We start from the raw sequence: 71,766 nt of genomic DNA on the forward strand, positions 1-71,766 counted from the left end.
GGAATGGGTCCTTGATAGTGAATGTACTGATCATATGACCGAAGACAAGGATATGTTTCGTGAGCTTGCTGAAAATGACGGCCCTCGAAAGTATGTCACTTTTGGTGATAACTCAAAGGGTAAGGTGGTTGGCCTCGGTAAGGTGGCCATCTCACATGATAGCTCCATACAAAATGTCATGCTCGTTGAATCTCTTGGGTACAATTTACTTTCAGTATCTAGACTGGCTGATTTCGGTTTCAATGTCCTATTTACTGAAGTAGATTTCCAAGTGTTTCGAAGAGACAATCATAAAATGGTCTTTACCGGTATACGTAGAGGTGATCTTTACATTGTTGATTTCACTAAAAAGGCTCAACCTATAACTTGTTTAATTGCTAAATCTTCTAAAGGCTGGTTGTGGCATAGAAGGCTAGGTCATGTGGGCATGCGAAATGTTGATAAGCTTATTAAAGGTGATCATATCATTGGAGTAAAAGATGTTATATTTGACAAGGATAGACTTTGTAGTGCTTGTCAAGCAGGAAAACAAGTTGGAGCAAGTCACCCCGTGAAGAACATCATGACCACGAGAAGACCGCTCGAGCTACTTCACATGGATCTCTTTGGCCCCAATGCCTACAAAAGTCTCGGTGGTAACTCATTTGGTCTAGTCATAGTCGATGATTTTTCAAGATTTACGTGGGTGTTCTTTCTTGATGATAAATCGCAGGTCCAAAAGATCTTCAAAAACTTCGCTAAGAAGGCCCAAAATCAATTTGAAGTGAAGATCAAGAAGGTTCGGAGCGACAACGGAACGGAGTTCAAGAACGCAAATGTGGATACCTTTCTTGATGAAGAAGGGATCTCACACGAGTTTCCGGCTACGTACACGCTTCAACAAAATGGAGTTGTTGAGAGGAAGAATCGGACTCTTATTGAGATGGCAAGAATGATGCTTGATGAGTACAAGACTCCAAAACACTTTTGGGTGGAAGCAGTTGAGACAGCTTGTCATGCAACAAATCACTTGTATCTTCATAAGCTACTCGGCAAGACGGCATAAGAGCTCCTCATCGGTAACAAACCCCAAGTTGGATACTTACGAGTATTCGGCTCAAAGTGCTACATTCTTGATAAGCATCGTCGTTCTAAATTTGCTCGTAAATCTCATGAAGGTTTCCTACTTGGTTATGGCTCAAACTCTCACACTTACCGTGTCTACAACAATTTCACCTGAAAGGTTGAAGAGACGGTAGATGTGAAGTTTGACGAATCTAACGGCTCGCAAGTAGAGCAATTGCCAATTGATGTAGGAGACAAAGACCCTTCAGAAGCAATCCAAGACTTGTCTATTGGCAAGATCCGTCCAACGGAGGTGAAGGAGAGTACCTCGTCCGTCCAAGTGGAAGCTTCCATCTCACGACAAGGTGAACCAAGAGTCGACATGGAAGCATCCACGAGTGGGACACATCAAGATGAAGAAAACAAGGAAGTTCACCAATATGAACCTCGTCAACCTCCTTCTCCACCACGATAAGAGAACGACAACGTCAACAGTGAAGAAGGCCAAGAAGAAGGACAAGATGAAGAAGATGTTCCACCCTGACCCAAGCAAAAGCTCCCACGAGTTCGAGCAAGAGTCGCCAAAGACCATCCCGTCGAGCAAATCTACAATGATATCCAAACCAGGAGAATCACTCGCTCTAAAACTCATTTGGCTAATTTTTGTGAACATTATTCATTCATCTCTAGCATTGAACCTATGAAGGTTGAAGAAGCATTAGAAGATCCGGATTGGAAATAAACGCCATGCATGAAGAGCTAGACAACTTTGAGAGAAACCAAGTGTGGACATTGGTCGAGAAGCCCGACAACAACCACAACATCATTAGTACCAAATGTGTGTTTCGCAACAAGCAAGATGAAGATGGACAAGTAGTTCGCAACAAAGCACGTATCGTCGCCCAAGGCTACACTCAAGTCGAAGGTATGGACTATGGTGAGACATATGCCCCCGTTTCTAGACTTGAGTCCATTCGCATCTTACTTGCTTATGCTAATCACCATGATATCACCTTGTACCAAATGGACATTAAAAGTGCTTTTCTAAATGGTGAGATTGAGGAGGAAGTTTATGTTAAGCAACCTCCCGGCTTTGTCAATCCTAAGAAACCTAATCATGTTTACAAACTTCACAAAGCTCTTTATGGTCTTAAACAAGCTCCTAGAGCGTGGTATAAATGCTTGACCAAGTTCCTTATTGAAAAAGGCTTTGAAATTGGAAAAATAGATTCTACTCTTTTTACTAAAAGGGTTAATGGAGAACTATTTGTGTGCCAAATTTATGTTGATGATATTATATTTGGTTCGACTAGCCCTCATTTTAGTGAGAAGTTTAGAAAGCTAATGTCGGAGAAGTTTGAGATGTCTATGATGAGTGAGCTCAAGTTCTTTCTTGGTTTGCAAATCAAGCAAACTAAGGAAGGCACCTTTGTCTCTCAAACAAAGTACACCAAGGACTTATTCAAGAAGTTCAACATGCAAGAAAGTAAAGGTATGAATACACCCAGGCCTACTAGTGGACATCTTGATTTGACCAAGGATGGTGAACCGGTTGATCAAAAAGTTTACCGCTCTATGATTGGTTCATTGTTATATCTATGTGCCTCTCGTCCCGATATTATGCTAAGTGTGTGCATGTGTGCACGATATCAAGCGGCCCCTAAAGAATGTCATCTTAAGGCTATGAAAAGGATAGTGAGATACTTAATACATACACCAAATTTTGGCACTTGGTATCCTAAGAGGTCTTCTTTCGATCTTGTCGGCTACTCCAATTCGGGCTATGCCGGAGACAAGGTTGATAGAAAGTCCACTTCGGGTACTTGTCAATTTCTTGGTAGATCTCTTGTGTCTTGGTCCTCCAAGAAACAAAACTCGGTATCCTTATCCACCACCGAAGCGGAATACATTGCCGCTAGTTCATGTTGTGCTCAATTACTTTGGATGACCCAAACTCTTAAGGATTATGGGATATATGTGAAACATGTTCCATTGCTTCGTGACAATGAAAGTGCTATTAAGATTGCTCATAATCCTGTGCAACATCCTCGAACTAAGCATATTGAAGTTCGTCATCATTTCATTCGAGATCATGTTGCTAAAGGGGACATTGATCTTAAGCATGTTAGCACCGATAAGCAATTGGCGGATATATTCACCAAACCGCTTGATGAGAAAGTATTTTGCCGTTTGAGAGGTGAATTGAACATCATTGATGCTTCAAACTTGGAGTAGGAACTCCATTTGGATACATGCAAGGCATGAGCCTTTGATTAATCCTTGATATTTCTTTCATGATGCTATTTATATGTCTTGGATATACTTGCACCCTTGCATGCTATCTAACCCTTGTAGGTACTTGGATGAATCTAAATCTATGAGATTGCAACTCACTCACATCTTGAGCAATCTCTACATTACCAAGTCTCTACAATATGGTGGTTGAAAACAAGGAAGCATGAAACTCCTCAAACATATCCTTTGACAAACTCTATATTAAGTCTTGTGATTGTCATCTTGGATACACAAGTGCTCTTCCTTGCAAAACTAACCCATGTAGGTAGATGAACTCAAATTCCAAGTGGTGCTCCCAACTCTTGATGAGCTACATCAACCTTGAGCAACCCACACAAGTTCAACTACATGATCAAGATCAACACCACCACCCAAGGTATGTTATTCCATCTTAGAGAAGCTTTACTCCAAGTCATGGGTCAAAGCAACTCAACAAGATGTGAATACATCAAAATGCTTTAACGAAAAATGGTAACCCCATTTTGAGCTTAAACGATGAGTATGACCTATGATCAAGTGGTCTCACTTGACTCCTAAGTCAATATACTCTAACATAGGTGACTTTGCCGCCGACCAATTCTAGATGAAGTTCTCTTGTGTTTCTCCGTGCTCTTGCATTTGTCTCTTGCATACTTCGTCTAGATTTCTTCTCTTTTATTTTTTATTTTTTTGCATTCCCTGCATCTAATTCATTGCAAATCCTTGTGAGATCTTACTTGCCTAGTGAGCTGAGGTGACAAGTGTTTTCTCTGTGATGAACTCAGTCACACCGGCATGTTGCTTTCGGTCCAACCGAATCCTTTCGGCGCAACCGAAGAACACAACTCGGTGCCACCGATTTCACTGCAGAAAAGACAACTTGCCACTTGTTCCTGCATTCTTTTTGCTCCAGCTCCACTCAATGATTCTTGTCCTCTACCAGCATCACATTCAACATGCTGCTTTGCTCTGTGACTCAAGGACCAAACCCATTTGTAACAAAAATCCAGAAGAGCCCTTCTTAGAAATTTATGTCAAAGGGGGAGAGAGAGATCACATCAAAGCTTAATCACTTTGACAGGGGAGAGAGTTCTTCAACAGGGAGAAAGAGGAATCACACCAAAGGCCCCAGATGCTTGGTGTTCAAGAGGAGAGAAGTCACATGTCTTTAAGAGGGGAAAGACATGTTCATATTTGGTTGTTTGCATTTGCTCTGATTTTCTCTTCCCTATCTTCTCCCAGTATCCCATGCAAGATTCAGGGGGAGCAAGACATCTAAGGGAAGGAAATCTTTGAATTTATTGCATATCTTTACCTTTGGGGACATGTCTATATCCAATAGAGTACTCAATACTCACTCTCTACATGTCATCCCAGTCTTGGTACTCTTGTGGTTTCTTTTGTTTGCTCTGGCTAGTAGATGTATCTGTGTTATCTAACCTTGTTTACTCAGGTTCATTCCTTCCTAAGCCAACTCAAGACCACAAGGTAAGTATATCCGTCACACTCATGTGCATGAGGATTTCTTGCCGATGTACATACTGTTTGCAAGAAGGACTCATGAGCATGAAGGTACATTTCCTATACTCACATCATTTGCTCTGATGCATATAGCCAAGATACATGTAACACATTGCTTACTCTGTCATGCTTTTGCATTCACATGCTCCTATATTCCATATTTACATGATTGCATACATGTAGGGGGAGCCTATGCATGTTACATGTCTTTCCAAAGCTTTACTTGTTATTCTCTATATCTTTATCTAAAGCTTTGATGTATGTTGTCATCAATTACCAAAAAGGGGGAGATTGAAAGCACAAGTGCTCCCTGGGTGATTTTGGTAATTAATGTCAACATATCTCTTGTTGGACTAATAGTTTCATCTGGTATGCTTCAGATAAGTTCAATAGTGGAGTGCCGTGGACTAGAGGATGTGGAACCCCTTCAAGATGATAAGGACAAAGGATTGGCTCAAGCTCAAAGATCAAGACTCTGCATTTTTCATTTTAGTGATCCAAGATCACATTGAGTCCATAGGAAAGCCAATACTATTAAGAGGGGATGAGGAGTTGCTTAATGGCTTGCTTGTTCAAAGTGCTTAGTGATATGCTCCAAAGCCCTCAACCACTTTCTCACATCCACATATGTCCCAAACCAAAAGTCAAACTCGGCCCCACCGAAACTTTCTATCCGGCACCACCGAGTTCTCTTGACATAGCCACTGCCAGAAACCCTAATCAATTTGGTCTCACCGATGGGATCTCGGTCTCACCGAGATGGGCTTGCAAACTCTCTGTTGCCTATTGCATTAATTTCGGTCTCACCGAAATATGAAATCGGTCCCATCGAGTTTGCTTGGCCAACTCTCTGCTTTGCTTATTACCCAAATCGGTCCCACCGAGTTTGTGTAATCGGTCAAACCGAGATGAGGCTTTACCCTAACCCTAGCACGTCGGTCCCACCGAGTTGATCATATCGGTCCCACCAAAAGTCCTAACGGTCACATTATGAACCAAATCAGTCTGACCGAGTTTTATAATTCGGTCCCACCGAGTTGGTGATTTGTGTGTAACGGTTAGATTTTGTGTGGAGGCTATATATACCCCTCCACCCACTCTTCATTCGTGGAGAGAGCCATCAGAACATGCCTACACTTCCAACATACATTTTCTGAGAGAGAACCACCTACACTTGTGTTGAGGTCAAGATATTCCATTCCAACCACATAAATTTTGATCTCTAGCCTTCCCCAAGTTGCTTTCCACTAAAATCATCTTTCTACCAAATCCAATCCTATGTGAGAGAGTTGAGTGTTGGGGAGACTATCATTTGAAGCACAGGAGCAAGGAGTTCATCATCAACACACCATTTGTTACCTTTTGGAGAGTGGTGTCTCCTAGATTGGCTAGGTGTCACTTGGGAGCCTCCGTCAAGATTGTGGAGTTGAACCAAGGAGTTTGTACGGGGAAGGAGATCGCCTACTTCGTGAAGATCTACCCGAGTGAGGCAAGTCCTTCGTGGGCGATGGCCATGGTGGGATAGACAAGGTTGCTTCTTCGTGGACCCTTCGTGGGTGGAGCCCTTCGTGGACTCGCGCAACCGTTACCCTTCATGGGTTGAAGTCTCCATCAACGTGGATGTACGATAGCACCACCTATCGGAACCACGCCAAAAATCTCCGTGTCTCCAATTGCGTTTGCACACTCCAATCCCATCCCTTTACATTCTTGCAACTTGCATGATTTACTTTCCGCTGCTCATATACTCTTATCATGCTTGCTTGATATGTATTGTGAATGTTTGAACTTGTGCTAAAACTCCACTTCAACTTAAAGAAATTAAAAACTGCAACTTTTCTTACTAAGAGTCTATTCACCCCCCCCCCCCCCTCTAGACACCTCTTCTCGATCCTTTCAGCCGCATCCTTGACGGAGTCGGCATCTGTATCCAAGGTAGTAGGATTAACTACAACCCTAGGTGCGGTGGAAGGATTCAAGGCTCGAGGAATTCTTTTAGCATGGACTTGACCTCTCCTATCATCGATGTCTTAAGTTAGGTAATGACCTCGTTTAAGACATCCCGAGTGACCATGGTCGAATCCACGGCCGCGAGTACTTCCTCATCGCTCAACTCGTCATAAGCCATACTCTTTAGGAGGTAAAGCCCTTAAAAAGAGACGAGGCTCTGATACCAATCAAAAGGATCGATATGGTTGACTAGAGGGAGGTGAATAGGCAACTACCAAATTTAGCTCTTTTTAACAAATTAGGCTTGAAAATAAAATAGGTTGTCTAGATATGCAACTAGGTGGACAACCTATATGACAAGCACAACAACAAGCTCACAAGCAAGCACAAGATATAAACACAATATAAGATTGCGCAAAGTAAAGGTAAGAAGTAACCACAAGTAGAGTCGATGGAGACAAGGATGTGTTACCGAAGTTCCTTCCCTTTAGGCGGAAGTATGTCTCCACTGGAGCGGTGTGGAGGCACAATGCTCCCCAAGAAGCCACTAGGGGCACCGTATTCTCCTCATGCCCTCGCACAAAGCAAGATGTCGTGATTCCACTAGTGGTTCCCTTGAAGGCGGCAACCAAACCTTTACAAACAAGGTTGAGGCTCTCTCCGCAACTTAATTGGAGGCTCCCAACACCACCATGAAGCTTCACCGCCATGGATTGTGACTCCGAGGTGACCTCTTCCATGTAGGGTGCCCAAACACCCAAGAGTAACAAAATCCACACAATAAAGTATGGGGGAATCAAATTTCCTTTGGTGGAAATGTAGATCTAGATCTCCTCCTTCTATCCCTAGCAAATCGTCAAGTTTGAGTGGATAGAGATAGAGATTAGGCAAGAAAGCTTGAAGGGCATCAATGGAGGAGAGAGAGAGGCAAGAGGTAGGTGGGAGGTGGAAGAACCACCTCATATAGGGTCCCTCAAATTGAACCGTTACAACAGTTTTTACAGTGCACCCGTACAACCGGTGGAAGCACCATCACCGGTAGTAACAGTACGCCTAAGCCATCTGAAAACTACCGGTTCACCACCGCCCTACTACCGCTCCACATCAGAAGGGAATCACCCCTTAGCAGTGGTTGGTGCGGTACTTGGGCCGGTACAACCGCCGAGAAGAAGTCCTAGGATTCGCCAAGCACCAGGCGGTACAACCGCCCTGAGGCAGCGGTACAACCGCTTGGCAGACACCTGGAGACTACAACCCTAGGGTATCACCCCTGGGGCGGTGGTTGTACCGGAAGTACAGTTCGACCGGTACAACCGCTCGCACCAGCGGTACAACCGCTTGGTGAAGTAACCACTACCACAAGTAAGACTTGAGGTGCACTCTCCTCGAACGGAAGAATGTATGGTGGGTGCAAAAGAATGTGTTCATGCATTGATTCACTCAGTACCTTCCAATGCGGATTCCCTCTTAATAGTACGGATTTCCTACGACCAAACAAATAAAAGCGTCAGAAACTCTGTCTTTGATCTTTTCCGTCCAAAGGGAATGCCTAACCGTCTTGTGCCATACGAAGTTAACCTGAGAGCCAGGGCAAACGATTAGTCCGCGAATTTCATTGTCATCAACACCAAAACACTTAAGGCAGGAAATGCCCTTACAACAACCCCAAAGCTTATCATAGGGTAAGAAGTGACTACGATATTCTCATGATCTAAGGATCTAAACACATTAACACTCCATGTTATAGCAATTGACTTATGACGATATTATCTCAAAGTATGACCAACAAGTTTGTGTCGATTCAATATGATCGTTCTTCTAACATGATACTCTCAATGTTGTTTTGGGTCTATCGTTACTCTTAATGATGTCTCAAGATTCGGAAAACGTGATCACGAACAATACTTGAGCTAGTCTTAGAGGCGAGACTAGGAATCCATCTTTTAACGTTTATTGTTCTACACATGAATATGAGTTTTCCACTGAATCGCATATTCCAGGATCATAGGAGTTATACTATAGAATATAAACTCTTAATCATGAACATGGAAATATAATAATACAATATTATTGCCTCTAGGGCATACTTCCAACACGCACTACTAGTGACTCATTGATTCGTATATGTAATATAGATGTTTATTTGGGATGGAGACTTATCACTGGAACCACTCGATGGAGATAGAAGTTATCAGAAGCTTGTGCTAATGGCTTGTTGCAATTGGTCGATCTGTATCGCAATGGCCTGAGCGTGTGCAGCACTTGAGCCATGAATACAGCTATGCGACATGACCCATTGACATGCCGCGGTCTATCTTATCACCCGTTAGATTAATGTGTACAAATTTATATGCTACAGTAGAGGCTGAATGGGTTCGTCACGGTTCCACCCATCATATTATTAGTAGTAGTAAATACTTTTAATTTTTTACTTATACAAACATGAATAAATATATCACATTACCTTTGTGTTTGCATGTAAATAATCTGCTCACATACTACATTAGGAGTAAACCAGTCTTTTCAGGTCAGACTTAACACCGTTACTAGCCAAAACTGACGGAAGTGTCACATAGGAAACAAAATGAAGTTTGAGTGTCAAAAAATGGAGAAAATAAAATTTTAGGCCAAAAAGGGAACTAAACTTTAAGAAAGGGCCAACTAAGGAATTATCTCTTCCTTGAAGCCCAGATAGTACATGTTTCCAAGATGATCAGTTCCATGAAAAAAAGAAGTTTGTAGATAGAAGATTTGCAATCATAGTCACTGTGTCATCGTTGAGATATGGGATCCTTCGAGGGCCAAGGTATTATAATTGTTGCATTTTCACTCTAATAGAAGTATATTTAGTATGGTGTACTTGCGAGTTTCTCATTGTCGTGTCAAGAAGATTGCATACTGATTTATTCTTTTGCTTCGAAGGTGAGGAATTCGGCGAAGAATATGCGTTGACAAGAATGAAGCTAGAGAAAAACGTAGCGATAGTATACTCATGGGCATAACTTCAAGAAGAAAATGTATTGATATAGTAAAATACCTCAAGGGCAAAACTGCAACCAGAAAATGTACTAATAGCAATGCATTGTGTTGACAGAGTTGTTAACATATAAATTAAGTAAGGGATATAGCATGTGATGTGCTGAGAATATTGTTGTCAGTCCAGCTATCAGAATCTGCCGGTTACTGAAGTGAGCACCGACCATCGCTAGTTAGGACAAAATTATCAAATTGATTTTGAGCGGTTGAGCAATCACATGATAACTAAAAACTATAACCAACACCATTATTGGATTGCACAATGCATTGCCACTGACAAGCCATATAATGTGTCTTGTCGCTTCATATAATCAACTACACTTCTTTCTTTTTCATAAAATCAACTACCCCCAAATAAAACGTTGTTGAGGGGGAAGGGGAGAGAGAGACACCACTGGCTGGCATGCACCAACCAGCAGCACACATTGCACCAAAGCAATACATATACTAATCCGGCGGTCTACATAATTGCGTACTGGCAGGTTGCATACTTCCATCCCATCATCCTACTAGACTTGTCCACCGATCATGCATCGTGTTCATAAAAGAAACAAAGGGGGCTGGGGACACTGGAAAGCAGCACCTAGCTCCACACCACCCATCATCCATGGCCATGCACAATAGTAGTAGGTGCACAGAAACAGCTTTCGACTTCACGTGGCCCAAAAGGTTCCCTTCTTTTCCCCACGATGGAGTCATATTATAGAGGCGGAACGGCAGGAGATTGGCTGGTTTCTACTGCTTTGCCCTCCAATAATACTCCTTGAGTGTGTGTGCAGCCGCGCGAGAATCTAGACTTTGACCTAGATTCTCCCCGGGCGAGCGAACCAGCGGGCGTGGTGCCGGAATCTGGAGGCGACGGCAGGGGAGAGAGATTCCGTCGGGCTGGGCATAATGTGCGCAGTGCAGGCCAGCAGCGAGCCTCGTGTCGCCAATAGTGGTGCCGCGTCAGTCGGATCACATGTGTCGAAGCTAGCATAGCATAGCATAGTGGCTCCAACTTGTCATGTCATTTATTACTGCAAGAGTCCCGACGGTTGCTTTGCTGCAAGTGTACCCAGTTTATATGGCGGACACGTGTTGGTGCTGACCCGTGACAGCGTCTGCGTACACGGTGTGTGTCGCCATGCGTGTTGGCAGCAACGCTTGGCTCGGCATGTATGGACACCGGAGCTCCACGATTATAGGTCTAGACAAAAGTTTAAAGGGGCCTAAAGCTGTAAATTCCCTCTGCTGACACGCATATCTGAAAGAAATGACAGTCTTTTCACCTCATTCCCTCTATTTTGAAAAAAATCATGAACCTTACAAGGCAAGGCATTTGATTTGTATAAGAAAAGAAAAACCATATGAATTTAACCTTGGCTCGGCATGCGGACAATATGCAAGTGAATGAGTATGCATGTATAGACACTGAAGCAGCACTGGAACATCAGAGTGATCAGGGGCGGGCCTACCACAATTTAAGGGTATTAAGTTGAATGCCCATTATTTTTGGTAAAAAAAATTAGGTATATATACTCCCTCCATTCCCTTATACAAGGCCACTTCGTTTTTCATGTCAAATTCTGACTTACAATGTTGGTAACAAAATATGGATTATATGTCATAAAATATATATCATGGAAAAGTTCTTTGAAGTATTCATCCAATGCCATACTTTTCTGGCATATAACTCATTTTTGTTGTTGGTAGAATTAATGGTCATAGTTAGATAGAAAAATGTGAAGTGGCCTTGTATAAGAGAATGGAGAAAGTATTATATATGATGTGCATGTAGAGAGCTCCTATTAGACGCTCGATGCGTCCAATAGCGCGCCGACGCACAGGGGGCACCGTCACTAGGCCGGCCCATTCCAAGGCACCGAAGTTGGCTAGGGCGAGAAAAATCCCAAAAGAAAGAGCTGTAGGAAGGAATCGGCCTCATGACTCCCAAATAGTTTACGAATGATGCTAACCACTTCAGCCAATTATTTCATTAAAAAAACACTTCAGCCAACAGCTATTAGTGACATATGACATCGCTAAACATTAAAGAAGTAAGTGTAACGGTACTGTACAATGTTGTTTGTGGTACAATATAGATTTCTAAATTATTTAAAAATACTATGGAAAAGACATACAGTTTTATGAAGAAAATAAATTGACTTTTTCTTGAAATTTCAATACATTTTTTGTAAAACCCTAAAGATTTTTCGAAAAATTGAATATATTTTGGAAAAAGAGAACAAAATTTGAAAAAAAAAGGAACATTTTTTAAAATTACAAACATTTTTTAAATATAACTTTTAAAAAATTTCCCAATCAAATTTTGATTTTGTGACAAAAGTTTGAAAACATGAACAGACTTCAAAAGCAAGAACAATATTTGAAATTCCCAAAAAAAATCGAATTCATAAACAAATTTCAGAAAATGTAAATTTTTTGAATTTGTGAACAAATTTTGAAGGCATGAAATTTTTTCTAAATTCCTGAATATTTTTTGAATTTGTAAGCAAATTTTCAAAATGCATACATTTTCTCAAATGTTGAAATTTTTCTAAATAAACGTAATCTTTTTTAAAAAATTAGAACATCTTCGAAAATAAGAGATCAATTTTCGGAAATATTTTTTTTGAATTTTGAACATTTCTCGTATTTTGGGAAAAGGTTAAAATAGGAATATTTTCGGATATTTAAATTAAATTTTGGAAAAACACGAGCATATTTGAAATTTCTGAAAATTTTGGAAAAGGGAAAAACCATGAAAAAGAAGTAAAATCTATATCTTCTATATATACCTACCAATAAAGCAACGTGCGTTTCGCCAATTTTTTTCATCCGTTCACCACGGAAAAAAAATTGTATCCGAGGTGGTACTAAATTATTATGCATTTGTCTGCTAGAAAAGATGCGTGGGCCGCGCGCTGTGGCCCAGCGAAGCCAACCCACTTATTTTTCTGCCCACGCAGCTGTGAAAAATCTATTTTCCGCAGCGGGCCACAAATATACATAGGACAGCCAATAATGGGCTGGCCCATTTTTCTTTTTTCTGTGTTTTGCCTCTATTTTTATTCTACTTTCCATATTTCTTTTTTCCCTTGCAAGTTTATTTTTGTTTTAGAATGTATTTCGTAAATTAAAAATTCCAAAAAAATCAAAATTAAAAAAATAAATTTTGGAAGAGGTTCAGAATACCAAAATTTTGTTGCAATTTTAAAAACATTCGGAACTTGCAAAACGTTTCCCAGTTTTTCAAAAAAAAAATTGTTTTTCATAATTGTTCGAGATTCTTAAAAATAAAATGGCATTTAAAAACGAGGTGGTAATAAATTCTTATGCATTTGTCTGCAAGAAAAGAATTTACGTACGTGGGCCACATGCTGTGGCCCAGCTAAGCCAACCCACTGATTACTCGGTACACGCAGCTGTGAAAATTCTATTTTCCGCATAGTGCGATCAATAGTCGGAGTTTAGCATAGCACAGCCAATAATGGGATGGCCCATTTATCTTTTTTCTGTGTTTTGCATCTATATTTATTCTACTTTCCATATCTCTATCCCTTCCAAGTTTTTTTCGTAAATTAAAAATTTGCAAAAACATTAAGAATTATAAAAATCAAATTTTGGAAAATGTTCAGATTTCCAAAATTTTGTTTCTATTTTGAAAAATATTAGGAACTTGCAAAAAGTTTCCCATTCTTTTCAAAAAAGAATATTGTTTTCATAATTTTTCAAGAGATTTAGAAAGAAAATGGTATTTAAAAATGTTCAAAATTCGAAAACTATTCTTGTTTTTGTGCATTTTTAAAGTTAAAAAAATGTTCGTGTATAAAAGAAACACAGTTTCTATATCTTATGAATTTTCAAGCCATGTTCCCTTTTTTTAATTTACGCAAATTCAAATAATGAAATGTTTTTATCAAAAACTTGGTGTTTTCAGAAAATGTTTCGGTATTTTAAAAGATGTTCCCTTTCGTATTTTGTCTGGTTTGTTTTGAAAGTGTACATAATTTCTAAAAAATTGTTCCGGATTTAAAAATGTTCATCTTACCTAGAATATTCAGAAACTTCATACTTTAAAATGACCTCGATTGAAATGATTGAAAGGAAGAGTAGATTGAATAACTCAAGGGCCTTCTCTGGCGCACGATAACGTAACAAAAACTATTAAATGCCCTCGAACTATGAATGAAAAAATAGTGGATTGATTGCTTGACACAGAGTGAAACTAAGAAGTTAAATGTTTCTTTTCCGCGTGTACACGGAATTTTGTTTGCACATATAATTCTCACTAACTTCAAATACGTATTGTTTTATCTCCCGTTGCAACGCACGGGCATATGTTTCAGTAAAAAAAAAAGAAGAAAAGAAAAGGATAAAGAGAGAACAAAAAAGAACGGAAGAAAACCATAAAACCTAGAAAGGAAACAGCATGGGAAAACCCGGTTCAGGTTCCTAAAACCGTTGGTCGCACTGTTTAATCCTGGAAGTGGGCCGCCCATGTCCCTGTGCGTATCCCTGACAATTTGCCAGGGTTTTCCGGAACATAATGGACGCACGTTGCGTCAAGTTGTCGAGGCTTTGCTCAGAGGCGAGCGACCTAGCAATCAAAATGGGCCAGCCCAATTACGAGATAGCTCACGCCCTACAGCATCTGATTTTGGGAGCTTTCTGGAGGGTTCCGGAACGGTTTTGGGAAGGTTCTTGAACCAGGTTTTCATTGGGTTCTAGAATATTCATGTTTCAATTTTTGTTCAGGAGTTTCAAAAAATATACGTAAGTATTAAAAACTGTTGATGTTCAAGTTTTGTTCGGGAGTTAAAAAAAATGTTCCCAGTTTTCAAAAATATTTGAATATCCAAATTTATTGTTTTCGAATTTGAAATATGTTCCAGTTTTCAAAAAACTTTCACTTTTTCTATTTTTCGGAGATTTTACAAAAATGTTCCCGTTTTCAAAAATTGTTTGCTTTTTTCGAATTGTTTTTTTTCAAATTTTATTCACAATTTCGAAAAGTGTTCGCTGTTTCATACAACTTTAATGTATTTTCTCAAAAATAACGTTTTGCGTGCAAAATTTTAAAAACGTTCGGATGTGCGCTCGGTTTTGTTCTTAATATGTTGTGGTGCGTTACAAATCAGGTAGCTCTTTAGCTCAACTGGCTAGCTGAACATCTTTGAAGCGTCTGGTCTTAGTTTCGAACCCTACTTAGAGAAGTATTTTTTTCAAAATTGATAATTTATTTTATATAAAACGACAAACTTTTTTCTAAAATTGATGAATGTTTTTCAAAATCGATGAAGCCTTTCCTAGTTTGTGAACTTTCCTCCAAAATTGATGAACTTCTTCAATTTTGTGAACTTTTCTTAAAAAAATTGATGAACTTTTTTCAAATTTAGGTTTCCTTTTTTAATTAATTTATACATGGCATGCGTTAACATTTTACTAAAAGAAAGGTTAACTAGCAGTGTTTTCTACTCCCTCCGTTCCTAAATACTTGTCTTTCTAGGCATTTCAAATGACTATCACATACGGATGTATGTAGACATATTTTAGAGTGTAGATTCACTCATTTTACTCCGTATGTAGTCACTTGTTGAAATGCCTAGAAAGACAAGTATTTAGGAACGGAGGGAGTAGTAGTTGACAGTAGAGTTAGTTTGGTCCAGTGGTTGTTGCGTTAGGCTGCTGACGAATCCCAGTTGCCCCAGAATATCGATTAGAATTAATGTCTACTTTTTTCTTCATGTTTTCTTTTTGAAGCAGGTTACTGTGCCGGCCCGTTGCACATCACGTGTGAGCGCTAATAGTGCCAACCAGCACTTTGAGCACTGATTAGGAGCTCTCCATGCGCTCCTCCAATGGGTATTTCCTATTGGATGATATGTCAAATTGTTGCCTTTTCGCACATAGCTAGCCTAGCTATTCCTTCTATGGTCCGGGCCATTGAGTCAACAGGGATCTCGGTTTTGGAAACCTCCGAGAAGGTTTGTACTGGTCTAGGTTCTCTTTTGCTTTGTTATCTCGGTTTTCTGTGTCTTACTTTAATTTCTCTTTTCTTTTTCAAATAGCTTTCCATTCTTAAAAAATTCTCAGAATTTTCAAAAATAATTGTGTTTTAAATTTCTTTTGTTTAGAAAGCTTTAACAAATGTTCACATTTTCAAAATGTTTTAACGAATTCAAAAAATGTCTCGGAATTTACAAAAGTTGTTCACAATTTTAGAACTTATCCAGAATTTCAAAAAGTTTACTGTTATCAAAATTTGTTCACAAATTCAAAAAAAATTTAGCATTAATATAAAATGTTCAGTAATATTCCAAAAAAGCAAGGAATTTTCCAAAAATATTTTTAATTTTTTTGCATTAAAAAAGAACTTTTACAAAAATACATATACGTACTTTTAGACAAATTCTAAATAAAAATTGAACTAGTCACTATAGTGTGCCCTACATGGGTGGGCCAAGTGCTGGTCTCTCTTTTGAGAGGGTCCCTAACTGACGCAAAACGCGTCATATAGAAGGGCAGTGATGGGCGCCGGTCCGCCGGTCGAAAGTTTCGGCTGGTCGGCTCTCAATCGTACGTGCATGATCTCGCGGGCCCCTCTCAGAAAAAAGGGAAAATCCTCCCGCACGGATGGCTTCGTCTATCTCGTGACGCCAGTTCCTGCCCAAATCCACAACTCGCGCCGCCGCTGGTCTTCCCTCATCACCACACTTAGAAATATCCGCACAGCTCGCCGTCGTGCCTGTCGCCGGTGGTAGCTGCTGCAGTCGCTGGTTGCAGCAAAAAAAAGCGGCCCGCCGCCATCGCTGGAGATAGCTGCCCTTGTCGCCGGTTGCAGCAAAAAAATGGCCACTGTCGTCGCCGGTGGTAGCTGCCGCTGTCGCGGTTGCAGCAAAAACGCCCGCCTTCATCGCAGGGCTGCCGCTGTCGAGGGTTGTAGCACTGATTTTGCCGGTTCGAGCACTAGGCTGGATGGTTGCAGCTAAAAAACGACGCCGCTGCTCCCGTCACTGTTGGGGAACACAGTATTTCAAAAAATTTACCTACGATCACGCAAGATCTATCTAGGAGATGCATAGCAACGAGCGGGGAGAGTGTGTCCACGTACCCTCGTAGACCGAAAGCGGAAGCGTTTAGTAACGCAGTTGATGTAGTCGAACGTCTTCGCGATCCAACCGATCCAAGCGCCGAACGTACGGCACCTCCGTGTTCAGCACACGTTCAGCACGATGACGTCCCTCGAGCTCTTGATCCAGCTGAGGACGAGGGAGAGTTCTGTCAGCACGACGGTGTGATGAAGTTACAGGTGCTGGGCTTCGCCTAAGCACTACGACGATATGACCGAGGTGTGTATTGTGGAGGGGGCACCGCACACGGCTAAGAGAAGACTTGGTGTGCCTTTGGGGTGCCCCCCTCCCACGTATATAAAGAAGGGGGGAAGAGGAGGCCGGCCCAAGGGGGGCGCGCCATATATAGGGGGGAGTCCTACTTGGACTCTCGGTCCAAGTAGGATTCGCCCCCCCCCCCCTCTTCCTATTCCAACTAGGAGAAGGAGGGAAGGAGGAAGAGGAGAGAAGGAAGGAGGGGGGCGCCGCCCCCACCCCTTGTCCAATTCGGATTGGCAAGGGGGGCGCGCGCCACCTCCTGGCCGGCCCTCTCTCTTCTCCACTAAGGCCCATGGTGGCCCATTAACCTCCCGGGGGGGTTCCGGTAACCCCTAGTACTCCGAAACTTATCCGAAACGACCCGAACCATTTCGGTGTCCGAATGTAACCTTCCAATATATGAATCTTTACCTCTCGACCACTTCGAGACTCCTCTTCATGTCCGTGATCTCATCCGGGACTCCGAACAAACTTCGGTCATCAAATCACATAATTCATAATACAAATCGTCATCGAACGTTAAGCGTGCGGACCCTACGGGTTCGAGAACTATGTAGACATGACCGAGACACATCTCCGGTCAATAACCAATAGCGGAACCTGGATGCTCATATTGGCTCCTACATATTCTACGAAGATCTTTATAGGTCAAACCGCATAACAACATACGTTGTTCCCTTTGTCATCGGTATGTTACTTGCCCGAGATTCGATCGTCGGAATCATCATACCTAGTTCAATCTCGTTATCGGCAAGTCTTTTTACTTGTTCCGTAATGCATCATCCCGTGACTAACTCATTAGTCACATTGCTTGCAAGGCTCATAGTGATATGTATTACGGAGAGGGCCCAGAGATACCTCTCTGATACACGGAGTGAAAAATCCTAATCTCGATCTATGCCAACTCAACAAACACCATCGGAGACACCTGTAGAGCATCTTTATAATCACCCAGTTACGTTGTGACGTTTGATAGCACACAAGGTGTTCCTCCGGTATTCGGGAGTTGCATAATCTCATAGTCAGAGAATTATGTATAAGTCATGAAGAAAGCAATAGCAATAAAACTAAACGATCATTATGCTAAGCTAGTCTAGTAGAGGCACACTAGGGACATTCTGTTTGTCTATGTATTCACACATGTACTAAGTTTCCGGATAATACAATTCTAGCATGAATAATAAACATTTATCATGATATAAGGAAATATAAATAACAACTTTATTATTGCATCTAGGGCATATTTCCTTCAGTCACACCATGGCCGTCGCCGATGGTAGCAAAAACAGCTACCAGTTGTAGCATTCGGCTGGCTACTTGTAGAAAACATGATGCTGGTTCCAGCAAAAATCAAGACGATGGTAGCAATAAAGGATGTTAGTTCCAGCAAAACAAAAGACATATGGTAGCAAAAAAGGGCGCTAGTTCTAGCAAACCAACCAAATAGACTGTGGTAGCAAAAATTGGGGAAGGTTCCAGCAAAAGAAATCCATTATTCCAGTAAAAATACCACCGTCTCCCGTCACTAGTCGCCCAGTCGCAACACCTTGAGTCTTCGGTTCCAGCATCTCCAAGCTATGGTTGTAGCATTCCTCGCAACGGTTCGAGCACCACGTCTGGAGCTAACGGGGCGGCGCGTTACATGTTTCAGAGCGCGGCGGCCGTGGCTGCAGGACCAATCAGCTGTTGGTGGAAACATCGACACCGACCAGATTCCAGCACGCGACGACCATCCCCCCGCATAGCACTGCCTGTCCTCCCATCCTCAAAAGCATGACGGCCTCGAAGCGTGCAACCATGGCTGATAGGAAAAAGGTTGAAGGAGCTTTCAGGGGGAGCGGTCGGTTAGCCGGAGTGGAGGCAGAGAGCTGTGTGCTCCGGGCACGCTGGTGTTGGAAGTACGGCTGGCTCGCCGGCGGAGATATGAGAAAACTGAAGGAAATATGCCCTAGAGGCAATAATGAAGTTCTTATTTATATTTCCTTATATCATGATAAATGTTTATTATTCATGCTAGAATTGTATTAACCGGAAACTTAGTACATGTGTGCATACATAGACAAACAGAGTGTCACTAGTATGCCTCTACTTGACTAGCTCGTTGAATCAAAGGTGGTTAAGTTTCCTAGCCATAGACATGAGTTGTCATTTGATTAACGGGATCACATCATTAGAGAATGATGTGATTGACTTGACCCATTCCGTTAGCTTAGCACTTGATCGTTTAGTATATTGCTATTGCTTTCTTCATGACTTATACATGTTCCTATGACTATGAGAATATGAAACTCCCGAATACCGGAGGAACACTTTGTGTGCTACCAAACGTCACAACGTAACTGGGTGATTATAAAGGTGCTCTACAGGTGTCTCCGATGGTACTTGTTGAGTTGGCATAGATCAAGATTAGGATTTGTCACTCCGATTGTCGGAGAGGTATCTCTGGGCCCTCTCGGTAATGCACATCACTATAAGCCTTGCAAGCAATGTGACTAATGAGTTAGTCACGGGATGATGCATTACGGAACAAGTGAAAAGACTTGCCGATAACGAGATTGAACTAGGTATGATGATTCCGACGATCGAATCTCGGGCAAGTAACATACCGATGGCAAAGGGAACAACGTATGTTGTTATGCGGTTTGACCTATAAAGATCTTCGTAGAATATGTAGGAGCCAATATGAGCATCCAGGTTCCACTATTGGTTATTAACCGGAGATGTGTCTCGGTCATGTCTACATAGTTCTCGAACCCATAGGGTCCGCACGCTTAACGTTCGGTGACGATCGGTATTATGAGTTTATGTGTTTTGATGTACCGAAGATAGTCCGAAGTCCCGAATGTGATCACGGACACGACGAGGAGTCTCGAAATGGTCGAGACATAAAGATTGACATATTGGATGACTATATTCGGACACCGGATGAGTTCCGGGGGTCACCGGATAATTATCGGAGTGTCGGGGGGTTATCGGAACCCCCGGGGGGACTATTGGGCCTACATGGGCCATAGGGAAGCGGGAAGGCAGCCCACAAGGGGCAGCCGCGCCCCCTCCCTATAGGGAGTCCGAATTGGACTAGGGAGGGGGGCGCCCCAATTTCCTTCTCCTCTCCCTCTCCTTCCTTCCCCCTTCCTCCTCCTAGTTGGACTAGGAAAGGGGGAGTCCTACTTACTACTACTAGGAGGAGGAGGACTCCTCCCCCTCCTTAGCGCGCCCCAAGGCCGGTCGGCCTCCCCCTTGCTCCTTTATATACGGGGGCAGGGGGCACCCTAGAACACACAAGTTGATCATTGATCCCTTAGCCGTGTGCGGTGCCCCCCTCCACCACAATCCACCTCGGTCATATCGTCGTAGTGCTTAGGCAAAGCCCTGCACCGGTATCTTCATCATCAACGTCATCACACCGTCGTGCTGACGAAGCTCTCCCTCGACACTCTGCTGGATCGTGAGTTCGTGGGACGTCACCGAGCCGAACGTGTGCAGATCGCGGAGGTGCCGTACTTTCGGTACTAGGATCGGTCGATCGTGAAGACGTACGACTACATCAACCGCGTTGTCATAACGCTTCCGCTTACGGTCTACGAGGGTACGTGGACAACACTCTCCCCTCTCGTTGCTATGCATCACCATGATCTTGCGTGTGCGTAGGATTTTTTTGAAATTACTACGTTTCCCAACAAAAACTAAGGAGTGAATGCGGGGGATTGGACGGATAAGACGAGAGACCAAACGAAGAAGACGACGAGTGGACGAGCGGCTTCGTTCGGTGTGCGGACCCACGGGCAGAAGTGTATGTCGCGCGCGTGAGCGGTGCGAGCGGCCGAATACTCAGCCGGTCGACCGAGCGCAAACGATTCCCCATATAGAATCCCCCAACCAATGAGGCGGAATTCTATTTGGCGCGTGGGTCGCGCGATACACACTTGATGCGCTGGTTTTTCTATGGGCTGGCCCATTTTCAAGTTTCAGGTTCTAGAACCTTCTCAAACGGTTTTTCTTTAGTTTTCTTATGGTTTTTTTCTTAAATTTTTTATTTTTATTTTTCTGTCTTCTTTTTCGTTTTTCTTTTCTTTTGTGTTTTCCTTTACATTTTTATTCTAATTTTTTCAATTTGGAAAAATATTTAAATTCGTGAACATTTTTAAATTGTGACCACTTTTTGAAATCATGAACATATTGAATGCATGGTCATGTTTTTGAACTCGTGAACATTTTTTACAAATTATTAAACATTCTCGTAAATCATGAACATTTTTTGAAATCGTGAATATTTTTCTAGTTTTTCCGAACCATGATTTTTTAAAATAATCCATGAACATGTTGTAAAAATTCATGATTTTTTTTTAATTCTTGAACAATTTTTTGAAATCGTGAACATTTTGAAAATTGTTGACATTTTCTTCAAATTCGTTAACATTCTCTTAAACCTGAACATTTTTCTAATACACCACCATTTTTAGAAATCATGAATATTTTTTAAATTCATTATCTTTTTTTACAAATTCATGAATGTTCTCTTAAACCATGAACACTTTTTGAATTCCTGACCAAAATTTTGAAATCATGAACATTTATTGAATTTGTGAACATTTCTGTTTCAAAATTCACAAATTTTTAAAATTCAGAACTTTTTTATATCCGAAATTATTCAAATGGGGGAAACAGGGAGTATCCGGGTCCGCACATGGGCCAGCCCAGAAAGGCGCGCAGGGGAGCGGGCCATGCGCGCGGGGCTGCTTTCAGGCGTGCACGTCGGCGAATAGGAGGTCCCACCGATGAGCTAAATTTTGAGCCTTTTCTTTTTGCATACTGGCTATATCAGCATGATCTTGGACGGGTTTTTCTTCATTCTTTCAGTTCGCGGGGACAGAGCCCAAAGTGTACCATGTATATGGGGAACATTCGCTCTCTTTTTTGTGGTGTCATGGGCAATATTCTTGCTTTGTGCATAGTCTTGTACTACCTTTTTAGTGAGTATATATATATATGCGGAACATTCCAGAAGATACAGGGGTTTCTTCCATTTCAAATGGTCCAACTAATAAGCATGATGAGGGAGGCCATGATTTCTCTAATCGGGATGCTCTTGCCGGATAGGCTTACCCACCTCTCCCAGAGAGAGGGTTCCAAGTGCATGCCAACAGGATGTGTTAGCTCTGGAGGAGTAGCCACTCATTTGCGAAGTCTTATAAGCAAAGGGTAAAGCAACACTTGGTGAAGAGGTGTGTCATGGATTCTTGCACCATTTTGCAAAGGGGGCAAAGGGCACTGTTTGGCCAGCCCCTTTTAGCGAACCTACCATCTGTCCAAATCCTATCTTGAGTAACCAACCAAGCGAAGAACTTGACCTTGGGGAGGAGGGAGGGGGGCAAGCCTTCCAGACCATATGCAATATGGTCGAGTAGAAAATTCCAAGCAATTGCGCCATACAAGCTTGTTTTTGAAACTTTCTCTATATTTCTACAGAATTTTATGACTTTTTTTTACAGCGGAGAGACTTTTGAGATTAGTGCAGGATGGATGCATTTTTGTCTGCATACTAAATAAAGCACGGAATGGAAATTGCAAAAAATAAATAGAATTGGACTCCTTTTCATCTTAGATCAATCAAATAACTACCTATTCTGAACTAATCCCCTTTTAGTAATCCATTCTTACTCTGTACTACACTTTAAATGAATTTTCCTAAGAGGTAGAGGATGATCCATGAATCAATCTAACCATCAACTGTAAAAAAAAAACGCCGAGTATAGCTGTGCTTCCTCTGCTTGAGTTGACTTGACTTTGAGTAGCAGGGCTAGCCAGATAGGACAGGCAAATGGTGGCAACAGACCAACAGCAGCCAGCGACACGTAGCACGGCAGTTAAACCTAACCGGACTTTAACAGCCGGCGCCAATCATCGAGCACCAGTGACCTCCTTCCCAAGTTACCGAACCACCACACGCCCACGAACTGCGAAAACTAGCCTCACCTCACCACGTACCCTGCCCTGCCCCGTAGGTTCGTTCAACCATCGCTACCAGTGCTACCCCAAGATATTACTCCATTAGACCATTGTTAGTCGATCGATGATGATACTCGCCAAGCCTGAAGTAGCAGCAGCACGGCAAGCAACAAGACGGAGCAAGCCAATGGATGAGCAATGGCCAAGTCACACGCGCGCGCGCACCCAACCCAACTCGCCGCGAGCCAAACTGACTGCTCGCTTGGCGAGCCCGGTGGTGGGTGTCGCTCTCCGTCCGTGCTAGTTGGCGGATTCCACGGCCACGCGAGAGCCAGTCGACTGGAGCGAGAGCGAGCCAAATCAGTCGGCCTCCGGTACCGGGTCCACCGACCTCGCCGCCGCATTCCGCGACTTGGACGACCACTCTAGACTCTACTGTCTACTCTACTGTTCTACAGCGAGCTACGGGTTCGGGCGATCGATGTGAAAGCATCGTATGCCCCGCGACTCTGCCCGCCTTTTCCCCATCTAATCGGATCAACCCGTATCTCGGCGTAATTAGCGCCGTCTCCTCTCTCTCTGTTCGCAGGCACCAATAATGCCATTTCATGCGAGGGAAACGATATGATCTTGGCTAGAAGTTTCGGGCTCTACTCTTTTTCCTGAATGAGAAAGAGGGGCATAAAAACGTTGGGTAGCATCTGTTCCAAGGAATGGGAACAAAGGGGATAGAGATGGATTGGAGGAGAGGAGATAGACTCGTAGAGAGGGGCTCCTTGGTTGGTTAGGGCCTTAGGGGATGCCCCATTACCGATCGTGCCTGGCTGGCTCCCGTGTTCCTTGTGCTCTTGTACCTTTTCACCGGCGACTTGGGTTCTGCTGATAATTTGGAACCAGTGGAGGAAGGCCGGCCTCGGCCGTGGGATGCGGTGGCGATGAGGGCTGGCTGGCCCGGCGTCGCCACCGGGTCGTTTTCGTCGGATAAGCTTGGAATGAATGCTCCATGCATGGCTTCGGCCGAAATCCGGACGCTTCTTTCTTTGGCACATTTGCTGAATTCGTTGAGTAATTAAATGGTGCAAATGCGTGTGTAAAGTTAAGAGTGCTTTCGCTTGCGACCTAACCCAAACAGCTCACAAGATCGGCAGTCCATGACTGGAAGTTGGATACAACTAACATGTAAATTAACACTGACGGACATATCATTTAACACTGAGGGAAATGATATGATCACAAGTTTTAGTTAGGCAGGGGCTCGAAAGAGGGCGGAAGTCAAAGTGCTAAACACATCCGTAGAAACTTGTGATTTTCATTTTAGGGGAAGAGGTAATACCAATCGACATAGCCAACCTAATAAACTTGGGTGCTGCGTGTAAGTAAGTTGTTGCTGTTAAGTGTCAGTTTGCGCTTCCTTGGCAGGCCTGGAGTGTGGCAACGTTCTTCTGCTTGTGTTGAGTATATGAACTGGAAGTCTGGAAAGCTAGAACTCTGCTCCGTTCATATGCTCAAGTCCCATGAAAAGCATGATCGGCCTTTGCATGTCCGTGTAGAACCATACGTGATACTCCCTCCGTAAACAAATATAAGACCGTTTAGAACATTGAGGGAGTACGTCCCAGTAATTTGGTTGTGAAGTTGTGTCCCGTGCATAGACATGTTTCCAAGAAGCGCAACCTGATGCCATCACCATACTTTTGTTTCTGAAAAGATGTCATCACGTATACTGTACTTTGGCACAATCAGAAAAGGCACTACGAAGCATCTGCGTAGGCCACAACTCCAAGAGCACATTTCACACATCACTGCATCAGTAGCAGTGCACCAAGAGACAGACACGCATATGGTTACATAAGCTAGTGCAATTCTTTCAACGGGTAAACATGATTACACCTCTCGACTGGCCGCCTTGCCGTGAAAAAAACTGCCGGCAGGTCGACCAGGAGATCAATTACACCACGTAGTAGTAGCAACGATCTTACTAAACACCACTGGCTACTTACTTACTGCTACTAGTTAATTACTGCTACGCGCAGCAGCCATGGCCGACGTCTAAAATGCCGTCGGGCCAGAGCAGCCGCCGATTCGATCCAAGGAGAGATTACATCATAGCTACGGAGCTTAACGAAGACTGTACTAGTAGTAGCAGCTGCTTGCTGTTCACGACAGGATGGAGTCCCAGTCGATCTCCACGGACGGGTACTTGCGCAGGTGGAAGGTCTCCGACTCGTCCCACGGCGCCTCCGTGAAGTCCAGCTTCTCCATCTCCGGGACGGGCGGCGTGGGCGGCGGCGGGGACCCGGCGGACGCCGAGTCCTCGCCCTCCGTCGACGCCGAGCACTTGGGGGACTCCGGCTCCGAGTTCTTGGACGAGGGCGCGGCGAGGGACTCGCAGATGGCGGTGAGCTTGGCGTCGACGGAGGCGTGGAGCGGGCCGGCCAGGTGGGCGCCGCCGCGGCGGAGCGACGGGAAGTTGAGGCGGGCGAGGTCGCCGCGGAGGCGGAAGGCGGCCTTGTCGTAGGCGAGCGCGGCGTCCTCGGCGGTGTCGAAGGTGCCGAGCCACAGCCTCGTGCGGTTCTTGGGGAGGCGGATCTCCGCCACCCACTTGCCCCAGTGGCGCTGCCGCACGCCGCGGTACAGCTTGGACTGCGCGGGCGCCACTCCGGCCAGCGCCAGCGCCGCGGCGGACGCGCGCGGCGGCGACCCGGACTGCTTCATCGGCTGCGCGCGCGGCCCAAGGAACGAGCCACCAGCCAGGCCCCTCTGCTGCTGCTGCTGCTGGACGAAGAACTGGGCCTGGATCTGCTGGATCTGGGCCGGGCCGAGCTGGGCCAGCCCCATGGATCCGTTCATGCCCGAAGCGGCATACTGCGAGGAGTAGAGCGGCGGAAGCTGCGAGAAAGACGGCGAGGCGGGCGCGGTGGTGGGCAGAGGAGAGACTGCGAACGAGGAGGCGTAGGACGACGATGGGGTGGCCATGTATGAATTTTGGGTCATGGAGGGAGAAGAGTAGTACTGGTACGGGTAGTGAGAGGAAGAGGAGGAAGCAATCGTGATAAAAGGTTCGAGTGCTTTCATGAGCTCCTGATCCGAAGCAGAGGCGGCGGAGCCGATCTGGTGCGTGCTGGTGTTGTACTTGTACATGTCTATGGCAGCGGCCATGAGGGCTTGGACAGAGGTAGAAGAAGAAGGTGATGTCGAGAAGGCCGAACCAAAAACGGAATGGAAAAAAGGAAGCTTTCTCGTGCAAGCAGAAAGAAAAAAAAAAAGGGCCCTGTTCCTCAATAAAATTAGAGAAACGAGGGGAATAAATCGGACGAACTAGAAGGGTATTGCAAAAGAACCCTTTCCGGCCGTACCGAAGCAAAACAAGGCTGAAAAAGGGCAAGAATCCAGGAGAGAAAAAAGGTTCTCTGGATCTCTCTGTTCCTCCTAGGAGAGTGGTGAGGTTGGCAAGAAATCAAGAAGATCCCGAGCAAGAGGAGAGCGCCTCTTCCGATCTAATAATCCCAGAAGAAGCGAACCCCTTGAACGGGACCTTGGTTTCCTGTGTGTTCCTGCTGGCTGCCGCTAAAAAGACCAGAGAAGTTCAGAGAGCAAACCTGCCGCCGTCGTCGCTGCTGCTGCTGAAGGGCTCGTCAGATCGCTCAACCTCACCGTGGAGTGGGATGGGATTGTGGCTGCGTGTTGCTCGTGGGTGGTGGGGTGGGGGTTGAGGCGTCTCTCTGAGGAAGAAGAGGCGTCGCTCCGGGGCCTTTTATAGCGCCGGGCTCCGGCCGTGCGCGCAGCCGTGCAGGCGAAGCGAAGCAACCACTCAGCCGTGCGATTTGTTCGCTGCCACAAAGCGGTCTGATCGGATTAATTTCGTTAATCGTTTCTTGTTTTGTTGGGAGTTGGCGGTGTGATTTTGAAAATGAGACGTTGCTTTCGTGCATGGCGTCAGCCGACGCCGGGCAGCACGCGCGAGCCACAAGTCGCGGCCAATGAGAATCCGCCTCGTGTGCTCCCGACGCGCGGGTGATCGTCGCCGCGCTGTGGTTTTGTGCAAGTGGCGTCGCGCCATTGGGTGGTGGTGCGCTCGCTTGACCTCAGAGTGTGCTGCGCCTGCCCTTTGTGCTCTGCTCCGGGAACTCGGCTTCTGCGTTGCACCAAGAGCTGCGAACCCCTTGCTTAAAGTAAGGAGCTACAGTAAATCATTTTTCACAGTTTTTCTATGATGGTTTTGTAATTTGTGTCTAACTCTTGTTTATTATGTCTATATATAGCAAGAGAATGAAACAAGATGATGAGAAAACTAATTCTTGCAATATCTTACCGAAAAGGGCTTTCGCCCCGCTTTATATATAAAGCAATAACCATCAACAAGCCGATACAAACACACGCCACCCCAACACACGCACACACTCAAGGCTAGATACATAGGCGCTGAGCGCAGCCACACCACCCCTATCGCTACAAGAGCTACCAGGGTCCTCAACCGTGAACACCACCGCGAAGAGACGAAGCCACATACGACGAACCGTGAGCTCCAAGGCGGCGCCTTCAAGAAGGTCACGGCACCAGAGCTCCGCCACCGCCCGATCCATGGATCAGGGTTTTTCCTGGAGCAACACGAAGGACAATGAGGACCGCGACGACGCCTTCAAGAAAGGAACGAACTCGCCGCCGCCGGCCTGCCGGAAGACAGAACAGGTTTTCACCCCGGCCAACACACACCGCCCCTGGCAAGGTACGAACGCCGCACCACCGCCACCGATCGACGCACCCCAGCCACCATGCCGCCCACACGGCCATGGGCACCGGGCAGCACCTGAGCCACGGGCTCCGCCCACGAGCACCGTGCTCCCACCTCCAAAGCCGCCGCTCCGGAATCCAAGACCACCCCAACCCCTTCAACCAGAGCCACCGACACAGCAGTCGAAAAAAGCACACCCTTTTGGGAAAGAACGGGGCCCAGCCGGCCGGAGCAGGGCAGGGGAAGCCATCGGAGGCTGCCAGCCGCGCCGCAGCCACCACGCCATTTCATGACCCGGGGCCAGGTCTCCGTCGCCACTCCCGGCAACAGCAAGACCCGAAGGCACCCCTGCCAACTCCCCGAAGCGCCCCTGCCACCATGGCCAGCCACAGACGAAGTCGAGCCGCCGTGCTCCACCTGCCGAGCGCACCTCCATCCGCAGCTCCGAGCACCCCAAGAATCAGGGGAAGGTAGGTCGAACCGACGCTACTGCGCCGCCATCCCAACCAGCCAGAGTGGCCTCGGTCGGGGCAGCCGCCCGCAGCCCAAGCCACCCGTAGCCCGCGTTGTGCCGAGGCCAGATCTGGCCGAGCCGCCGCGCCGCCATCGCGTCCGCCGTCCCTGACCTCAAGCACACGCACAACCACCCACCTCCACCAGCCCGGAAGGTCATGGCAGAGGTGGCCGCCCGCTGGCCACGCCGCCCTCGGCCCGCGCCACCGCAGGGCCAGATCCGGCCGACACAGCCGCATCAGACCCCGTGCGTGCCCCGCCACCACGCAGCCCACCGCGCCCGTAGCAGATCCCTGCGCCGTCGCCCGCAGAGCCGTCGTCGCGCCGCCACGTCCTGCGTTTCGCGGCGCCCCGGCTCGACAGCGCCGGCCCGCGCCAGCCCCTGCCTCACGAGGGGGTGAGAAGACCCTGCCGCCGCCGCCGCCGGTCGGGCTTCGCCCGGACGCGCCCTTTGGCGGCGGCAGGAGGAGGAGGAGTAGGGGAGAGGAGGTGAGGCGGCCGGCGGCTAGGGTTCCTCCCCTGCCGCCCGCGGGAGCGCCAGAGGAGGAGGAGGCTCGGTCTTTTGGAAACAATTTGCGAGCGCCAAATTCTTGCAATATCTTAGGCCAGTCCTGGAGAGAAAGGAAAAAACATGTGTTTTGGCAGGGTTAAGAAAAAACACGTTGGCCATGCATGTTGGGGCCGTGCTAGACTACGTATGAAGGGGTTTTCCTCCCCTAACCCTAGGCGGCTAGGGCGAACACTCCCCTTCAAACTTCATCGGCGAGTCTGTGGATTTGCCTCCCCTCTACCTGCCACTCTAGCGGCCGGTGATGGGGAGGGGAATCCCGGCGCCTTCGCTCTGGTTAGTAGTTTAGATTAGTTTAATTTGTCCTCGCAAATGCGGCGCTCGGGTGATGGTGACACTTCTTCTTTGAGTTTGTCTTCCGGGCACCGATCTTCCTCGAGTTCGTCCGTCTGGACGTAGTCGACGAAGCTCCAGCGTAGATTCTTGTCGTCTCCTTGGGACGGTGATGTTAGGGTTTCTCATCGCGTGGCGAGATTTGGTGTGAGGTACTTCAGATCTATGCAAGGATTTAACGGCGTTAATTGCGGCTCCAGGGCATTGGTCCATAGGGGAACATGCACTGCTCGGCTGTCGTCGACAAGATCAAGCCAACTTCGGTAGGGGAGCGGTGACAGCGGCACGTCGGCGGCTCGTTCTGGCGGCAGAACTGATCGTTCAGTGGTCTTGGAATCTCATGTAATTTTTATTATGGTAGGATATTTTATACTTCCATGAATTTTTTATAATAAATTTGATCCTTTAAAAAAAAGGTAATTAGGACATTGCAGTGGTTGTTCTTTACTGGATTTTTTTTCTTACACAGTTCATAGAAAAATAGAAATAGTCGTTGCTAGGTGGTCTACGGATCTTGATGTATTTTTCATTAGTTTCGGTGTTCGTTGTACTGCTATGATTGAAGATAAATAGATCGGAAATTTTGTCGCAAAAGAAATGCAAACTCTAAAGATCGGAGTCGTGGAACAACAAGATTGGCAAAATATCGCATACCCGTTATTGAAAGAAATATGCCTCCCAGTAAAAGAACAACCCAAAGAAAAAAATTGACGAAGTTTCAGGCGCCCATATCTCGCGAGCTCGTTGGTGTGAAATTGAACTAGAAAGGTAAATCCAGCTTGGGCACATTGATGGCTCCAATCCAAGCCATGTCCAAGCACTCAGCCAACGCCAATTATTTGAATTGGCAGCCTTAAGCTCCCTTCCATAGAGGACCATGAGACGTCGAACCTAGGGTTTGATGTTGGGGGGTTGGGGGGGGGGGGGGGGTGCACCCTCTATTTTCCAACCATTGACTGGTCATCCTGCCATTTGTATTTTGTCTCAAAAAAAAATTAGAGTTACTTTTTTTGGGGGGGGGGGGAGAGGGTTTTGTATTAATTAACCCGGATCAGTATGATCCAGTGCACACAGTTTTACAACCCTCTCAAGACCCGACCGTAACCAGACAACCGTCTTAACCTCAACCCTCCCAATCTTAGCTAGTTCATGGCTAACAAGATTACACTACCTCTTTATCGCCTTAACCTTAATCTGTCTGTCCCCTCTCATCATGGCAGAGATCTCCTGGACAAGGGCAGTGTACTGTGATCTATCAACCAAGGGGTTGGAAATCATCGTAGCAGCTTCAACACTATCCGTTTCGACGGTGAATGGGAGTGAGCTCCATTCTAAAATTTAGAGTTAGGGCCTCTTTGATTCGCAGGATTCTCAAAATACGGGAATAGGAAAAACGCAGGAATAGAGTGTCATGTTCTTTTCTACCCTACAGGATTTGGCAGAATGTTTGATAGCACAGGAAAATCAAAGGAATCCAACAAAGAGATTTGAGTGGATGGAAATTTTCCTCCAAAATGTAGTACAAACGAATCCTATGAAAAATTTCCTAAGGATTTCAATCCTACGAATCAAACGACCATCATAGGAAAAAATCCTAATGATCCAAATCCTCCAAAAAACCTATGAAATTCCTTTGTATCAAAGGAGCCCTTACTTTTTTAGATAGACCTTCTCTTCGTTGTTCTTGAATCTTCTTGTACCTTTTGCTGCAGTGAGAAAAATCTAGAACAGCTGTTGTTGCATGGTCCTAATCAAACTGGTGGTGTGAACTAGGAGAAACAAAAATGTGGCACTGTTCCTTGCATAGAGCCGTGGCCACCGTCGATTAGGACCCCCAAAAGGACAAGGTTGAACCGTAGCGCCTGTCCAATTATGCCACCGTTTGCAGGTCCAATTAGTACACGCGAATGTACTCGACGAGTTCATTATTGGGTGCTCATTTTCCATGGCCACGTGATTGTATAGTACGGAGTCCCTCTCGTGATGGTTTATTTGTGCCAAGTTGAGGCAGAACATCAAATCATGGACAACAACGCAAGGAAAAAAATACAACCAGAAGGAGACGATATTTTTTCAAACTTCGCTGGCTTCAGTCGGCCGAGTCGCCCGTGTATGCATGTATGATTGCATTGATTGGAGTTTTGATTGCAGTCGGGCAGGAGGCAGAGGTTAACCTAACTCGTAAATAATCCCCGTGCCCGGACACGTAGGCAAGAGGAGCCTGGCACACACCTCGGCGATCCGGCGCGTTCTGGACCAACCATTCGCCATCGAAAAATCTCGCGGATTGGACCCCCGGCCGCGCGGCCACGACGTTGACACGGCGGGAACAGGCGCCGATCCGCGGTAGTTCCGCCGTGAGACCAGCTGCGTTCCCGGTGCGAAACCAGCGACATGACGCGACGCCGAGCGGCACGAGCTAAACACCCGAACGCCCGGCGCGCGCGTTCGGTGCGTGTGTGTGGGCGCGGGCGCTTGCGTGCGCGGGCACGGCTGGCCCGGCCGCGCTCCCACGGGAAGCCGCTGCGTTTTCGGCAAGGAAACCGATGCGCTCCCGAGCGCGGCTGCCGTGCCCGGCTCGTGTCGCGCGACGGACAGGCCGTCGGTCGCTTTGGGTGCTGCTGGCTCCGTGTCTGCCCAAAAGTATGACGAAGTGGTTGGGGTCGGGTTCTCCCTGTCCTGTAGTGCTCCGCAGTACAACAAACACACAGCTGTACCTCTCAGTCTTACCTGGAGCACCTTGTTTTTACTCCTGATCAGCAAGCGAATCGTCGCACACACTCGTACCTACGTACCTACGATCACCGGATCGGTTGGGCGATGACCAAGGCATGCCGGGAGGTGAACGAATTATTGGTCGCCAGCTGCAAGCTACCACCACGCATGAAGCGACCCAAAATCCCATGCCTATGCGTGCCGTGCATGTAAATGCCAAACCCAGATGGCCGGACCGTGACATCTCTTGTCTCCAGCGTGTGTAGTTTTGCGGGCCGAGGATGAGGCCGATCGACGATGGATGGACCGGCGGAAGCATCTGGATTGTGGATGTTGTAGAGCACGATGCCGCATGGATACAACAGAGCGGAGGCTAGCGTCTCCCACTACCGATTGAACTCGTTACTTAATCAAATATGATATCTCCGTCCAATTGGAATAGTCTAGGAGCGTTGCTCAAGGAGAAGGGATAGGCATTGGTGGCTGCGAAACTGCGTCATCATCGAACCCCTTGTGTGTGCGACACCAGGTCCATCTCCATCAGAAACCGGTCTAGATATCCTTGTTAATCACGGGGTGAGCTAATCCTGCCGGGAAATTTAATGGGTGGTCGACGCGGGAGCTCTTGTCACCATGGCCACATCCCCAACCACCGTACGCTAACCTAACCTAGAACCCATAATTGGGGTCGTATATAGCCCTAAAAAACACTCTCGGCCCATGTAGTAATACTTACATTGTAGTCATGGTTTACATCATGTACAGAATATAATATGTTTTTTCTCTTCTCTATTTTCCTGTGGATTAGATGTGGCAGCTAGAGGGCAAGGAGAAGATATGGCGTGTGTGTTGGGAGGAGGAGGAATAATTTGGGTGGAGGCTGGCTAAAGCGAGGGGAAGCAACGAAACGAGTATCTTGTCTTGTGTGTGGCATAGCTCTGGTAGAATCCGCTTCAGAAACGCGGTGCGCGTTGCCGCATCCAATCATTCCGTTCACATCAATTTTCGACGTATTCTTTTCACCTTTCTCTCCCGCTGTTGTTCTCCTTCGCCCACACACGCGCGCCCCGGTCCACAAGCTGTGGTCGTCTGCACCTATCAGGCATCTGCTTTACGCATGCTCACACAACCGGCTATTGAAGTTCTTCACACAACTAAAATGCGTGTTTTGAACTCTCTTTGACCAAAGCCAGCTGGCCCCAGTGTGTGATACAAAGTTTTTTTCGAAAAAGTGTGTGATACGAAGTTGCGACTGTCCTTGCGATGTATCTGGTCGAACCCCTAGATTTTAGTTCCCCAAGCACTTTCTCAAATATTAACTTCTCAAATTTGAAAAATTTAGAACAAAACATGGACCTAACCAAACCCCTAAACTTACCCCCCTACAAAAATTGTACACAACTTTATACTGCTCTATTGCATAATTAACAACAGTACCACAGTGACATCATACATAACATAATTAAACATTTGATTACCTACTAAATTGACACTACATCGACATCAAATTAGCTAAAGCATCGAGATAAACTAAATAGAACTAGATATTATATACTACATCGGCACTATTCATCGTCCTGGGATAAGTCCGACTAGAAGGAAATGGGGACCCTAACAAGAGGCGTGATGGTGGCCGCAACAGCAGTGTTAGGGGAGTTTAGCTTCGTCTGACACCGAAGAAGCGGCGCTACGTGCTGTCGTAGGTGCGTGTCGCCTCCTCCGCAGTGGCAAATTTGTCAAGCCACACACACTCTCGCATGTTCGGACCATAGATCTCTGCTACCCACTTGCCCCACTGTCGCAGCCTCACGCTACAGTACTTCAGGGGCGGCGACGACTAATCCGATGGTGGCAGCATGAATCGGGAGTTACGAGGCGGCGTGGTTCCATTCCCAATTAAATGAGGCTTCGCAGTGGCCCTCCTTGTCGATGAGTTCACGGTAGCGACGACTAATACATGCGGAAATTCTAGCGGCAGTGGTGGCCGCCGAGCGAATCAAAGAGGGGTGCGGGGTGGTTGGCAAGGTTGTGGGGTGTTAGCGAGCATGCGGGGTGGCCGCCGAAGACAAGGGACACGACAGAAGCAGCGCTTGTTGGGGAACGTAGTAATTTCAAAAAAATTCCTACGCACACGCAAGATCATGGTTATGCATAGCAACGAGAGGGGAGAGTGTTGTCCACGTACCCTCGTAGACCGAAAGCGGAAGCGTTAGCACAACGCGGTTGATGTAGTCGTACGTCTTCACGATCCGACCGATCAAGTACCGAACGTACGGTGCCTCCGAGTTCAGCACACGTTCAGCCCGATGACGTCCCTCGAACTCCGATCTAGCCGAGTGTTGAGGGAGAGTTTCGTCAGCACGACGGCGTGGTGACGATGATGATGTTCTACCGACTCAGGGCTTCGCCTAAGTACCGCTACAGTATTATTGAGGTGGACTATGGTGGAGGGGGGCACCGCACACGGCTAAAGATCAAACGATCAATTGTTGTGTCTCTAGGGTGCCCCCTTCCCCCGTATATAAAGGAGCAAGGGGGGAGGTGCGGCCGGCCAGGAGGGGGCGCGCCAGGAGGAGTCCTACTCCCACCGGGAGTAGGACTCCCTCCCTTTTCCTTGTTGGATTAGGAGTGGAGGGGGAAAAAGGTGGAGGAGAAGAAGGAAAGGGGGGCGCCGCCCCCCCTCCTTGTCCAATTCGAACTAGAGGGGGAGGGACGCGCGGCTTGCCCTAGCCGCCCCTCCTCTTCTCCACTAAGGCCCACTATGGCCCATTAACCCCCGGGGGGTTCCGGTAACCCCTCCGGTACTCCGGTAAAATCCTGATTTCACCCGGAACACTTCTGATATTCAAATATAGGCTTCCAATATATCAATCTTCATGTCTCGACCATTTCGAGACTCCTCGTCATGTCCGTGATCACATCCGGGACTCCGAACAACCTTCGGTACATCAAAACATATAAACTCATAATATAACTGTCATCGAAACGTTAGCGTGCGGACCCTACGGGTTCGAGAACTATGTAGACATGACCAAGACACGTCTCCGGTCAATAACCAATAGCGGAACCTGGATGCTCATATTGGCTCCCACATATTCTACGAAGATCTTTATCGGTCAGACCGCATAATAACAAACGTTGTTCCCTTTGTCATCGGTATGTTACTTGCCCGAGATTCGATCGTCGGTATCTCAATACCTAGTTCAATCTCGTTACCGGCAAGTCTCTTTACTCGTTTCGTAATACATCATCCCGCAACTAACTCATTAGTTGGAATGCTTGCAAGGCTTAAGTGATGTGCATTACCGAGTGGGCCCAGAGATACCTCTCCGACAATCGGAGTGACAAATCCTAATCTCGAAATACGCCAACCCAACAAGTACCTTCGGAGATACCTGTAGAGCACCTTTATAATCACCCAGTTACGTTGTGACGTTTGGTAGCACACAAAGTGTTCCTCCGGTAAACGGGAGTTGAATAATCTCATAGCCATAGGAACATGTATAAGTCATGAAGAAAGCAATATCAACATACTAAACGATCGAGTGCTAAGCTAACGGAATGGGTCAAGTCAATCACATCATTCTCCTAATGATGTGATCTCGTTAATCAAATGACAACTCATGTCTATGGTTAGGAAACATAACCATCTTTGATTAACAAGCTAGTCAAGTAGAGGCATACTAGTGACACTCTGTTTGTCTATGTGTTCACACATGTATTAAGTTTCCGGTTAATACAATTCTAGCATGAATAATAAACATTTATCATGAAGGAAATAAATAAGAACTTTATTATTGCCTCTAGGGCATATTTCCTTCAGCGCCAACGTCAAGGTTGCCAGAATTGCGATTCTGTTATACGATTCTGCGACTTTACGATCCAAACTAACCCCTCTGTTTCTATGGTTTTGGTTCAGAGAATTTAAGTTATGCGATACTGATAGTAAGATTTTACGATTTGCGATCCTACCACTATGAGCTCCGATCCAATTCAAAATCGTGATTCTGACAACCTTGGCCAGTGTTAAAGTGACCGACGAGGGAGATATGCAACCTCCTGAGAGAGAAAGAGAATCGTTTAGCGAGGCTTCATTCAACTTTCCAAAATTGAGATGAGGCTCATTCTCAAAAAAAAAAAAGATGAGGCCGACACTTCTCCTCAAAATTTTGAGGAGTTAAATGTTTTGAGGGTTCGGTTAGAGTAGGCTTAACTCCTCAAAAGAGAATCTCTTGAGGAATTACAACCTATTAGAGAACCATGTGTGTATAGAGGCACACATGCCTCTAAGGTGGACCCTACGTGCTTGCATGTACTTTCAGCCAAAGAAAACACGGTGGTCGTCTGCACCTATCAGGCATCTGCTTTACGCATGCTCACACAACCGGCTATTGAAGTTCCTCACACAACTAAAATGCGTGTTTTGAACTCTCTTTAACCAAAGCCAGCTGGGCGCCAGTGTGTGATACAAAGTTTTTTTCGAAAGAGTGTGTGATACGAAGTTGCGACTGTCCTTGCGATGTATCTGGTCGAACCCCTAGATTTTAGTTCCCCAAGCACTTTCTCAAATATTAACTTCTCAAATTTGAAAAGTTTAGAACAAAACATGGACCTAACCAAATCCCTAAACTTAACCCCCTACAAAAATTGCACACAACTTTATACTGCTTTATTGCATAATTAACAACACTACTACAGTGATATCATACGTAACATAATTAAACATTCGATTACCTACTAAATTGACACTACATCGACACCAAATTAGCTAAAGCATCGAGATAAACTAAATAGAACTAAATATGAGATACTACATCGGCACTATTCGTCGTCCTCGGATAAGTCCGACTAGAAGGAAATGGGGACCCTCACGAGAGGCGTGATGGTGGCCGCAACAGTGGTGTCAGGGGAGTTTAGCTTCGTCCGACACCGAAGAAGCGGCGCTACGTGCTGTCGTAGGCGTGCGTCCCCTCCTCCGCAATGGGAAATTTGTCAAGCCACACACACTCTCGCATGTTCGGACCATAGATCTCTGCTACCCACTTGCCCCACCGTCGCAGCCTCACGCTACGGTACTTCAGCGGCGGCGACGGCTAATCCCATGGTGGCAGCATGAATCGAGAGTTACGGAGGCGGCGTGGTTCCATTCCCGATGAAATGAGGCTCCGCAGTGGCCCTCCTTCTCGATGAGTTCACGGTAGCGACGACTAATAGATGCGGAAATTCTAGCGGCAGTGGTGGCCGCCGAGCGAATCGTAGAGGGGCGCGGGAGGTTGGCAAGGTTGTGGGGTGTCAGCGAGCATGTGGGGTGGCCGCCGCAGACAAGGGACGCGACAGAAGCCGCCGGTGTCAAGGTTGTCAGAATTGCGATTCTGTTATACGATACCGCTATACAATTCTACGACTTTACGATGCAAACTAACCACTTTGATTCTACAATTTTAGTTCACGGAATTTACGTTATGCGATACTGATAGTAAGATTTTACGATTTGCGATCCTACCTTTGGAGCTCCGATCCAATTCAAAATCGCGATTATGACAACCTTGACATGTGTTGAAGTGGCTGACGAGGGAGAGATGCAACTGCCTGAGAGAGAAAAGGAATCTTTTAGCGAGGCTTCATTCAACTTTCCAAAATTGAGATGAGGCCGACACTTCTCCTCAAAATTTTGAGGAGTTGAATGTTTTGAGGGCTCAGTTAGAGTAGGCTTAACTCCTTAAAAGAGAATCTCTTGAGGAGTTACAACCTATTAGAGAACCATGTGTGTATAGAGGCACACATGCCTCTAAGGTGGACCCTATGTGTTTGCCTATACTTTCAGCCAAAGAAAACACGGTGTATGAAGCATTTCAGAGCATTTATTTTGTTTTTTCAGACCACCACAAATGCCATTCCGTCTCAAAAAAATTGCATGTAGCTGGGAAACTAAGCAATGTTTATAGCAAAAGAAAAAACAGCTGTTTGGATTTTACTGTTTATAACAGGATCATTTGAGCTTGGAACTAGAATGACATGATCGATATGTTTTCTCTTGTTGTTGTTGTTGGAAGTTGAAACGACGAGAGATTGATGAGCCTATCCAGTTGTAAGCGGACGGGGCCTACGAGCCGCCCCAGCATCCCCCCGTTCAGTGCCCGTGCCGGCGATGGCTGAACTCGCCGGGTCAAAAAGACGTAGGCCCTAGCGCAATCAACGCACCCTTCCACTCCACGCGATACGGACATGCCAGCCACGCCACTGGGCACGGCCGGCCGGCCGGCCGACGCCGTGCACACCGACCGACGCAATCATGCAACACACCACTCCTCTTCTCGACTTCTCCGGTTCTCCCCTCCCTCCGTGACTGACTGACTGAGACTGAAATGGCCTCTGCGATATGCCTCGTTTTGGTGGTGCTTGAAACGGAGGACCCGAGCTCGTGAATGTCGTGTCGAGGGAAGGGTAATCAACCAGCTCGCACGTACGTACCGCGTCTTTCTCGTTTTGGTGGTGGTTGTGCGGTCGTGCCGTATGAGTGCGTCGATCCGCCTTTTGACTTCCTGTCTCGCGCCCGAGATCTGATCGGTCCCGGAGCGCTGCGCCGTAGTATGGATTGTCATGGCGGCCCTGACTGTTCACGAGCACGCCGATAAGCGCGGCCGGCCTCCCCATGAACTCCTGTCTGCCCGTCGTTAGCCTCTTCCAGTCCTATCCGTGGGTGGCGCGGGGTTCCCGTACTGTCCTTCCTCGCCTCTTCATCAGGGGCCACCGATCTGAATAAGAATATCAGTGGCACGTGCGAGCTACGCCTTATCTTCAGAAGATTTTGTGTACCGTGCGAGCGTTCGTTCGTGCATTTGTAGTGCAATGTGCAGAGACTCTATAGAGTAGTACTCTCTCCGTCCCAAAAATAAACTACTAAAGTTAATACGAAGTTGAGACACTTATTTCAGGATTGAAAGAGTCTTTGTCAAAACTATGGTCCGGGAGCAGTTAGCAACATGACGACTGTTTGGGTCTATCATTATTCGCTATATCGATCTAATTGACGCGCTTTGTTGAAGGACTGAAAACAGGTCTAGAAGCACTGCAAATGGTCTTTATGTTTATTTTTTATTTATTTTTTGCGTGTAAAGGTCTTTTGGTTTATTAGGCGTTCTCCCCTTTTTACTTACCTTTGAGCTGAGACCTCCCGGGACGCACACGGTTTTCAGTGACCCATGGCACCTACGACTACGCACATAGGGTCACTTGTTCTCGCTTGTATTGTCCATGTTTTTTTTTCACTTTTCATCTTCCATGTCCTTTTTATGGAGTCAAGTCTGAATCGCAAGACAGATTTTAAGAACATGGTACATATGATCCCTTTTTCTAAGCTTAAATAAAAATGACATCCTTCGAGTTTTGAAATACATGGAAAGTATCACACTATTGGTAGAAACTTACTCTCTCAATTTTGCAGCAAAAAAACAACTTATGCTGAAAAAGGCTATAATACAAGGTCAGTTGCTTAAACCACACATAAACTACACTTCTAATTTTTGCACGGATTGCAAATTTTACATGGACATGTTTCCATGTTTGAATCTTTCTGTAATTGTTTAAAGCTTAAAATGCATTTTTTTAATCAGTATCACGAAATGATTCATATGTTAGGACTTTCAGCTCGAATCCGCCTGATGATGTTCATCCTTTTGAGAGGCACAATGGCCATGAGGCAAAACCTTACTATTACTAGAAGAGCGCCCGTACATTGCAACGGGGCCACATTAACTTTAAAAGTTCAATATCAATTATGTTAATATTACATTTAATATTCTCATACATATTAAGTGACATTGACGACCTTTTTTACCATCAATTTCTCACACACACCTGTTGGGGAACGTAGTAATTTCAAAAAAATTCCTACGCACACGCAAGATCATGGTGATGCATAGCAACGAGAGGGGAGAGTGTTGTCCACGTACCCTCGTAGACCGACAGCGGAAGCGTTATCACAACGCGGTTGATGTAGTCGTACGTCTTCACGATCCGACCGATCAAGTACCGAACGCACGGCACCTCCGAGTTCTACACACGTTCAGCTCGATGACGTCCCTCGAACTCCGATCCAGCCGAGTGTTGAGGGAGAGTTTCGTCAGCACGACGGCGTGGTGACGATGATGATGTTCCACTGACGTAGGGCTTCGCCTAAGCTCCGCAACGGTATTATCGAGGTGTAATATGGTGGAGGGGGCACCGCACACGGCTAAGAGATCTCAAGGATCAATTGTTGTGTCTCTGGCGTGCCCCCCTGCCCCCGTATATAAAGGAGCAAGGGAGGAGGAGGCCGGCCCTAGGAGGGGGCGCACCAAGTGTGGAGTCCTACTAGGACTCCCTAGTCCTAGTAGGATTCCACCTCCCATATGGAATAGGAAAAGAGGAAGGGAAAAAGAGAAGGAAGGAAGGGGGCCCCCCCCTTCCCTAGTCCAATTCGGACCAGACCAAGGGAAGGGGTGCGGCCACCCTTGAGGCCCTTTTCCTTCTTTCCCGTATGGCCCAATAAGGCCCAATACGTATTCCCGTAACTCTCCGGTACTCCGAAAAATACCCGAATCACTCGGAACCTTTCCGAAGTCCGAATATAGTCGTCCAATATATCGATCTTTACGTCTCGACCATTTCGAGACTCCTCGTCATGTCCCCGATCTCATCCGGGACTCCGAACTCCTTCGGTACATCAACATACATAAACTCATAATAAAACTGTCATCATAACTTTAAGCGTGCGGACCCTACGGGTTCGAGAACTATGTGGACATGACCGAGACACGTCTCCGGTCAATAACCAATAGCGGGACCTGGATGCCCATATTGGCTCCCACATATTCTACGAAGATCTTTATCGGTCAGACCGCATAACAACATACGTTGTTCCCTTTGTCATCGGTATGTTACTTGCCCGAGATTTGATCGTCGGTATCTCGATACCTAGTTCAATCTCGTTACCGGCAAGTCTCTTTACTCGTTCCGTAACACATCATTCCGCAACTAACTCATTAGTCACAATGCTTGCAAGGCTTATAGTGATGTGCATTACCGAGTGGGCCCAGAGATACCTCTCCGACAATCGGAGTGACAAATCCTAATCTCGAAATACGCCAACCCAACAAGTACCTTTGGAGACACCTGTAGAGCACCTTTATAATCACCCATTTACGTTGTGACGTTTCGTAGCACACAAAGTGTTCCTCCGGTAAACGGGAGTTGCATAATCTCATAGTCAGAGGAACATGTATAAGTCATGAAGAAAGCAATAGCAACATACTAAACGATCGGGTGCTAAGCTAACGGAATGGGTCAAGTCAATCACGTCATTCTCCTAATGAGGTGATCTCGTTAATCAAATGACAACTTATGTCTATGGCTAGGAAACATAACCATCTTTGATTAACGAGCTAGTCAAGTAGAGGCATACTAGTGACACTCTGTTTGTCTATGTATTCACACATGTATTATGTTTCCGGTTAATACAATTCTAGCATGAATAATAAACATTTATCATGATATAAGGAAATAAATAATAACTTTATTATTGCCTCTAGGGCATATTTCCTTCAACACCTTCTCCCTCCCTCTCCCTCCCTCTCTCTCCCCTTCTCCCTCACTCGGGAGGTGGGACGAAAATAAACCCGGAACGGAGACTACCAACTGAGACATTAGGAATAGAGATCATTTAGTTGATAAGAATAAATAGAAAACGGTGTTAAAAATGAGAAACAGATTAGAATACATTGAAAAACCAAAAGGAGGATGTAAAAGGGATTCGCCCTGCCCCCTGGGCCTTGCCACCGACCCCGCGCGGTCGTCTTCTCCTGTTCCCCGAGCCGCATCGCTACAGAGCCGGGCTCCCGCCCGACCACCTCGCTGGCATCGAAGGGGAATGGATAAGGGTGACGTCCTTCCTTCCCTGCCCCCATGGCCTCACTCCTCCTCGACGCCCCCCTCCCAAATCCACTTGTCCTCCTCCCTCGCTCAATCCCGTCGATCTGGACGAAGTCAGACGCCACGGCCACCATGACCGACCCCGTCCACATGGCCACTGCCCTTCCTGCGGGCTAGGAGCTTGTCGAGGAGCTCCGAACGCCTTCGCTACTTCGTCTGCACCAACGAGATCAAGTCCAGCACCCCCGCATCGACGTCGCTGCCGTCTTCCTCAACCTTGGGCCACCGCGAAATTGCCGTTCGATCCGCGCCGCCCCGAGCTCCCATGTCTTCCCCTAGGGCGCCATTAACACCGCCATGATCTCCTCTTGCCTTTCCCCTGTTCCCCCTCTCGTTTGCTCTCGTTAGGTATTTCGCCGTGGCCGAGAACCGCCGTCCGCCATGGCCATTGCAGGGGTAGCAACCGAGCTCCTCGGATTGACCCCGTGGCACATGCCCGCTCCTATGCACGCCCATGCCCGAGCCTGCCGCTCTTCTTCCGCGCCCGCGGGGCCACTCCCTCTCCATGCCCACGCCTGTGCTACACCGCGTCGGTCGCGCCCGCCGCTGCCGTCGCGCTCGCCGCAGCCACCGCACCACTGTGCCCCGCGCGACACACACCCTGGCCGCGCGCCACTCTCGCTGGCTGCGCTCGCCCCGTCTGCTGTCGCCTATCCCTTCGCTCGCCCCGCTGTCGCGCCCCTGCCTCGCGCCGCCTCCAGTCGTGGCCATCTTCTGCTGGCCGCCCCCTCAGCCACGCCGGCCGCATCTCTGCCCTCCACCGTCGGCCGCTCGCCTCGCCTGCTGCGTGTTGCTTCATGCTGCTATGCGCTGCTCTACCGCTGGTACGCTGCTGCACCATGCCCTCGACATCGCCGTGGACAAATGTGGCGGAGGGATTGTTAATGGAGTACGAGAAGGAGGTGGCGGAGAAGGTGTGGAGAGGCAGGAGGTCTGGGGCGGTGTCACCTGGCTGTGGTGGAGGTGTTTATGCGAGAAGGAGCCGGAGTGAAAGGAGAGGTCACAATTGGAAAGAATCGCAAAAAAAAATCATAACCCGAAGATCTCAGTTCAAAAAAATGCTAATATCGATGGAGGGGTGATTTTCTTCAATAGGTGGAAAACATAGGAAATATTGGTTGTATCACGGAAAGGTAAAAATTTAGGAAAGTTAGGATTTTTGAACTGATTTCTATGCAAATGGGGTTTTATTGTTTGGTAACGTGATATCAGTACCTGCCCGTTTGTGACGTGTCTGATTAGGAAAGTTTGCAAATGTTAAGAAACTATTTATTGGGAGGAAAGTTGTGACGTGTCTATTATTTGTTTCCTAAAACAAATTTCACTAATAAGAGAAATCGATTGATTTAGATAAGTTAAGAAAGTTAGATTAAAATGTATTATTTGTTTCTTGAAAATCTGTTATTTGTTTCCTAAGAGAAATTAAACTAATAAAAGGAATCGATTGATTTGCATAATTTAAGGAAGTTAGATTAAAATGTATTATTTGTTTCCTGAAAATCTGTTATTTGTTTCCGAAGACAAATTGAACCAATAAAAGGAATCGATTGATTTGCATAATTTAAGGAAGTTAGATCCGTGATTTGTTATACGTTAGGAAAGTTCTGGTTGTAATAAAGAGTGGAGAGAAAAATAAACCGATGAACCAGGGTGAGAGGGGTGGTGGGAGGAGAGACGAAAAAAACCCAGCGAAAATAAACCGCGGACCAGGGTGAGAGGGGTGGTGGGAGGAGAGACGAAAAAAACCCAGCGAAAATAAACCGTGAAGACGATTCACCAACTCGTCCATTAGGAATAAAGATTAAAAAAAATGCTGTTATGATCTCTCGACACTCTACATTATGCCGATGTCAGTATCACAGCAAGAGAAGACACATACACTGTCCAATAGTTGACTTTCACTAGACACTACGTCCAGGTCTGTATCTCTCTTCCAGATCGGCAACAGTCATGCAAGGCAGCGTAGCACCCTTGCACACGGCAGGAAGGACAATATTTATATGTCTATTATAATTAGCGTCCTTTAGTATACATAATATTGGAGATTTGCAGATTTATCTGCAAGAGTAGTGCTACGCAGCAGCGACAATTTTTCGGCCGATGCATGCACGACACTAGCTAATCATCGTTAGATTAAATCCCTCCATAAATAAGGAACGTGAGATCCTAACATCGTCTGCATGCCGTAGATATATAAAACATCGTGCGAAGCTATTCCGTATCTGCAAATAATGAAATAAGGCGACTGCAAACTAATGATTCTAGATTAAATGACGTGATCACAGAAAGTTGGCTTGATGAAACTCCTAGTTTCCTAGTTACAAGCCTACTGGCTGATTGTACTAGGTGTGCTTTTGTTTGAATAAAGCTCTCTATTTGTCCGGAAAAAAAAAAGATTAAATGACGTGCTATGCAGTTTGTCTACTTTGAAAGTACTCGTCCTAGACCACAAACTAATGATTCTGGAAAATGGAAAAAGAAACGACATCTTTCATCTCCCACCTCAGAAGCTTCAGGTCTCACAGAGTTTATTACGCCGAGATGAGTGATGTCATGTTTCCAAGAAGTCTACTCTGTTGCTTGCAAGAATCCTTCTCCCCATGGAACAAACAAAGAACAATTTACTGATGACATAGACTAATTGTCTACTCTGAAAGTGCTTGTCCTAGACTTTGGTTTGTCGACATCAAACTGCTCCAGGAACCAATAATGTGAATGTTCTATAGGCCTATAAGTGATAACACTCCTTATTCGAGTTCACGAATGACGCGATCAATCGTGTGATGTCTAGGCATCACATGCAGGATGCAGCAGCTCAACATGAAGTGAATTTTGTCTCGATGTTCAGTGAGCATGCCCGAATCAAGAAAATAAACCTTTTGTTAGTTGTTACGAATCAAACTGGGAGTGAAGAAGCAAATGGCTACATGCTTAATTGGCTTGGTTCAGTTCTATCCAATTGCAGCAGATGATACCACAGTTTGGTGCTCCAAACAAAGAAATAAAAATAATATGTTTATACTCTGTAGAATGGGGCTTTTAGATCCTTCGTAGAGGGACATGAGCCCATGATGTACCAAAGAAGAACAGACTTTGTAGCGGGCAAACGACGGGAGCAACTAGTTAATGAGCGCTCCTTCGGGAGCCTCGCAACGATCAGCGCCACTTGGTGCGCTCTCAGCCATTCGCCACGTGTCGCGTTCTGGACGCTCCCTTCAGATTTTGTTTTTTTTATTTTTCCGCACGCATTTTCGGCTTTTTCGACGTTTTGGTTTTTCCCCGGTCTTCCTTAGCGTTTCGATCAAAAAAAATTGCGCCAAAAAAACGTGTTTACTTTTTTTTTCTTTCGTGAAAAGTCATGTTTTTTTTCGCAAGAGGCACGGTTGTGCTTTAGCGAGAGTCACGGCCGTGCCTTTCGGAAACGAAAAAAAACGCATTTTCTGTTTTTTCTTTTCTTTCGCGAGAGTCATGATTTTACTTCCGCGAGAGGCACGGTTGTGCTTTCGTGAGAGTCACGGCCGTGCCTCTCAGAAAGGGAAAAACAAAACACGTTTTCTGTTTTTTTTTCTTTCGCGAGAGTCACGGTTTTGATTCCGCGAGAGGCACGGTTGTGCTTTTGCGAGGGTCACGGCCGTGCCTCTCGGAAGAGTATATATCTGGTGAAAACCGTACATTCAGCGAAAACATGGAAACTTGGCCTTGTGCCGTTGGATAGAAAACGTGTGGTGCGAGATGGAAGGATGTACAAATTGCAAATTAAACCCCGCAAGAATTCTGCTCCTTCGTACAGAACCTGAGCCCTTCTGTACCTTTCCCCGTAGCAGTATGTCAATCCCCATTCTATCTCCTACCGTGAGAAGCTAGGGTTAGGAGACGAGCCGGCCAGACCCTCTCGTTCGGCGCTGGACGGCGAGCGGCGGGCGGCGCCGGTGATTCCTCTCTGGTGATTGTCCCGCTAAATGGCAGCCCTATTCCGAGCGTTCCGTGCTGGGCCGACGGCCAGCGAGCGGCGCGGCTGATACCTCTCTGGCGATTGTCCGGCCAGCCGTGCTCAATCCCCAACTGGATTTGGGTCCCTAGGTATGAGGATTTGTACCCTTCATATTTTCTGCTTTGCCCCATTCTCCTTTGTCCCAATGGCTCATCTAGTGGTCTCCTCTTCTCTAGATTTTGCTAGATTTGCAAAGCAAACAGAGGAGGCGAGTAGCTCGTGGCTCATTGGGTTGTCTACTCCAAGTTCAGCACATCTAAAAAGGAAATAGGAGAGGGGACGAGGTAGTGGCATCTTGCCAGCAACTGCTTATTTTCCTAGAGTTTACTGTCCAGATTTTTGTCTTGAAGAAATTGGCGAGATATAATTTACTTGCTCCTAATTAAGTGTTATATACATCTATGACTATACGTGTGTCACTGCCTGGCGTGTGTGCTGCGTGTGACAGTAGTCTATTGAAAATTGATATTTGTATATAAACTGCTACTGCTACTGTCTAGATGGAATTTAGATTTTTTTTTAGAAAAGGAGGATGACCCCCGGCCTCTGCATCTGGGAGATGCATACGGCCACTTTATTGATTATTCTCGAGGACCGTACAAAGTATTACAACAATGTGTCTGAATCCACCATCTTGGCAACATATGCCGCTACTCCTATCCAACATGATGAGGGGGTGCTAGCTGGGCCACTACCCAAACCACTCACCTAAGCCTAACATCAAAAACCGGAAGCCGAAACTCATTCGGAAGCCCCAGCCGAGCCACATACCGGGTCTGGGGCACAATCCGGTTAGACGCACTCGTGTGTCGTCGCCGCCATCTTTCACATGTCCGTCTTCAGATCATATTGAGGCTTCTACCTTGTCTGGCCACTCTGCCATCGACGTCCCCGTGACGCCAGACAGCTTCCTCCTCCTGCACAAGTCCATCTCCGCGCATCAGACGCCGAGTCTCCACAGCACCATGCCGCCGAGATCCGCCACCATCAATGTGAAAGATGAAGCACCGCTCCACCAAAGTCGCCGTCCTCTAGTCCCTCGAGCCCGTGTGCACCTCCAAGAATGACGCCCCCGGGGGGAAACGACACCAGAGAGCCGCCGTCATCCGATCTACTGATCTAGGGTTTCCCCCGGAGGTAGCAGAGAGTGGCCTTGAACTTCTCCACAACGATGCCTTCAGGAAGGGAACGACGCAGACAGCGTCGCCATCGTCGGCCTTGGCAATAGCCAATAGCAGGTTTTCACCCAGATCTGATCGAAGACCTCCATCTCTCGTGCACGGGTCGCCGCCATCCTTGCCGGGATCTGGAAGATCCCGCAAGCCAGATCTCAGTAGGGAGAAGCCCCCCCCCACACCGAGACCCGCCGGCCGAGCAGGGGAGGCCGAGGCCGCGCCCACAGGAACAGATGATGAGTCCATGCCCGCGCCGCCGCCCCGGAGTCAGCCCCGCGCGCCAAGAGGCGAGAACCACCACCATGACGCCCGCCGCACCGCCGCCAGGAGCTCGTCGCCGACCACTCCGCAGCACGCCGTGCCGCCGCGCCCGCCAACCAGTCCGGCGCCCAGGCCCGGCGGATCTGGCCCGCGCCTGACCACCCGCGCGAGGGGACGAAGGAAGCCCCGCCGCCGCCTGCGCAGACCGGGCTTCGCCCGGCCGCGCCCTCCAGCGGCGGCGAGGGGGAGTAGGGAGGGAGAGGGGGCCGAGCGGAGAAGATCGGGGCGCCCTCCCCGGCCGCCTCGCGGGTGGCGGCGCGGGAGGGATGTGTGCCTGATGGAATTTAGATGATGATAAGTATGTAAACTGAATCGGCCCAGCCGGTGTGGGCACTCACAGCCCATCTGACCTCTCATGACCAGCTACAGCCAGGTGAATTTTTCACACACTAATGATATGCTAATGGTTCTGGAAACTAGTAGTACGTCCATGGGATGTAGATGGTACTACAGATGTGTGTGTGTCCCACTGCTACTAGTGTTGCTGACAGTGAACTAGATGATGTAAGTTTCTATTGCAATTGATTGGTAAAGTGAGCTGAGATTAGGTAATGATAGCACTTGAATGTTCCTTCTACCATTTATTTTATTTTATGCTATTCTGGAAGACACATATTGGGTGGCTCCTATGATTCCACTTAGAAACTGTATATCTTGTTTTCTGCAGTAACTATGGAATGCCAAAGTGAAGTAAGCAAGGCTCCTTCTTTGGCTATTTGTGATGTCTAGTCTGATGCAGAATCAGCCGTCCACACTAGGCCAAGTCTGGACATTGGGTTTACTACACCACAGAAATCCTATAGTGCACCTTTCTGTGTAAGTACTTGCATAACTAATATGTACCCCCTCACTACTTTAGTGATCTATAAACGATCTTATATCTCTTTACAGAGAGAGTACATCTTTATAATTTCCTGTGTTCCAACATAGTAAATCCGTTGTGCTTTTCGTTCAAAATGTAGGGCTCATCTTGTACTCCAGAGTGTGATGATGCCATCAGACCAGCCATTGGGATGACTTTTGCTGATTTGAACGCAGCCAAGGAGTTCTATGAAGCTTATGCACATCATGTTGGTTTTTCAGTACGTGTGGGGCAGCAAAAGATTGTCAATGGTGTCATTACTCACAAGCGTTTCTACTGTGACCGTGAAGGTTTCCGTGAAGAGCGGAAAGGTAAGGAAACTTTGGTAGCTAGCACTGGTAGTAAGAGGAGATATGAGAGGAAAATCACTAGATGTGGGTGCGAAGCTAAACTTGCGGTCAAACGCACGGTCGAGAATAAGTACATTGTGACACTTTTCGAACAGGAGCACACACACACACACACTTGGCACGCCCAGTAAAAAACAATTCATCAGATCAAACAGGAAAGTGAGCCAACAAGCAAAAACTACATTATGGAACTGTCATAAAGCTAGCATTGGCACATCCCTAGCATACAGGTTCCTTCGTGTAGACTTGGGGGGGTTTGAGAATGTTGGTTGTACAAAGAGAGACTTGCAAAATCACCACCGAAACCTTAGGTGCCTCATCAAGTCATCCGATGCTCAAATGTTTGTTGACCAGCTTGCTAGAAAACATCTTGCAAATTCAGGATTTTATTTTGACTATGTTCTTGATGATAAGGGCAGACTGGTACATGTGTTCTGGGCGGATGCCACATGTAGGAAAAATTATGCTCTGTTTGGAGAGCTTGTGTCCTTTGACTCCACGTATAGCACCAATCAATATAACATGATATTCACCCCCTTTACTGGAATCAATCACCATAAGGCAAGTGTTTGTTTTGGTGCTGCAATGTTACACGATGAGAAGGCAGATTCTTACAAGTGGTTGTTTCGCACATTCTTGAAAGCTATGGGAGGGGCTGCACCTAGGTTTATAATAACCGACGAATGTAGTAGCATGGACAATGCAATAAGGGAAGTTTTCCCAGCAGCCGCACATAGGCTATGCATGTGGCATATTATGAATAAGATCCCGCAAAAGGTTGGCCCTGATTTGAAGACCGATGAGGATTTCCATGAACGATTAGGTCGGTGCGTGTGGTCTTCTGAAACTCCTACTGAATTTGAGGAACGACGGAAAGAAATTATGTCAGAGTATGGGTTGGAAGATGATGAATGGTTCAGTAAAAGGTTCAGCCTTCGAGAATCATGGATACCAGCTTATTTCAAAGAAATAGCTTTGTCAGGGCTTATGCGGACCACTTCAAGGTTAGAGAGTGCCAATTCTTTTTTCTCACGTATTATTGGTTACAAACATGCTTTGGTTGAGTTTTGGCTTAGATTTGACACGGCTTTGGAAGAACAACTTCATAAGGAGTTGCAAGAGGACCATGTGAGCCTACATACGATGCCTGTGTTGAAGACATCATGGGCGATTGAAAAGCATGGCAGTGAGGTGTTCACGCATGAGATATTTCAGGATTTTCAACATGAGTTGCTTGCTGATAGGGATCGTTGCCTTGTTGAGATGATGGCACATGATGGTGAGGTTAAAACAGTAACTATACATGATGGCTATAAGAAACTAAGGGTGGTAACTTACAACACAACAACCATGGTAGGTTCTTGCACATGTAAGTTGTTTGAGACACATGGTATCCCATGTCGTCATCTGATCCATGTCCTAAGAACTGCCCAGCTAAATGAATTGCCAAAGCATTATGTACTCAAAAGGTTTAGAAAGGACTGCAAAACCGAGCCAGTCTTTGACGAGGACGGCATTCTATTGGAAGGCAATGAGAGCAGTTCAATTGATCCGGAGATACAAAAATTAGCTTCAGAAACATGTAAGAAGATGGAAGACCTTTTAGTACAAGCGAAGCAATCTCAGGTCGGCATGCAATTCTTGAGAGATCACATTTTTGCACTTGGAGAGAAATTGTCTACCCAAGTTCCAGCGAAAAAACAAACTCAAACAGAAGAATTTGAGGAATTTTTAGGTTGTTCCATTCCAAGTGAGGTTCATATCCATCCTCCAAATGATATTCGATCAAGGGGTAGAATCAAAAGACTAAAGGGGTACAGGGATAAGGGTGGAAAGCAAAGACAGAAAGAGAAGAACAAGAACAAGGACAAGGAAATGCAGCAGACATGATTATGGTACATTCCTCTGGACTTAGTTTAGAGAATAGTTCTAAAATTTTGCTTGCTAATAAATACAACACACACTGGTGTAACTATATTCATAGATTAGTATTAAAAAATTGTTTATAATTTTTTTGTATAATTTCCAGCGATGTTTCCTATGGCTTGACCAATTAAACTTTTTTGTTTCAGGTTGCTTGGTGGCCCTACCGACTTCTGCAAGTTATTAGGACTAAAATTATTCCATTGGTGTGTTCTTGGCTAGAGTAATGGAGCTATTAGTTGTTGGTGCCAGACTTCTGCAAGTTGTAAGCTAGTGTACTGGAGCTGTGTGCTCAATGACTGATGCATATAAAAGTGTAGATTTTAATGACGCGTCTATTTTGTAAGTGTGTACTGGAGTGAGGCATTATCTTGAGTGACTGAATCAGATTGATGTTGCATAATCACACTATGTGCAACTGTACTGTTTGCCTTACTTAAATCTATTCTAGGCAATGGTCTCAATTGCTGGAATATGCTATGTCAGGAGTTCTTGAACTGGGCAATGGTTTGGTTGTGGTTTCGGCATTGATCTGGGCAATGGTTTAAGTTGTTCTATTGTACTATTTGTTCTATTTAAATTTACAAGGAACTGGGCAGACTTCAACATTTTTTGGCAGAGCTTCATTGGACATGGTTCTAATTAAGCTAGCTGTGATATGAGGCTCATATACTTGGAGAAAGCACCGACGCAAGGAAGGGCATGTGACTAAGCATCACATGTGACGAGGAGCTAGCTGTGATACTTGTATGCATCAGGGGGTTATGTGCAGAATAGCTTCACTGGGAGCGGGCGTTTTTCTGCAAAACTGCATGTAGCAGTTATGAATGAATCTAGTCCATACATACAAGATCCAACAGCCTGTGATAAGGTTTCCACGCTTCCACTGAAGGCTGGGTTTTCACCTGATATTGTCTCCTCTCGGAAAGGGAAAAAATACGCGTTTTCTGTTTTTTTTCTTTCGCGAGAGTCACGGTTTTGCTTTTGCCAGAGGCACGGTTGTGCTTTCGCGAGAGTCATGGGCGTGCCTCTTTCGGAAAGGGAAAAAAACGTGTTTTCTGTTTTTTTTTCTTTCCACGAGAGTCACGGTTTTGCTTCCACGAGAGGCACGGTTGTGATTTCGCGAGAGGCACGGGCGTGACTCTTTCGAAAAGGGAAAAAACCGTTTTCCCGGTTTGGTTTTTTGTCCGGTTTTTTTCGTCCGGTTTTTTTCGTGAAAAAAACTTCATCAAAACCTATCAACATGGGATCTAGTTTTGAAGATCTCGACGCGAGGAATCCAATGGTGAAAACGGTTTGAGATTTGGACGCATGGTTTAAGAGATAAAACGTTTTGAATAAACGAATCTACGAAACAAGGGAAAACTCCCAGGTTACGACAAGTGGCGCGATGCATGTGCGCCACTTGTCGTGACCTGGGAAGATGGAGTGTTCTTTGCAACGAGTACTCCTTAATTAGTGATTTCGGCAAACGACTTAGAATAGATTAATTCTAGACAGGCCATGAAATCCTTATGGACATGGGCCGCGAAATGGGCCGTCAAGCGATACGATTTACATTTAATCACTCCGTTTGCACGTAGAGAGATCTGGAAATTGAGATAACCTTGTCCTTATCCACAATTTGAATCAACTACTAGGAGGGTGCTTGGATTCAAGGGACTTATTTTAGTCTGACTAAAAATAGTCTCTTTAAGAGGCTAAAGTTCCAAGCACCCCTGACTAAAGAGGGGCTAAAACTAGTCTTGAGACTAAATTTTTTTAGTCAGGGGCACCCCTACTAAAATATGGATTAGTCCTCTCTCTCCTCATTTAACTCCTCTTCTTTAACATAGGCGAGTTCTGGATTGGAGGGTTTGGAGGATAATAAATGCTCATTAATTTGATTTTAGTATTTGGATCCAAGCATGGGTGAGGCTAGCAAGTTTTAGTCTCACTACTTTTAGTCATGAGACTAAAACGTATCCAAGCACCCTCTAGTGTCTCAATTTTGTACTAACTTTAGTACAAAGTTATATTAAAGTTGAGACAATTATTTTGGGACGGAAGGAGTACATAACTAAGTTCAACAAATCGTCAAAGAAGCTGCACTGTGATTTATATGATTTCTTATGCATCCTTGCCATAGTAAGTAAATATATATCATATTCTTTAAATTGGGTTACGCGATTCCTACAAAAGAAGGGTAAAAAGGAGTTTCCACATTCGCTCTAAGGAACAAACATGCATGATCTGATTAATTACTTTCTAGATGGGAAGAGGAGTTTATGCAGCTTGGTAGGGGCATACGCCAACAAAAAGACTGCAGCAAATTAAAATACAGGTTTCAATTATTTTTCTCATTGTATACAACACCCCGCTATTTTCAAAAGGGAGTGTACACAAAACTTTACGAACATTAGAGCTGGAACTGCTGTCCTTTGCTCTTGTATTTACCACTTGTCAGTTTTGAAATTTTAAATGGATAGAGATAAGATTTACTGTAGTTATTATCTGCTCCATATTTGGCCCATTCCAAACCTTAGGTCCAACATCATTGACTAGGACAAGGACCAAATTACATGACTTGTATACATATCCTATAAGAGAAGTGACATACTGAAAAAAAAAGGAATCTGCTTTCGCCATTTTCGTAAAATGTATTAACTGATTAAGCAAAAGGATACAAGAAATCTACATATCCTATAAGAGAAGTGGCATACCGAAAGGTTGATGGTTAATTTATGGATCTTACCATATTACTTCTGCACAGTCAATCGATCATATAAAACATTACCACACGCCCACTGGACAATTTCTATTTTTCCACAATATGAATAGATTAAAGTCCAGCCCAGATCATGTCCTCTCAGTCAATGTCTAAAACTGCACAAACCAGACTGTGTCAGTGGAGAAGAGAGGTGATTTCTGCACGCTGTTCAGTAAGCGTCTTGCAGCTTCTGTTGCTTAGGATAATGTCCGCAAATTCCGTCCGGAGGACCTCAACCTCAGAATCATCTGTTTCCTCCAGTTCTGGAGAAGAAAGGCACATATTACATAAATCATCTACAGAGCTAGTCCGATGACATTCTTTTGGGCCATTCAAGCCAGTTCTTTCAGTGGTGTTTGCAAAAATTTCCTTGATAGCATTGCACCAAATTGGTTGAGCTGCCTCAAGAAATCTAAAAAATGCCAAGACCGGAAGATCAACACTTCCTATATCAGGTTCTTCCTTGTCATCTCTTCCATGGTAATCTGATCCACCAAGCTTCAGAAGCTCATAAGTATCAGCCAGATCACTCAATCCTGTTTTAGAAATATTCAGCAGTTAATTGCATTGAAGTTCAGATACATTAGACATTTTCTTCTCAACAAAGGGATACAATAGACATGTACGTTAGATGCATCATTAGTATCTGCATAAATTGGCAACATGAAGTATCACTTGTTATGACTGCAAAGTGATCATGCTGTTCATACCAGATAGCTTCCCATCGCTTCGATAGACCTCAATAGCATGCAGACCAGCAGCTTTCAAATCCTTTATCACAGGAGCAGGATTTTTCAATGCCCACGGATGAGCCAAAACAGCTATGCCCCCGGTTCTACATATTAGCTGCACAACAGATTCCCCAGCTGGCTCACTACCACTACAATGAACAGCAGAAATCCACATCAGTACATAGTAACTACTCTGCATCTGGTGCAAAATGAAGCAAAAAACATGCATGACCATGATCCAAAATGTATACTTACATAGCATAAGCGGGCCCTCCATCGTACAAGTACCTGCTGAAAGCTTGCCTCAGATTATCAACATATCCAGCTTCAACCATGGCACGCGCCACGTGGACCCGCCCTGGAGCCACTCCATTCCCTGCTATATTAGACACATCTTCAAAGTTCAATGCCATGCCGAGGCTCCTAAGTTTCGATAGCATCTCCTTGGCACGTGTATAGCGGCCCTCCCTGATGCTAGATAGAACCTTCTCCAGTTCCTGAGATTTAGCAGGCCCCCAACTACCGAAGTATGCAAGAACATGAACAGGTTCATTGGCTCCTGATCCATTACTTTCAGAACAATTAACAACTTTGAGAATTAACCACTTCTGTGCGATCAAAACATGTTACAAATTTTAGGGTGGAGAAGAGAGTTACCTAGGTGAATAAACGGCGCTTATCTCAACAGCAGGAATGATCCTGATGGAAAATTCCTTTGCAGTCTCCATCGCCTCCGCAACACCCGCCATGGTGTCATGATCAGTCAGTGCGAGCACTTTCACCTGTGCTGGTCACCAGGTAACAGAGTTAGCCTAGGAATGTGCTAGGCATTTGCATTCAGAAACAGCTTATAAACAGATGATTGTTGATGCAGAAAGCCACTCCTTGATTGATTTCTGGCAGGTGGTTATCCCAATGCAGTTCATTATACTATATGGCATGGAAATAGCCATGTGGCCCTTTTATAGAAGTAACACGAAAAGAAAATACTCCCTCCGTTCCTTTTTACAGCGCGTACAAGATTTGTTTGAAGTCAAACCATGCAATATGTGACCAAAATTATATATATTAAAAGTATCAACATCCGCCGTACGAAAGTTATATAGTACTCCCTCCGTCCCGAATTACTTATCGCAGACATCCATTTCTGCGACACGTAATTCAGGACGGAGGGAGTACTCTCTAAGTTATACAATGACAATTAATATGAATCCGAGGAAGTATGATTTTCTTGATGCATCTAATGATATTGATTAAATATTGTGAATGTTGATATTTCTTTTTTATAAAGTTGGTCAAACTTTACAAAGTTTGACTTCAATAAATTGTATATGCAGGCTTAAAAAACAGAGAGTGCCACATCAAAGCGCAGCTAGACTAACACAAGTAGTAGCGGAGGTGTTTAGCAGCGAACGAGGATGAGATCGAACATGTCATCGGCTATTACTAGGGAACTGAAGAACTTTGCATTTACGCTTGTAAAAAGATGGAGGCATGTCGTAGTTGTTTCGTCGCGAACGTCTCTGCAGTTGGTGACAGGCGGGAAAGAAGGCTTACCCCGTTGCGGTGCGCGCGCTCCACGAGCGCCGCGGGCGAGAGCGAGCCGTCGCTGCGCGCCGAGTGCGCATGCAGTTCCACCGCCACGCGCGGCCGCCGCCTTCCCGCCGGCAACAGGTGCCCACCACAGTCCGCCGCATCGTCGTCGCCCGCCTCGCCGCGGCGGGCCCAGAGGAGCACGGACCTCAGCGCGGCCAGCTCCTCCTCGCTCGGCGCCCTCCGCCGCTTCTTCTTCTTCTTCTTGTTCCTGGCCCGCGCCTTCTTCTGCTGCTCCCGATCGTCTGCGTCCGGTGGCGCGGCATTGGCCGCTGCAGAGGCGGCCATGACCATCTCCTCCTCCTCGGTCGTAGCGGCGGGGCGCGTCGTCGTCATGTGACCCGTCGCAAGCTAGCTGCAGGCTGTGGGCGTGCGCAGCGCAGTAAAAAGGGGTAGGGCGTGGGAAAGGCGTCGGCAGGGACTTTTAAGACGAGCGGTCGCCCATCAGCGACAGGACAGGGAAGAAGTGTCTGCTGAGGCGCGCTCTCGGGAGGAGGGGCCGCCGCGCGCTCGTGTCGTGTGCCGGTCGTCTCGGCCCCTGCACCGCCCATCACCCTGCTCTGTGGATCATCGATGCTGCGCCTGTGCAATCCTTTTTCTTTATCTAACGCCCTGGTTTTTTAGGGACTAAGGGCATCTCCAACGCCGACCTATAAACCTTCCGGACCAAAACGCGGAAGCCATTCGATCAGAAGGTGCTTCAGGAATCTGCCATTCTCCAACTCATTAGGCAGGACATCCTACAGCCGGCCCTTTCTGTCCATTGGCTTTCAGATGTGGAAAACAGCCCAGAACCCGAACCTGATTGATTTTCTCTTTTCCAAACCTGGTGGAGGGCACCTAAAAACCTGGTCTGTAATCTGACATTTGTAGCACTTTTTCACTCCTCCTTAATATATCGGCAGTACAGTCTGCCAGTTCCTCAAAAAAAAGAAAAACGCGGAAGCCATTCAAGGTAACCTTGTATCGGTTTGTGGAGCGGTCCGGACACGATTTTTTCATAAACCGAAGACAAAAGTGAGGAGTTTTGCGAAAGTTTGGACCGATCCCAAGTTCGTTTTTGAACGCCCTGGACCACAAAAAAGCCCTCATCCTTCCCGCGCGTTTTCGGTCAACGCCGCTCCAGAGTGCCGGCGCCCGCATTCATACCCGCCCAGAGCGGAAGCGGCCGCTCACTGGCGTCGGCATTGAAGCGGCGCGCCGGCCGAGAGAGTGCCGCCCGTGCTGCTTCCTGTTCCACGCGACCGCCACACGTTCAAACGACACGACAGTCGCCCGTCCGTCCGTCTGCCGCCCGCATTGATGGCGCGCGGTTGGCGAGGCGTCTCCTCCGCGCCACACGTTCGTTCGTCTACCGTCCACGGGTGCTATTTAAACCGTTGCCCCGGTGCCCCTGATATAGCCACACTCATCCCTCTCCACACCACTCCCTGTCATGAATCCCTCCGATGTCGGCGTTCTGGGAACCAGGGTACCCAGACTTGCCTGCCTGCGGCCCATCGCGTGGCTCCATTGACGGCCTGGTACGACCCATCTTCGGCACCAACAATACAAGACCCTCGCGAAGGGCCAAGCCTCGCGAGGCGGACGACGCCAAGACCTCCAGAAGGAGCGGACTCCTTAGGTTGGCTCCTGAGGAGTGGAGATTTCTACGCAAGCCCTCACCTCGTGGGGTTTGGATGACGCAAGCCATAACGACCAAGGCCAGGCGGGCACAGTACAACAGGTTTCCTCTTTGGTGCTAAAGAGGCAAGCGCAGGCGCGGAGTCCCGAGGCATCAACCAAAGGTTTCCATTTCCATGCTACAAGACCAAGACCGCCAGGACGGCAGGACGGAGGTCATCGCCGTGCCCACCACGGCGTCACGACCAGAAGCTTTGCACGCGAAGACCACCTTTCGTCAGGATAAGACGTACTAGTTGTCTCCCTTCGAATTTGACCGTTATGGGATCCCTTCCCGCCTTCATTTGGGAAGAGGACCAAGGCCACTATAAGTATAGCCTAGCCACCATCGTAGAGAGGGGCGGATCTGGACTCATTCCATCCTCACCCTCACCAGCTCACCCAAACACAAGAACACACCTCCTGCGGTTGTTCTTCCCACATACTAGTTCATCCTCAGCCCACCTTGAGGCTAATCCACCACAAAGCAGGAGTAGGGTTTTACACCACAAGGTGGCCCGAACCTGAGTAAACTGTTGTGTCCCGTTTCCTTCCAGTTCATCGAGCTAGGCCGTGGGATCGACGAGTTGGCAGACTGGGGAGGTTGAGTTCTTCGCACGCACCCCAGAGTTCGGATCTATCTTGGGTCCGCGGAGCCCTGAATCCGACATCCGCGGCCAAAGCTCTCTAGGATGGGCCGACGCCGGAGCAGAAGCATGCCATGGCCGCCATTGCACCGACTGGCAGGCCGGCAGGCAGCCAGAGGACGTGCGGATGGAGGACGCCTCCTCCGACGAGCCAGCGCCATCCTCCTCTTCCTCCGCGGCATCCTCCTCTTCCTCCACGGCACCCTCCTCCTCCGCTTTGCTCTCATCAGTGCATTGCACCCTGACTATCGGTGAGGCCCGTGCCCATTATATAGACATGGTGCGGGAGGAGCAGGAGGCGCAGGACGACGCCAACTAAAACCACAGCCTTCTCTAGGAGCATATGCAGGCGGAGGAACAGGTCGCCGCCGGTAGGACGGTCACGCCGGACGCGGACTTGGCGGAGCAGGAGGCGTTGCTCGACTCCTACCGCTCCGCCCGCAAGATCCGCCTCGCCCGGTGGCGGAGGTAGCGACCGCCGGTAAGGAGAGGGAGGACAACACGGGTGAGGCATTGTTCGGCGACACCGATGAGGAGGAGGCCGCGCCACGACCACGAAGAAGCCAACACGTCCGCGGGCGCCGCCGGCAGCGAGGAAGAGTAGTGTAGGGTAGGTCATTGTCGCTCGGGTCCCAAGAAGGCCACAGCTCCTCCCCTCCTGTCGACGCCAAGCTTGGTGGGCTCAGCATCAACGGCCAATTAGTCGCTTGGCGACGACGTCGAGGCGGACAGCTTCACTTCCCGGGGCTCCGGAGGTGGAGGTCATATAGGCGGAGCTGGAAAAGGCGGAGCTGGAAAAGGTGAAGCTTCCGTTCTCTTGGTTCATGGTCGGAGACGGGAACCGGACGCCGGCGATCATTTAGATTAGCCTGCCTAGGACCGTTTTCATGTATTTGTAATGAAATTCATCATGTTTATATGAAATCCAGCATGTTTATATAAAATCAGGCCATGTTTATATGAAATCTGCACTTGTTTACGCGAATTTCGTTCAGTTGGTTTGAGTTGTTGTGAAAATGTATGCGGCTAGCGTTGGATGGCTGCCTTCCGCATCCATGTCCGTGGACTGGTTCCCCCTGTTCGCGGACGGATGCGGGAGGTTTTTGCAGGTTGCCGTTGGAGATGCCCTAACGCCCTAGTTTGAAGACGCCATATCAGCCCGTTGGCGTACCACATGTGTTAGTTTGAATGCGAGGTGAGCGTGGAAAATTCTTGGCAAATGTACAATGTCTGTGATTTAGGATGATTTTCCGAATTTGAGGGATTGGCCCTCAACGACAAAACATTTCTCAATAGCATGATTGGTGATTCCACCATTTCTCAATAGCATGATTGGTGATTCCAAGACAAATTGTGTCTATCTCGAGGGTGCATCGTTTTTGCTTTTTATCGTGAGTTCGTGCAGGATACGAAATTTGATCAATTCGAGGATCCGGCTCGTTAGAGAAGGAAGCAGTTTGAGGATTAAACTTTAAGCCCTTTGAGGATATTGTGCTCGTCTCCGCATGGGAAGATAATTCTCTTCAAGTGGTCGCCGATAAAGATCCATCAGTCGTGAAGTATTGGAAGCGCATTGTAGAGCGTTTCGAACACGATCTTGGTTGGAGAACGAATTGTAGCCTCAATTCTATCACAAACCAATGGGGTACAGTTGAAAAGATTTGCAGCTGTTGGGTAGGTTGTTTGGAGCAAGTGAAGCATGTTCCTCCTAACGGTGTCACCATTGACCATGTAAGTAATCTTAATATTTTTTCATTGCCACATTTGCATTACTTTGAGCATTCTTATCATTTTGATCATTGTTTTGTTTTAGGAAAGCATAGCCCAAGAGCAGTGCTGGCAAATGCCCAAGTCGAAGGGCAAACCGTTTGGCCACACTACAAAAAAAAAGACACATCCGTGACATTTTGGGCCAAACAATTTTTTTTCTGTCATGCTTATGACACTTCTATGACGATAATTGTGACAAAACCCGGTATCATCATAGATGTGGTGGCCTCCTACTTCTATGACAAAAATCATGACAGAAAATGAGATTTTCGTTCTGGGAGAGCCGGAGATGCACCTGCATGACATTCTTTGGGCCGTCCATGACGGAAAAAATCATGGTAGAAGCGAGGGCGAGGAAATTTTTGGGGAGTTCCCGGTTACGGTGGGTGGTCGGGGCCGAGCGATGCACGGAGGTTTGCGTGTTTCTCTCGTACACGTACACACGTGTGTGCGAGGCGTTGCGCTCTAACTGAACCCGAGCGATTGCACTAGCTACGTTACTGAACCCCGATCGATCCCTTGCTATTAGCTGAACCCGAGTGATTCCTTCGCCGCTGCTGCTAACTGAAGCCGATCGAAACTGCCTCTTGATGAACAATTCCTGGTGGGGGTTGGATGAACATTTCCCGGTGGGGGTTGGATGAATATTTCCCGGTGGGGGTTGGATGAACAGGATCCCGTGGTAGTAGAGGCCGTTGCCGCTGGATGAACAGGACCCCGATCGAGGAGGTGGGGTTGGATGAACAGTAGCCGGTGGAGGGACCTCGTGGAGGGCTGGTTGAACAGGACCCCGTGGAGGGCTGGTTGAACAGGAGCCGGTGGAGGCTGGATGAACAGGACCCCATGGGGGGCTGGATGAACAGGACCCTATGGATGAACAGTAGCTTGTGGGGGCTGGAGGAAGTCGACGGTGGATGAACAGTAGCAGGTGGAGGCTGGAGGAAGTCGACGGAGGATGAACACTAGCCCGTGGAGTCCCGTTTTGCGGTACGCCACACCCCTCCCGATGAACAGGACCCCGTTTCGACCGTAGGCACTCCAACACAAGTCCGTTTCCTCCGTTTTGCGGTACGCCAGACCCCTCCCGGTCAACAGGACCCTGTTTCGACCATAGGCGCTCCAACACAAGACTATTTCTTCCGTTTTGCGGTACGCCAGACCCTTCCCGATGAACAGGGCCCCGTTTCGACCATACGCGGTCGAACAAAAGGCCCGTTTCCTCCGTTCTGCAGTACGCCAGACCTCATTTCGGCTGTTCCATCCAAACCCGTTGCCTCCCGATGAACACGACGCATTCCATTGCCTCCCCATGAACACGACGCAGTTTCTCCGTTCCGAGTCAGCCGGTTGGCTTCTGATGAACAGGATGCCGTCGCTGCTCTCCGCTGCCCTCTCCATGTACACGAGCCCTGGATGTACGTATGCATGAGTACGTGTTTGAGACCCCGCCCGTATGTACGTACATGGCCGTATGTTTTGGCATCTGGCTGCACATACGTGTACACGGTTTTGACTGGACTGCCTGAACTGCTACCGCTCCTTACTCGACCATGGTTCATCGTGGCAGACAGACCGATCGACTGGTATGTACACAGACAACACTACGTACGCTTCGACCGGGTGGGTCCCAGGTGTCAGGGGGAAGAATCATTTTTTTGCCCGTAATAAGGATGCACTTCCTTGCATGCGAAGATGTAGCTGGTGGGTCCTAGCTGTCAGGGGGAGAAAACATTATTTTTAGGGTAAAAAGGATGCAGTTGCATGCATGCATCCATGGGTGTGGTGCGTCTCCACTATCAGCCTCTCCACGTACAGTCATCTTTCGATGACTCTCGTTTGTTGACCACGTTGACCACATCCCGCACGAAGCCGGTGGACGACGGGGAGGCTCCAGACTGGAACACCCTGGAGATGGGGAAGACACGGCAGTGGAGTCGCAGAAGGAGAGGAGTGGAAAACTTGACTGGTTCGGGTGCAGGGTGGGCCTACACTCGGCAGAGAATAACAGGAGGTGCAGAGGAGTGGAGGGATGGCCAGGCCGTCGGCGGGGTAGCGTTTTGCCGCGAGGCGCACAAAATAGCGCCGCTGGACGCCGGAGGCTGGAGCAGGCGGTCCCGGCAGCGCTGGGGGAAGAAGACGAGAGATTGAAGAAGAACGCCAGTCGTTGGATGTAAATCCAACGCCTAGCTTAGGCTTCGACCTTTGTATTTATATTTTTTGTGAAAGTGCTTAGGCTTCGACCTACTGGCCCACATGTCAGCCAGTCCATTTGGTTTTTTAGTCCATTTGGTGGGCTGGGTGAAACAATGATGTAGCATCTATGCGGCCCGTTTATATATTATGGTAGAATTTAAAGCCCATTTGCATTTTTCTTGAAATCCGTGGACTTGCTGGGCTGGGTGAAAAATTCATGTTGGGCTGGACGGAGAAATGTTATAAAAACATAAACACATGATTGCACGTCTATTACTGCATTGGTCAGTAAAATCTTTGCAAACTTATGTACGCAATCACTAGGAGTTAACTAGCCAAGTTATATATAAACAATTATTATTATTATTTTGTAAGAACTTTTGATTTATGAAATAAAATATCATTTTAATTTGATGAGTTAATAGGACGTGGGGTATTATTATTTTTTAGGCTAGACGTGGGACAGTTGAGTTGGTTCTAGGAAAAGTACTGGGAGAAAACTTAGATTACATCGAAAAAGAAAGTGGGAGAAAATTCAGATATAGGATTAATGAAAATGAAAAATAAAGGAAGTGGGAAGGTCTATAAAATGGTTGGACGAACGACAGGTTTAACGGAACCTTATGTTGTTTCTATTATATATATGTAATAAAATAAGATATAAATATATATATATATACTATTATAGAAGGGAAAACATAGGTTCAGTTTTGCATTCTTATAGAAAAATACAACTGAGCCGTGCGTCGTCTTGAAAAAACAAACATAACTTGGGCTGCTGATGTTATAGACAAGCTAGGATGGGAGGCCCAGAGGCCGCTTGATACCTGTTGGATCCAAAAAAAGTTGAAACATGTCGTGGGCTGCCCATGTTAAACAACAAAACCTAGGCCATGGACCTGGTGGGCCCGGGGCTGTTAGCCTCTCGATGAACAGTCGTCTCCCGATTCCTCTTGTTTTGCTGGCCATGTTGGGAACGACAGACGGCGGCGCCGCGGCGAGAGCACCAAGGTGGAGGATGACGTCGAGACCTCGGACTGAACGAACTAGAGCGGGGGAAGACGCAGGCGGAGGGGAGTACGAGGGTTGACTTGTTCGGGTGCAGGGTGGGCCGGTGGAGCTGCCGCCGTCGGACAATGTGTGGGAGTAGAGGGATGGCCTGGCCAATGCCATAGGCTATGATGGGTCACCGAGGCGTGCGCGGCAGCGCCACCAGCCGCTATATAGGAAGAGGACGAAAGATTGAACAAAATAAAGAAATACAAATGGATAGGTGGTTGGTCCCAGATGTCTGTGTACGAGACCTGCCGGGTCCACCTGAGAAGGGGAATATGTTGGGAGGAAGGAGATTCAAAGCACGGCAACCGAGTGAACTAGTTACATACATAAGCAAATAGCCACTAAAAAAAGCAAACAGGTTAATGGGTTCTTAGAAGAAATATTTCGGACAAAACAAAGAATTACGACACATAGCTAATGCATGAAACACTCAGATGATAAAGGTGCTTAAACAGATAAAGTACAACATCTAGACCTTCCTGGCACGCTTGATCATGACGCTGCGGCTGTCCGTGTACTCGTCGGTTACGGGAAGCAGACACGCCCTCATGTCCAAGATCCGTATGTACATGTCGTAGCATGCGTATGCGTCCTTGGCCGTGTAGGTTATGTAGGCTAGATTCAGAGGTACCTCCCACGTGTTCAGGTCCTTGGTATCGTTGTCTTCTTTCATGTTGGCGTAGCAGGGGTCAATGATGGTCTCGGCGAGGTCAACCACGGAGTCCTTGTCCTTCCCATTGCCGATGATCTTGTATTGCTTCTGGATGTCGACAATCTTGTTGCACCAGATGGCCGAATCGTCGCGTTCTTCCTTCTCTCCACTGTAGCGAACTTGCAGTCGGTGATGCCGATGAAGCAGGCGAATGCTCCAGAACCTCTGATGGCCCTATTGCAGTGGTAGACGAGTACCTCGTCCTGCACACATACCTGGGTGACGGCGATCCGCTGGTCCCTGTCAGGAGAAGAATGGATGGACACAAGGTCTAGTCCTGCGACCTTGTGCTTTCTCGTCCTGTAGGTACTACTTGAACTCGGCGATGTAGAGCTTCACCGAGTCTGGATCGTTGGTGTACATCACATTCAACTTGGTGCAGCCATGGGACTGAACAGTGAACTCAAAGGTGAACTCCTTGCTGAAGTCATATCCAGCAGGCTCACCCCTCGGATCACCATTGGAGTCTCTTCAAGTGAACGAGTGGGTAGGAGGCGACAGCAGTTCGTCTTTCAGCTCTTGGGGAACTGGATTCAACAATAAACTGAGTGTGTACAGGCGACAACAGTTACTACCCTCCCTCGCCCGCTGCACGCCCGACAGAACATGCACCCTCGGCGCATTCAAACGCCTCCATTAAGAAACCTATTCCGGCCACACGTCGGTTCACGAGCGGGTCTATATTGGTACTGTAATAACAAGTGTTAGTGGTCACTTTACTTAAATTTAATTAGCTTTAATTGAAATTTATTCTTAAAACAAGCAATGCATCGGCTCATTCTATCAGTGCCACAGGATCAACATGCATAACAATTAGAATTATTATTCTCAGGATGCACACAATTAGCACATTTGTCGCACTTCCACACAGATAATACTACCAAGTTTGAACTGTTTGTTATGGTTGTTGTCCTCTCCATCATCATGTCGTGTTTCCCAGCTTGCAAGATTCAGAACCAACAAATAAGATTCAAGTAATAAGTACAACAAAGATGCCTACACATCTCATTGATTCCCAGCTTGCAAGATTCAGAACCAACAAATAAGATTCAAATAGTAAGTACAACAAAGATGCCTACATATCTCATTGATTCCCAGCTTGCAAGATTCAGAACCAACCCATTAGAGCCTTTTGATAAAGTGAATATCAGGATTAAATCCATCTTGGATAGCCGTGTCATACAACCCAAGAACTTGGCGAATGCTCTTGACCATCACAACATCTGTAGTTGAGTATTCCTGTTTGCACAACACAGATAATAAAGAGCATGATTACTATAATAGTGGCACTAGTTGAAGTCAACCTGCAGCTCCACTCGATGATTCAATTCATGTGACTTTTTCTGCAGTTCACCTGAAATGAAGCAAAGATTGCATCATTCAGCTAGCAAGAACTACTTGCTCTCGTGAGCTGGTAGGTTCTTCTTTAGTAGTTGCACAAAAATTGAGCAACATTAAGGTTGGCTGTCCTGCTCATGTAACGTGCAACTATAATTTGCTTATCCTTTTGTGCAGTTCCACTAAAATAAAGTGCCATTGTGGTGACAGTGACGGCTCATCTTGCAAAAGCTAATAAAATGTTGCACGAGATTACCAACAGAATTTGACGGAGATTTTGGAAACTCCAATCACCATTTTGTGCAGTTCCACCAAAATTGAGAGATGTTGCCTATGTGACATTTTAGTGGAACTGCACAAGACACTCATTCCAAAAAAAGTGTTTTGTGCAGTTCACCAAAAGGTCACAATAGCAACAAGGTGAAATGGATATCCCTATCTGCACAAAAAGATAGAAAGAAAACAGTTGTTGGTTAATAAAAAGATACGAAACATACACGAAATGAAAATAAGCATCTTAATTATGTTCATGGCAATCACGCAAGGACAGTAGAAATTTTAAAACGTCAACAATGCTTCATGTTACCGGAAGCATTACGATCAACAATGACATTCGTCAAATATGGGATTACTTTAATGGTGGCATTGCTTATTTACCAGATACAGTAAATCAACAACAGCTAAAGAGTTGGTTTAAGGGCATGGGACCGTGGGGACACCAAGACACTCAGCAGCGTAAAGAAGCAACTTACTTATCATACTGGGGAAAACAGCAGGAGTACCATTTGTAACACAGTTTAATTGCATCATATCACTGGAGGCATTAGATTAACAATAACACTGGTTAGACATGTCCTTAAGGTAACAGTGTGATCGCTTCATTTTACATGCGCCCTTACATTAACAACAACAAAAAGTCAGTATAAGGACATGCGACAGTGGACGCATCAACACAATATACGTACAAGGAGGCATAAAGTGGTGATGCCGAGTTTGTTCATACTCTGTGAGGGCAGGAAATCTAATCCTAGACATACTCTGTTGACTTGTCCACCAGGCGCCACTTCCTATCCTTTTTTCAAACAATAGTAGATATGTTCCTTATCCAGTTTGTACTACGTTTTCCCTTTATTTCCCTTTTCAACCAAGAGACCGGTTGGGTATCCGGTCTCTACCACTTTCCCCCTGTTATTTCCTCTTTGAATCAAGTCCTAGATTCATGCTACGACTTCCCCCTTTCTTCGTTGTTTGAACCAAGTCCTAGACTCGACTGCATGAAGTAGCTTTACCTCTAATAATACTAAAAATTTAGGTGGCTTTGGAAGAGCTGATGGAAGTAGAAAAAGATGCACATGCAGACACATGGGGAGCTGGGGCAGTAGAGCAAGGCCACTTTCTAAGAACTTATACCTGAGGGTCGTTGGGATGTCGACGGCGGCAGGTCGGATCTGCACACAATACGGTAGGGAGGAAGAAGGGTCGGAGGACCTCCCGATCCGGTGCTGTGTCGGAGAGAATGGCATGGGCAGAGGATCGGGACCCTCTGGTAGCTGTGGGTTTCCTCCCTCGCCGGCGATGACCGCGTGAATGATGCACCTAGTCCTCTACACACACGGGCCGAAGGGATCCGGCCGGATCTGTGACCAGCGGTGAGCAGAGAGAAAATGTCTCTACCACTGTATTGTTTAGATCTGGAGAGGATGAGAGAATGAAGAGAGCAACCCTAGTAAAGCAAGCGCTCAGGCCACTGCCTACATATATAGTGGAGTGATTATCTTTTTCTCTCAACAACAAGCGTTTCAATTTGTGTACGTGGCATTAAAGCAAAGAAACTCTCTATTTAACGTGACTAACTGTACGACTCCTACTTACTAGTAGTAGTATTGTTCACTTGTGCTCTCCGGTCCTCCATTCATTGAACAACCCCACAAGTGAATAAACATACAATACTAATATTTATATAGAACAAACAAGCTTGAACTATTTTCACATAGTTAAAAGTTGAGGGCGGGGCTTTTCCCGGGCAGTACGCGCGGCAGTTTTCGTGTAGGCGGTTTGACAGAGAGGCGAGGAGGGTGAGGGATTAGCGGATTCAACTTACTCACTGTTGGAAAGGTAGGGCTATGCGATTTGACGGCGTTACTGCTGGAAAGACGGGGTCTTGTGATATGACTACTCACTATAGTCATGAATTACTGGCGCTACGATCGGGGTGATGCCCCTTCCATTCCCCACTCTAATCTGGTGCATGACACGTCGACCCAGATGCTAGCTCTCCCACATGTTGGCGAAGTACATAAGAAGGAGCAAAGAATCATGCGGTATATATAGTGTATATACTAGTACTACTACTCACGTCGGAGGAGTGCGAACCACGGCAGCCCAGTGAACCAGCAGACGATAGGCCATACTCCTCTTTGTTTGGATCCCTGAGTGAACCAGCAGTGCGAACCACGGCAGCCCAGTGAACCAGCAGTAGAAAAAAATGTGGTGATATGGCCATAAAAAACAATGTGCTACAGTCCAGTCTGTAGCATGTACAGTACTACTCCTCTTTTGTTTGGATCCCTGAGTTAGAGCTAGTTTGGGCTGAATAACCTCAAAGTATCCAAATAGGAGGGGTTAGTTTGAGCTAGTTTGCTCTAACCCAGCTAAAAAACTAGCTCGGTGGAGAGGTTCTAATTGGGTTAGTTCTCCTCGGGCCCACTAAAAGAGAACTAAAAGAAATCTCCCCTGCCCGCACCAGATCCCTCCCTCCGACCCCCTCGCATGACTCCTCTCTATTCCCCATCGCGCCGCCCGCCCAAGCGCCTCTCCGCCACTCACCCTCTCCCTCCTTTGGCCGCCCTCTCCCTCCGGCCTCCGACGCCCTCCTACGGCCGCCCTCGCCCTCCTCGGGCCGCCCTCTCCCTCCGGCCTCTGAAGCTCGCCCGCTCCCCCTTCACCGGTCGTTTTTCTCCCTCTGTCGTGCGCGGCGGCGACACATCTACCAGGGAGGTCGCGAGAGGGGTGAGTTTGTTCGTTCCTTCTCTATCTCATTGCCATATCATTGATCTTTGCTCGCTCTAGCGCTAATTCTGATTTGGAAAAGTAGATCCTAATTAAACTTGGTATAAATTTGTGGTCCACGCATGGAATTGTTTGATGCTGCTGGGGGAGGTAATAAATCTTAGGCCCAAGGATTCAGTTCACCTTTCTAGGTATTTCAGTTTCAGGCTTGCATTATTTCTAGAGGCCCAAAGATTCAGTTCACCTTCTAGGTATTTCAGTTTCAGGCTTGCATTATTTCTAGAGGCCCAAAGATTCGATTCGCAGTCATCGGCAAGCGGCCCTGCTACCCATGCCGGTCTTGACCACAACTCGCAAGCGCCAGCGTCGGAGGGGTTCCCGGGGCTTGGGCTCTACAGAGCCTTCCTCTAGAGCGACGATGACAAGATCCTCCCTGGGCGCGTCAGGGGCTCCAGGCTTCCTATCGTGAATGCCTTCCGTGATGTGTTAGCTCATGCTTTGTTTCATGGAGTGTAATTGTTTTTGTGAAGCTTGATTGACGACTTGTATGTTTAAGTGGGATATCTCATTTGTATGGACAAAATAAAATTTATCATGTTTTGCATGCTTGATTTGTAAAGATGGTTCATTTATGTCAATTGTGAGCGGGAGGAGGCCACACCAAATCCGGCAGGAAATAGGGTCCAAAGTATTCAAATGATTAAGAAAGAGCATTTATTGTCAATCTAACCCTGCCACCCGAACACCACTTTGGTTAGAGTTAGTTTAGGGTTAGTTAAGGGTTAGAATCTAACTCTAACCTCTAACCGAGTTAGAGTTCTCCTCATCTCGGTTCATCGCCATCATACTTTCCCTATTCCTGTGTTTTTAGTATCCGGCGAATCAAAGAGGCCCTTAGACTGGTTTAGATCCGGTCGTTTTTTATAAATGTGTTATGTCCAAAATTTAATGAATGTGCTCCTGTTTCTACGAAAATAATCTGGTTTCATGTAGTAATTCATTTATTTATTTATTCTTCTGCGGGGGGTTTGCATGTAATTCGTGAGGTCTGAAATGTAAAGTACCCCTGCATGGTTGCATATGCTCCGAGTCGTCCATGCACTACGACCCAGATGCTCTATGTCCCACATGCCGGCGAAAGGGAGCACGTGGAAATAGCCTAGGAGTATATATAGGAGGATAAATGCGTGAAAAAATATGTACTATGAAGTGTAGCTGCGGTTTGAAAAGGAGACCTAAAGTGATGACAGGTATAGGTCGCATGCACCCAACTAGTGGTACTAGACGTACGACTACGTTTTCCCTAAAAAAAGAGGTACGAGTGCTCAGTACTCCTTCTATCAACACGAGTCCCATCTGACAACAGTGTCTGTGCTACAGCTAGCTCTTCTCCCTCGTTTCTCTCTTCTAATTCTAAACTCAGCCAACGCGCGGTGGGCGAGGAGGGGATTTGCCGATGGTCGGTTTGCTCAACTGCGGCCCCACCTCACAGTGAAAATGTTACGACTGGAATAAAAATGCCATATACTAGTAAAACATGAAGGCCACGAGGCGATGTAGTGCTGGTTACAGGAGGCAAGAAGAAAGATGCATCCATCAACGACGTCGACCCCCTCGACTTAGGGCGCTGGCCCACCGAACGGCGGCTAAGTAGCAGCTGATTTCGTGGCCAGGTCGATGTGCTTCTGAACAACGGCGTCCAAAGATTCCAGCTGCTGGAAGAAGGCCAACGTCTTTCTGTCCTTGCTGGCCTTGTAGTGGCCTATGTAGATGATTTCCTCGTAGACGTGGATGTGCAGGTCGACGGTTTCTTGCATGGCGAGGCGCTGTGCGGCGAGCGCGGCCTCGAGGTGCACATTCTTCGTCGCGACCTCCGGCAGCTGCAGGGCCACCAGGGATTGAAAGAGTTTGTCACCATGGAGGCCAATGAGGGTGGCAAGCAATGAGGAGCCTGGGCGCGCGGGCTGGAGTAGTACAGCAAGGTCGTCTGCGCACTTCTTGACGGCGGTGAACTTGCGGATGGAGTGGACCATCATGTCGTCCATACGAGAGGCGAAGCCGGTGTCGGCGAGGGATACGACGCCGGCGGTCGCCAGCACTGTCTGGAAACGCTGCCCGGTGCGGGGCCGCAGGCCGACGTCTTGGATAATTTGGCATAGCCGACTGCCGCTCGCGTCCATCGCCTCCATAGGTGCTTGTGGCTTCTGGTCACTTGGTCTTGGATTGGAGTGAGCAGTGTTGCGCCAAGACTAGGAGTAGATGGATTGGAGTGGTGGGGCGCCTTTATATGAGAGTCCAAACTCTGTTGCATTCACATCGTGCTGGCTCTATTCTGCTTCTCTAATTAATTCCCTCTACATGCTAATTGAGGATGCATCATTGACCGTTCAACGTCTCGGGAACCGCTACCCTCTCCCTCCTTGGCATTCAAGCCGTATCAATGTAAATGCGGGTCAAGAAGACACTAGTTACTACATTGTGCACCACGATCGTGTGGGGGTGCAAACGCGAACGGCACATGCATGTTGTACTTGTTCCACTTTCTCGTTTTGAACTCATGACTTGTAGTAACGCTCAGTTTTAAATATATAAGTTTGGTTGTCGCGCCAATATATACAACACTCCCTCCATGTAGGTTGGGTCACTGAAATCAAAATTAGACACAAAACACGATGGTGACGAACCAGTCTACCTCCGTCCTGGTTTATTGCTCCCGGTCATAATCTGTGCCAAATTTTGACCATAAATTTGACTAACAAAAGGTTCATGCATGTCACCAAAATTATATCATTGAAAACTGTGTTCAAATACAAATCAAATGATATAATTTTTGTTGACGCGCACTAACATTTTGTTAGTTAAATCTTTGGTCAAAATTTAGTACAAATTACAAAAGGGACTAATAAACCAGGACCTAGGTAGTACACCAGGTCGAAGACAGTGATACTACATATAATTAACGCCAAATAAGAGCAAGGGATCACAAATGTCATTTATGACTGGAATAAAAATGCCATACACTAATGAAACATTAAGGCCACAAGGCGATGCAGTGCTGGTTACAGGAGGCAAGAAGAAAGATGCATCCATCGACGACGTCCACCTCCTCGACTCAGGGCGCCAGCCCACTGAACGGCGGCTAAGTAGCAGCGGCTTTCGTGGCCAGGTCGATGTGCTTCTGAACAATGGCATCCAAAGATTCCAGCCGCCGGAACAAGCCCAACGTCTTTCTGTCCTCGCTGGCCTTGTAGTGGCCTATGTAGACGATTTCCTCGTAGACGTGGATGTGCAGATCGACGGTTTCTTGCATGGCGAGGCGCTGCATGGCGAGCGTGGCCTTGAGGTGCACATTCTTCGTTGTGACCTCCGGTAGCTGCAGGGCCACCAGTGCTTCAAAGAGTTCGTCACCTTGGAGGCCGATGAGGGTGGCAGGCAACAAGGAGCCTGGGCACGCGTGCTGAAGCAGTACAGCAAGGTCGTCCGCGCGCTTCTTGACGACGGTGAACTTGCAGATGGAGTCGACCATCATCTAGCACATGCAAGAGGCGAAGCCTGCGTCGACGAGGGCTATGACGCCGGCGGTCGCCAACACCGTCTGGGAACGCTGTGCGGTGCGGGGCCGTAGGCCGGTGTCTTGGACGATCCGGCACAGCAGACTGCCGCTCGTGTCCATCAATGCCATGGGTGCTTGTGGCTTCTAGTCA

The 71,766-nt window shown here is 46.9% G+C and overlaps 3 protein-coding genes across 4 annotated transcripts; 1 reads left to right on the forward strand and 2 right to left on the reverse strand.

The window, feature by feature from the left end:
• Window positions 1-24,991: 24,991 nt before the first annotated feature.
• Window positions 24,992-26,990, reverse strand: LOC109741194 (ethylene-responsive transcription factor RAP2-4). The gene has a single exon (XM_020300264.4). It carries the CDS (start codon window positions 26,304-26,306, stop codon window positions 25,305-25,307), a length of 1,002 nt encoding a protein of 333 aa, XP_020155853.1. The 5' UTR covers window positions 26,307-26,990; the 3' UTR covers window positions 24,992-25,304.
• Window positions 26,991-47,819: 20,829 nt separating this feature from the next.
• Window positions 47,820-50,566, forward strand: LOC109741213 (protein FAR1-RELATED SEQUENCE 5-like). Its single transcript, XM_020300283.1, has 4 exons — window positions 47,820-47,837; window positions 48,427-48,637; window positions 49,500-49,680; window positions 49,753-50,566. The coding sequence occupies exons 1-4, from the start codon at window positions 47,820-47,822 to the stop codon at window positions 50,564-50,566; spliced, it is 1,224 nt and encodes a 407-aa protein (XP_020155872.1).
• Window positions 50,567-53,198: 2,632 nt separating this feature from the next.
• Window positions 53,199-56,082, reverse strand: LOC109741203 (uncharacterized). Of its 2 annotated transcripts, none has more exons than XM_040392794.3 (5): window positions 55,637-56,082; window positions 54,737-54,861; window positions 54,335-54,598; window positions 54,059-54,228; window positions 53,199-53,884 (listed from the first exon to the last, which is right to left on the reverse strand). In XM_040392794.3, the coding sequence occupies exons 1-5, from the start codon at window positions 56,006-56,008 to the stop codon at window positions 53,484-53,486; spliced, it is 1,332 nt and encodes a 443-aa protein (XP_040248728.1). In that variant the 5' UTR covers window positions 56,009-56,082; the 3' UTR covers window positions 53,199-53,483. The 2 variants fall into 2 exon arrangements, with proteins under 2 accessions (XP_040248728.1, XP_020155865.1); XM_020300276.4 differs by having other exon boundaries at window positions 54,335-54,649; window positions 55,637-56,081.
• Window positions 56,083-71,766: the final 15,684 nt, after the last annotated feature.

This window comes from Aegilops tauschii, chromosome 6 (genome assembly GCF_002575655.3).
Source record: "Aegilops tauschii subsp. strangulata cultivar AL8/78 chromosome 6, Aet v6.0, whole genome shotgun sequence".
Taxonomy (NCBI): Eukaryota; Viridiplantae; Streptophyta; class Magnoliopsida; order Poales; family Poaceae; genus Aegilops; species Aegilops tauschii.

Excerpts from the sequence above, each read along its gene's own strand:
- LOC109741194 (XM_020300264.4), bottom strand. The coding sequence starts at position 26,306 with ATGGCCGCTGCCATAGACATGTACAAGTACAACACCAGCACGCACCAG.
- LOC109741213 (XM_020300283.1), top strand. Across the intron at positions 48,638-49,499 it reads TTTCCGTGAAGAGCGGAAAG|GTCGGTGCGTGTGGTCTTCT; the intron begins GTAAGGAAACTT and ends ATGAACGATTAG. Across the intron at positions 49,681-49,752 it reads CTTATGCGGACCACTTCAAG|ATTTGACACGGCTTTGGAAG; the intron begins GTTAGAGAGTGC and ends GTTTTGGCTTAG.
- LOC109741203 (XM_020300276.4), bottom strand. The coding sequence starts at position 56,008 with ATGACGACGACGCGCCCCGCCGCTACGACCGAGGAGGAGGAGATGGTC. Across the intron at positions 54,650-54,736 it reads AGCGCCGTTTATTCACCTAG|TAATGGATCAGGAGCCAATG; the intron begins GTAACTCTCTTC and ends TTGTTCTGAAAG. Across the intron at positions 54,229-54,334 it reads GGAGGGCCCGCTTATGCTAT|TGGTAGTGAGCCAGCTGGGG; the intron begins GTAAGTATACAT and ends TGTTCATTGTAG.